General features: G+C 33.8%; 2 protein-coding genes and 1 long non-coding RNA gene across 6 annotated transcripts; all 3 read left to right on the forward strand.

The window, feature by feature from the left end:
* The first annotated feature begins 11,977 nt into the window (after positions 1 to 11,977).
* On the forward strand, positions 11,978 to 18,922 carry LOC132278357 (probable beta-1,3-galactosyltransferase 2). Its single transcript, XM_059780155.1, has 12 exons — positions 11,978 to 12,024; positions 12,801 to 12,897; positions 13,672 to 13,739; positions 13,837 to 14,048; positions 14,162 to 14,225; positions 14,807 to 14,879; positions 15,028 to 15,148; positions 16,391 to 16,478; positions 16,563 to 16,688; positions 16,928 to 17,037; positions 17,853 to 17,975; positions 18,834 to 18,922. The coding sequence occupies exons 1-12, from the start codon at positions 11,978 to 11,980 to the stop codon at positions 18,920 to 18,922; spliced, it is 1,218 nt and encodes a 405-aa protein (XP_059636138.1).
* A 3,707-nt stretch (positions 18,923 to 22,629) lies between these two features.
* LOC132308289 (uncharacterized) lies at positions 22,630 to 28,593 on the forward strand. 2 transcript variants are annotated; one of them, XR_009482412.1, is made up of 4 exons: positions 22,630 to 22,858; positions 23,743 to 23,809; positions 25,965 to 26,469; positions 26,662 to 28,593. It is a non-coding gene; the product is annotated as an uncharacterized LOC132308289 (long non-coding RNA). The 2 variants fall into 2 exon arrangements; XR_009482411.1 differs by lacking the exon at positions 23,743 to 23,809.
* Positions 28,594 to 34,232: 5,639 nt separating this feature from the next.
* On the forward strand, positions 34,233 to 42,587 carry LOC132308298 (autophagy-related protein 8C-like). 3 transcript variants are annotated; one of them, XM_059806344.1, is made up of 6 exons: positions 34,233 to 34,392; positions 34,684 to 34,749; positions 38,561 to 38,616; positions 38,722 to 38,774; positions 42,036 to 42,154; positions 42,288 to 42,587. In XM_059806344.1, exons 2-6 carry the CDS (start codon positions 34,713 to 34,715, stop codon positions 42,380 to 42,382), a joined length of 360 nt encoding a protein of 119 aa, XP_059662327.1. In that variant the 5' UTR covers positions 34,233 to 34,392; positions 34,684 to 34,712; the 3' UTR covers positions 42,383 to 42,587. The 3 variants fall into 3 exon arrangements, with proteins under 3 accessions (XP_059662327.1, XP_059662335.1, XP_059662342.1); XM_059806352.1 differs by lacking the exon at positions 34,233 to 34,392 and adding an exon at positions 34,400 to 34,518; XM_059806359.1 differs by lacking the exon at positions 34,233 to 34,392 and adding an exon at positions 34,400 to 34,507.
* Positions 42,588 to 63,995: the final 21,408 nt, after the last annotated feature.

The raw sequence follows: 63,995 nt of genomic DNA on the forward strand, positions 1-63,995 counted from the left end.
AATTGTTTTATTTTGTTTACTTAATTGGAATTATTTGTTTAAGTGGTTAATTGTATTTTCTTGCATTAATTGGAATTAATAGTTTAAGTGTTTTTAATTAATGAGTTGTCTTTTAGTATTTTACCTACTATACTTATTTAATTGATTTAATTACTTAATTCAGTGTGTATTTATTTAAATGCGTAAATTAGGGTTAGGGTTTTAGGTTTCATGCTAGCCGACTTAGTATATGTAGGTTTCCTTCTTGTATTACAACTAGAATTAGGGTTGTGTATTACAAACACCTATAAATATACAGGTACGAGTTCTACCTAGGGTTCTAAAAACAAAACCCATACACGTAGTGAAAATACAAAGAGCAACAGTTGTGGTTTTGAGAAAACAAAGAGTGAAAACTTGAGAGCTTACAGAGAGGGATAAAGGAGGGAAGCTAGGGTTGTGGGCTTCAACTAAGACTAAACCAAGTGTGACGGAGGTGGAACAACAGTCGAAAACTTCGTCGGAAAATTCAGGAGACGACAGTTTAGAGTTTCAAATCTGAAACTCAAAAGCAAGTCACTATTTTATTCCTTCTCTTTAATTCGTGTTCTGTGCATGCCTAGTAGACTCCAGGGTTTTATCAAGCATTAAACAGATTAAATTGAAGTTAATATTAATCTTGAACGTATGTTTGAATTGACTGTTAAATCGTTGCATTAATCTGTTTGGTAGGCAGTTACTCTGTTTAAAAACAAAATGTTTGAGTTTTAAATTTTGCTAAACCTTATGTATTTGGGTTTGAATGCATGATATTATTTGATTCTAGGACTCCAATTGAACCCTTAAATAAGCTATAAAAACTATACAGAGTCTCTGCACTTCGCCGAAGGCGAAGGAGATGGGCAGAATAGGGGATACGACTCTCAACGAAGGAGAGGCGGCTCCACAAGGGGGTGGAGCCGGCTCCAAAAGGGTAGAGCCGGCTCCACCAAGGGGAGAGGGGGCTCCACTTTTGTGGAGGCGGCTCCTCCTTTGTTTTTGGCAATTTTCCACGTTCTGACTTCAGTTTGGCCTGTAGAAAGGTTTCTAGGTTGGTTCAGGGGATGTAGATGGTCTGTATAACTGTCCCAGAGATATAAAAAGGATTGGGAAGCATGTTAGTATTAATATTGAAGCATGAGATAACCTACGATAATACACTGTATGTGGAAGGCTGAATTATACTTTGACATTGCTTACTGTTTCCATAAAGCAATTTGGTTTCTAGCATGATTCTAAACTGTTATTCATGTTTCAACTGTTTTATAAGCATATATTATTTATTCTGGAGGAAAAATAAGTACGCTTAAATGGAAATTAATTGATTTTTAATTATACGGTATATTTCATCAGTTATTGTACTGTTTTGGAGGAATTATATGTGTAGTCTTTCTTTCTAAATTTGAAGGACTGGAATATGATTTCTATATCTTTTATTGAATGTATAATTGAATCATACACAGATTAGATTGTTTGTATATTGATTCTGGAGTATAGTTAATAAGTGTATATGGTGCTATTTTTGTTAACTGTGTTGGATGGAGGATTATATGCACCGGTATGGGACGGTGGCATACTGGGTATGGACTGGTTCAAATACTGTGTTCTACCTAATCTGGATTTAATAATGGATTAACCAAAAAGGTTAAGTCCATCTCATATTTGTGTTATATCAATAAAACGCTTGAATGACCTGTGGTGGTTTCAGGATGGATTGGTGATACATATATTAAACCATAGTACAGATGGTTGATATTTTGTATTAGGAGGATTTTATATATATATTATATGATGTCATGGTATGAGTTTGAATCTCAGGACCATGGTTAGGGCGCGTATATCGTCTAGGATGGATAACTGGACATAGGTGTTGTTCCATGGTAGGTTTAGGTACACATGACCACATTATTGTGCGATTTGCATGGTATCTCTACTCAGGCTGAGACAGACCTACTGGATTAGTGAGCGTCCTATAGTGTGTACTATATATATACATATGGACTACTCTAGATATTGTTGAGTCTTCCTAGGATGTATCTGCATATCTATAGTGTGTACTATATATATACATATGGCTCGTAGTAGAACAGGACTTGCATGTGGGCCTGACCCACTCTTTTATTTTTCAGGTGTTCGTCAGTTCTAGGATTAGAGCTTGGACGTGCAGAGCAGATACAGATATTCATTCCTCCGACTACGTAGGAATCTTTTCTATGTTTACCTTTAGTTTCCATTTCAGATGTTTAGTTTCTTTTGGGTTTTTTAATAAAGGGTCCACTAGATGGATTCCCGAGTTGTAACTTATGGAGTTTGGAGTTTGAATTTAACAGATTTCAGTAAGTATATTTTGAGGATTTTAATTTAGCATTCCTTCAGTTATTAGTTTATTTCTTATTTCGTTTTGTATTCTGTGTTCGATTTAACATATTAATTGTTTGATATTCCTCGGGTTTAGGCCTGGGCCTGATCAACCCGTGTCTCGGATCTGAGGGGTATCACAAAGTTCCACAAACTTAGTAAGTGTAGTAAAATCACCACCAAGTTCTAAAACCATATGATCTATCAATTATTCAGATTTCAGACAATAAATCAATAATATCACATATCCTTAGAAATCAAACAATCAACATGTACAAATGACATTTTTTTTTTTTTTTTATCTCTTTATGCTCCATTTTTCTTTTTGCACATTGGCGGCTTTCACGCTTATGAGCAGCCAGCTCTTTTCCTTATTCCCATTTGTTTCGAGTCAAGATTGCTTTCAAATAAATTCCAAAAGTAGCCTTTTCCATCTCACCTTTTTCAAAATAGAAAATATTTTTCTTTCTATTTTAAAAAAAATCTTTTTCATTCCAAACTATTTTTCAATTTTATTTTTCTTTTCACTCTTTTGGTCTAAAATACATAAATCAAGTTTAAATTCCAAGAAAATGATCAATCATGTCAACATTATCTTTGACCAAAATAATGACATCTCAAGTAAATGTACTATCAATGATTCATTTACGATACGAAATAAGTAAGTAAAATCAACTTCATCAATTCATAGCCATTGTATGCTTTCCACAGATAATCCATGTGTCATGAAACTCCTTGTGTTCAACACACTCAATCAATATGGTTTGCTTAACTTCCCAAAAACATAATATAGACTCTCAAGATATACATGAAAATCCTTTATACATTATGTCTCTGCAATGCATCTAATCAAGATAACATATACCAATAGATTTTCTAAAATGAGAAAACTTAGGAGCATCTAATGGTTTAGTGGGAATATCAGCCAAATTCTGATCAGTATGCACTTTTTCCAAAGACACGACATTTTGTTCAACAAGTTCCATAAGAAAATGATGTCGAATGTCAATGTGTTTAATCCTAGAATGCAAAACTGGATTCTTTGAAATATTAATTGTACTAGTATTATCACAAAAGATAGCAATAGTACCTTGATCAATTCCATAATCCAGAAGCATTTGTTTCATCCAAAGCAAGCAATGTATTCAGCTTCACAAGATGATAAAGATATGCAATTTTACTTCTTGTTATACCATGAAATAATGTTAGTACTAACATAGAAACAACCACCTAGAGTACTCTTTCTGTCATCCTTGTTACCAGCCCAATCAGCATCAGTATAGCCCGTAATCTCAAAGTTAAACTCAAAAGAATAACGCAATCCATAATTCAATGTACAATTAACATAACGAATAATACGCTCGACTGCAAGAATGTGTTGTTCTCTAGGATCAGCTTGATACCTAGCACAAACACCTACATTAAATGAAATATCTAGCCTAGTTGCTTCCAATATAACAAGCTACTAATCTATTCCTATACAATAAATGATCAACCTTGTTAGGATCAGAGTCTCTATCCAATTTGGATGAAGTACTCATAGGAGTTTGAATATGCTTTGAATCTTTCATATCAAACTTCTTAACTAGCTCCTTTGCATATTTTGATTGAGATATGAAAATTCCATCATCAAGTTGTTTCACTTGGATACCTAGAAAGAAAGTCAGTTCACCAACCATGCTCATTTCAAAAGTATTACTCATATCTTTAGAAAAATTATGAACAAGGTTATCACATGTAGCACCAAAAACAATATCATCCACATATATTTGAGCTTTAAGAAAATCTTTTCCTTTTATGAAAATAAACAATGTTTTATCTGTTCCTCCTCTTCTGAAGCCCTTGTGCATTAAATAAGAAGTGAACTTATCATACCATGCTCTAGGTGTTTGCTTTAAACCATAAAGAGCCTTTTTAAGATGAAACACAAAATCAGGATTATGTGGATCAATAAAACCTTTTGGTTGTGCTACATAAACTTCTTCATGCAAGATACCATTTAGAAAAGCACTTTTAACATCCATTTGAAACAATTTGAATTTAAAGTGACATGCAAGAACAAAAAAAGTCGAATAAACTCAAGTCTAACAACAGGTGCAAAAGTCTCATCAAAATCAATTCCTTCAACTTGAGTGTATCCTTGTGCAACTAATCTAGCTTTATTTCTTATCACAATACTATGTTCATCAAGTTTATTTTTAAAGATCCATTTGGTCCCTATGATATTAACATCACTAGGTCGATGTACTAATTCCCAAACATCATTATTCACAAATTGAAGCAATTCTTCTTGCATAGCCATAAGCCAATCAGAATTTTGAAGAGTTTCATCAACATTCTTAGGTTCAAACTGAACCATGTGACATGAGTGTACTATATCATCTACAATGCATGAGTGTCTTACATTATCACGGACTGTACTCCTAGTACCATGCTTATCCTATGGACCTATCATATTGTCAATTGGATGACTCAATCTAACTCTAGAATTGCTAGATGTGGGAATATCTAGAGATGGTGCATGAATTCCTATAGGTTCATCAGTGGTGACCTCTAATTCATCATCCTCATCTTCTTCAACTTCTTCACATTCTCCACCTAAATTCTCAACTCTTTCTTCCTCATGAATTGTAGGTTCTTTTCTTTCTCTTGCAATTTCAAAATTAGTTTCTTCTTCATCAAGTTGAGACGAGGTTGTCTTAGATTTTGTATCGTCAAAAACCACATTTATAGACTCCATGGCCACTTTGGTTCTAAGATTAAAAACCCTATAAGCCCGACTTGTTTGTGAATAACCCAAAAACACACCTTCATCACTTCTAGAGTCAAATTTTCCCAAGTGCTCCATATCTCTAAGGATATAACATTTACTTACAAAGACTCTAAAGTATTTAACGATGGGCTTTCTATTATACCACAATTCATATGAAGTTTTGTTAGTTCCAGACCTAAGATAAACTCTATTTAGGATATGACAAGCAGTACATACCGATTTAGCCCAAAAGTGACTTGCAATCTTATTCTCCTGAAGCATAGTACGAGTCATTCCTACGATTGTCCTATTTTTCCTTTCCACTACACAGATCTGTTGTGGTGTTTTAGGTGTTGAAAATTCATGCTTAATGCCATTCTTATCACAATATTCAATAAACTCCTTAAGTTCGAATTCACCTCCATTGTCGCTCTTAATTCGATTAATTCGATATCCCTTCTCATTTTGAATAAGTTGGTAAATAAACCTGAAATTCACAAAAGTACCAAATTTTTCTCTCAAATATGCAACAAAAGTAAATCTAGAAAAATTATCAACCATAACAAGCATATATCTTTTTCCTCCAATGCTATCAGGTGTTATGCGACCCATCAAATCCATATGAATCAATTCTAAAGGTCGAGAAGTGACTTTATGAATAAGTCTCTTATGTGACACTCTAGTTTGTTTTCCTAACTGACATGGATCATATATTTCATTATTAAACATCTTCAATTTAGGCAAATCTCAAACAAGATCATTGTTAGACAAATTCATTAAATCATTATAATTCACATGTCCAAGTCTTTTATACCATAAAACATCCTCATCAGTAACTGCAGAAAAATACATTAGTGAAGGATATGAAAACACAACATAGCAATTATCAGGAGTTCTAGTTCCTTTAAAGATGCATTCATCTTTTTCATTAGTTACAAAACACCCTTGTTGAGTAAAATTGACTTGAAACTCCTTATCATAGATTTGACTAATACTCAACAGATTAGCAGCTAAACCTTTAACATATAGAACATTTTTTAACTCCCCAATTCTTGAAAATTTGATCTTACATTTACCACTTACAGTAGAAGCCTTATCATCACCAAAAGTAACAGTACCAACTGAACATTCCTTAAAAGTGGTAAACAATGTTCTATCCCCTGTCACATGCCTAGAGCAACCACTATCAAAATACCAACCACGTGGATCAAGTACTCTAAGTGCAGTGTGCATGGCAAAATACTTAAAATTCTCTTTCTTTACCCAAACAATTTTAGATTCATTATGCAATGATTTCCTTATTGTTCTAGGCAAAATGTCACAAGACTCAACAGTCCCAATCCTCTTCTTCCTTAAATTCGAACTCTCTAGATTTTTTAATTTCTTTCCTAGTTTAATTTTTCTTTTCTGACACTTATACTTGATATACCCTTTTTCACCACAAAAATGATATGTTGAAATAAGTTTAAGAGAATTAGAAACAACATAAGGCTTGGTTTCAAATTTCACAAAAATATCTTTAGATTTTTTAAAATACAAATCATTTGAAGTTGATACCAAATCTTTGTTACTTATAACATTCTCAACCACTCCTTTCAACTTATCAATTTTGCAAGTGTCAATATCAACTTTCTGAATAGACTGTTTTGATTTAACAAATTCACTACTCAAATTATCAATTTTAATTTTCAGTGATTTATTAAACAAATTTACCTTTTTAAGTTCCTTTTCTAGGAAATCAATTTTATGAAGAAGATACAAATTCTTATGGCCAATTTCTTCCAAATTCTTATTAGAGACAGAAACTTCTAACTTATAAATATCTTTATCAAGTTCCGCAAGATTCAATTTCTCTAACAGATTTTCAAAATCCTTTTTGGACTTAGACCACTCAATTTGCATGCTTGTGACAGAATAAAAAACAGGAGGTAAAGACAACACATCAACAAATGAATTTTCAGACATGATGCAAAAATCAGCAATCAATCAACAAATATGATCAACTCAATATATCGAGTTACCCACTCTGATACTAAATTGTGAAACAAAAGTTACGCGGGGTGCGAAAACAGACAGTTGATTTTAATTGTGATTAACTTCTTTAATGACTTAGATATGATTATTAGATCAACTTGCTCAATTTATGATTGATTAAATTATATAATCAATTTAAACATCCACAATCACAAATATATGTAAAGTAAAACAAATTAGAGTTAGAGAGATTGCACCAAGATTTTAGCGTGGAAACCCCAGTTGATAACCCCAGTTTATAGGAAAAACCTCATGGACTGTGCAGTCCAAAGTAAACCAATCCACTATGTTTGAAACAAAGTATACTGAACTTTGACTCTAGCTCACACCCTAGCGTTCTATATCACACCAACCGCTGACGATCTTCTGGCTTTGCGACTCCCCGTCCAACAGCAACTTGACCTCAGGCTTACACTTGATATTTGTAGAAGAGTAGGAGGTAGATTAGATAGCACTCCGCGAATGCTCCAACCCTTTCAAAATGTGACTGTGTTTACTTCTGTTCTTCAAGATTTGAACTCGATTGTAGAAGAATTAAATCCTGTTGATCATCCGGAATATCTGAATCTTCAATACAGCTCCAATTCCAATGAGATAGAGAACAACACAACTAAATCACTCATGAATATATATGTGTGCTCTCAAGAATAATCAGATTTGATTTTTTGAATTTTTCTCTCTCTAAAAGGCTTTCTCAAAATATAGAATTGATTTTCCCTAAAGCCATTTCTGAACCAATGTATATGACATAGTTTATATAAAGTTTTGAAAATCCTAATCCTTCAGAAAATATGATAAATTTCGTGTATATGACTTAGAAGGAAGTTGGGATAAAAAAGGAAACATAAGAAAAAAGGTAACTTGGAAACCTGATGCATTCAAGACTTCTTGAACCGGTTTAGAAGGGCTGAACCGGTTCAAGATGGCCAGTTTTGAAATTTTGGCAATTCTGAAGATGTTGAACCTGTTCAATAAATCTTGAACCAGTTCAAGATGGACAGAATGTAAAAACGTGTTCTAACCTTCCAAAACCCTTCCTAAATGTTCTCACTACCTCTCAAAATTTCTTAGAGCATTGTTCTCATTATCTCAGAGTGTAGTATATTACGAACACTTGAACTTCTTCAACTCCGCATCCGATCTTCAATCTTCAAAATTTTGAATCAAAAAATTACAATTCGATCAGACTTGTTTTGACAACGAAATTAGCCAATTACAAAATATATATCTCACAGTTTACACACACGCTTCGTTGTGTGAGAGCATGAGACTGTACCGGCCAGTCCCCGCTGACAGCAAAGAAGTAATAGACGACGACGTCTTGCCGGATGGGACGGTTGTGAAGAAAGGGATGAGGGTTACTTATCATCCTTATGCAATGGGGAGGTTGGAGAGGTTGTGGGGGTCAGACTGGGCGGATTTTTGCCCCGAGAAATGGTTGGAGAAGGAAGCGGTCACCGAGAAATTGAGGTTCGTAGGGAGGGATGCTTACACGTACCCGGTGTTTCAAGCTGGACCCAGGATTTATCTGGGGAAGGAGATAGCGTTCCTGCATACAAAGAGGGTGGTTGCTGGTGTTTTGCGGCGGTTTAGGGTGGTGCCAGCGATGGAGGAAGGTGTAGAGCCGGTGTTCATATCGTACTTGACGTCTAAAATGAAAGGTGGTTTTCCGGTGATTATTAAGGAAAGGGATGACAAATTTTAATCTTCTTCAAATCAGTTGTGTTGTTACATGTTGTTGTTGTGTTGTTTGTAATTTTCTCAATATTCTTTGTATGTTGTTTTGTTTATAATTTGCCATACATGTTATTATGGTTGGATAATGATTTTAAAGACTTATATAGTTTAAACGTAATGAAAGGCCAAGACAGTATTTATTATTGCCTAATTAAGAGCAATTATTATATAATTTACATTAATTATAATTTGTATCATAAATAAAAATTAAATAAAATTGACATATTTCAATTAAAATTGACCGAGAGTTTATAGTATTTTAGTATATGAAAATATATCATCATCTAACAGAGTTTACATGAAGTTCAAACGTTGAATCAATGGTACCTAAATGTGCACCTAATCTCCTCTCTCAACCTAATATCAATGGGTGACTTATCATAGAACCGGACACTTGTAAAATTTTTCTTATTTTTCTCTTTCTCTTTTTAAATTTCATTAATTTCCTTAAAAAAATAAAATTTTCTTACTTAAAATTTTATTAATTTCCTTAAAAATATATATGAATTGGTGATTTTTCTTATTCTATTTTTCTATTTTAGTTTTTAAATTTTTTCTTATTTTTCTCTTTCTCTTTTTAAATTTCATTAATTTCCTTAAAAATAAATTTTTTTTACTTAAAATTTCATTAATTTCCTTTAAAAAATATATGAACGGGTGATTTTTCTTATTTTATTTTTAAAATTTTTCTTATTTTTCTCTTTCACTTTTTAAATTTCATTAATTTCCTTAAAAAAAATAAAAAAAATTTACTTAAAATTTCATTAATTTCCTTAAAAAAAATATAGAACCGAACACTTGTACGGCTTATAATAACCCTCAATACCAAACTGTATGATGTTGATCACTTACTTTATATATTCTTGTATATGGAAAAAGAATGGTAAACATGTCATTTGAATAGTTGAACTAAAGTCAAATGAGGGTAAACATGTAATTTTAATCATTAAAGAAACAATTTAGTGGATCAAATCAAAGTCAAATGGTAAGAATGTTTTTTTTTTTTTTACATGTAAAACATGTCAACTAACTTTTGAGTTGTGAGTGAAAAACGAAATAAATCGTTTATAATACGAGTGATAATTATTTTTAAAAAATGTTTGAAACTGATATTTAGTCAAAACACAAGTTAGTAAAATTATCCCTTGAAAATTTCGTACAAATTCCTCCAACCTAATACCAAAAGACACGTTCACTAATTTGGAGAGTGCAGTTAGTCAGTCTCTGTCACTCCTATTCATTAGGCCGCGAAACAGAGACTGAGTGTGTAAAAGTCTCTCATTTGGTACTCAACGTTTCTTTTTCTTCTTTAAAAATACTGATTGAGCTTTCTCTTTGTTCTTGTAAATTTTTGTTTCTCTTAATTTCTTTACACTAAAAGATGTCTTTTAAGAGCAGAGGATTTGGAGGAGAATTACCTTCAAGAAATGTTGTTTCTAGGAAGTGTGCACTTTTGCTTTGGCTTGCCAGCTTTTGTGTTGGAATGTTATTCTCTAGGTACTTCTCTTTCGTGGGTATCTATTTATTTCCTTTGGGTTTTAAGATTTTGTGAATTTCTATGGTATTTTAGTTTCTGGGTTTTTGATGGCTTGACTAATTTATGCATTTTTTGGGCTAAACTAGTGTCATTGTATACTCACAATTATGAGGTTTTCTAAACACAGAGTTCATCATGAATGTGTGGCTTTACATGTTTATTTAATGGATATGCATTAAGTGATTTTATTTTTTTTGTTGGATGAGTAATGTGGGTGTTTGATAAAAGGTCTAGCCCAGTTCACGAGGTTCCTACGGTGTGTGGGGGAAGGTTAGACGTACGCATTCGACCGTGACCTCCATGTCACATTGTGGGTATTTGATATCTGCTATAATTTTGATGGATGAGTAATGTAAGTAAATAATTCTTGATGCTATTTGTTAGGTGAGTAATGTGAGATTTGTCATTGAGGGGTCATTGGGTTATATATATATATATATATATATATATATATATATATATATATATATATTATCATTCTGTCATGAAAGTTGGGGATTTTGGTTTGGACCAAATATTGCAATTATGGCTCGAGTCGGTGAGAGTTTGTAGTGTGCTTGTCAATGTGGTTCTTTAGTTTGGTTAGTGGTCGTTGTACAGTAGGGGTTAACTATAGTTCCCTGTGCATTCTTCTTTCTCCAATTTTCTGGGGTCGAACATTCTCTTCAACATCATTGTCATCCTTGCCTTAATCCCATAGTAATAGGGTCGACTTTTCTGTTCATATCTTTTTCAAAATTTCTTCCAAGTTCATATTTTTGTAAACTTGGGAAAGAAAATGTCTTAATCTTGTTTTTGTTTCTCTACACCTCCCAATGATCACTTGGTGTATTGAATTATTTCTGGTATTTGTGCTGAGAGTTCTTTAGTATTGCCTGGCATATAGGAAGACCAAAATGTCCAAAAATACTTTTTGATTTGCCATTTCCTCCTATAATGCTCATTAGGTGTTTACTTATTTTCCTGATCTAATTAAAATTTAATTGTGCATCTGACTTGGAGAGAATTGGACTTCTATATCTGTTTATTTCAATTATTGTATAAAAGAAGTAGCCCAGCAGTGGAAACAAAGTTTCATTGCAAAACCAAGAATGGTATTGCAATTAAAAAGGGGAGGAGCTAGGCAGGGAAGATGTTATTGACAAATTTTCATAATAAAAAAAAGCAATAGAGGAAGAAACAGAACACCACTAGAACTGTTCAGTAACAGCACGTTGCGATTTTTAACTCTGCCTCCCCTCCAACAATGTCCTATACAACCATCGCTTACACATTTGGCAGCATGCCAACAAGGTTGTCACCGCCACTGACAACCAACCCCCTCCTTACTACCATGACAACTTTTGATTGCAAATATTACTTTTCTGACAATCAAGATGTCATCACCATCGTCAACCACGTCCACCTGCAACTTCAACCACGTCCACCTGCAACCTGTCACCATCATCATTTGAAGCTTCTGATCATTCATAAATAACCATCGCCTCCTCCTCTTTAGTCCCATCCCATATTCTGTATGGGGGTAGATATTGGACATGTACATGACGCGGACACTTTGTCCTGCAAAATCTGGAGGAATAGGAGACGGGTATGTCAAGTATATGATGATATACCAAGGTATCGCATGTAGTACTAATAAATTTTGTGTTAATATAACATATATTTTCATGTATACTATCTTACTATGCCCTCTAATATTCAATATATACTTTAGACATTTAATTATGCATTTAGACATATAATTTATGAGTTTTCATCATATTTTCTTTCGCTGGGAGTGACCATTTATTGTCATTCTTTTGAATAATATTTGTTCTATTACAAATTTGGGCACATATGTATTAAAAATCATTCCAACATTTAGTTTCACATTTGTTCCAGCCCTAATTCCAATAATATCTCAAATTCCTGAGATTTAACCAAATGACTAAAGATTAAATTTATTAAATTTCACTGTAAGATTTTCAAATGTTTTTCAATAGTCAAGGAACATCTTATTTTACCAGTATCGTTGCACTCTAAGAAACTCTTCCATGTTTTATATAATATCTGGCTTTCATATTAGACCTATAAAAGAAGTATCTGGTTTCCAAATAAGTTGCTATGATATTCTTTTATCTGCATTAGAAACGAGCCAAGTTTTATATATGTGCACATACAAAAATATATGTATATATGTGTATACGTGTGTGTGTCTATAACTTAGATATAACTTTTCCTCTTTCTGTCTTTTATTTATTTTTATTTTTATTTTTATTTTTATTTTTTTGGGTGGAGAGAGGCTGAAAATTGTTCAGATTATATATATAGGGGGACTGTTATCACTATTTGCATGAGAGATTAATCAAGAGCTTTTGATTTCAGGATGTGGATGGTGCCTGAAGTCAACGATATTGTAAGCACAGCTGAACCCGAAGATGAAGGAAGAAACTTAACATCTGAGGATTGTAATCCAAAGCTAGTGAGTGTATCAATAGACTTCCATTTTAGCAAAAGCCAAAATTCGGTGCATTCAGAGCAAACTTTGGAAGAATGGCTTTGTTGGCTACTAGAATATTTGTTAAAATGAATGAACCAGGCAACTCAAGCCCTTACAGAGAATGGTTCAATTAAAGCTCATTTGAGATCCTTGATCGGCTAAAACGAGCTGAATTTAATCCTAGTTTAATGCTTCTTTGACCAAGCTTAGACACCCTCCAACTTGACTTAGCAACTTGTTTACAACTCCATTTTGTTTAGAGTTATTTTTTTGTATAAATTCCAAAGGGTTGCCTAATGCAGTGTTCTGTCACATATCAGAAAAGTAAGTGTTTACTAGGATAGTGTTCGTCCTACTGCCCTACCTTGTTCTCAAGGAAGATATTGAAAGTCAAATTGTATTGTTGAGATGTTTTTAGTTCCAATTCCGAGATGGATCCTTTCTCTTGCTAAGAACGCATTTCTTTTAGTTGGAAAACATGAAAGCAGTTTGTACATGATTTTAATGGATCAGTTCAGTAGTGAAACCAGAAAATTTTGTGAGAACATAATCTAATGATGACTAAAAAAAAAACAAATTTATAACAATTTAAATTCCAGTGGCTACCACAATGATCCAGAAGTCATTCTTCTTCCAAACTCAGCCTTAACCAGTCACACTTAGTTCCTCTAGTTTAGGTTTTGCTTCTTCAGTTGCTTTTCCTGGCTATAGTATTGACATTTTTGTAGTACTTTTGGTGTTTCTGTTTTAATTCAGCAGAAGGTTGTAAGCAGGGAATCAGGTGGCATCCCAACAGAAGTTTCAAGGGTGCATCATGCCATCCGGTAGGCCAACCTGATGCTTATTTGAGATTGATTTAACTTATTTCAGTACCCTACTCTGTAAAATAATCTAATTGCAAGGCGCTTCAATGGAATGCAGAAAATTATATAGAAAAGTCAGAAATTTTGAGAGTGCATCAGCTTCTGCAAAGACAGCACATGAGGCTCTACCAAAGGATTTTTCCATATCTGTCAACCCAAATATTGCTCAGTCAAATGCTAAAATAAAATATTTAATGGTTATAGGAATCAATACAGCTATTAGTAGCAGAAAACGAAGAGACTCGGTTCGGGAAACTTGGATGCCACAAGGTGCATAAACTGGCTTTGTAGAATCTTCTAATTTTGTATTTGGTTGGTTTTACTTTATTTTAGTTGGTTATTCTCTTATATCATCGATGGATTCTTTTATAATATATAATAAGGTGAAAAGAGAAGGAAGCTAGAGGAAGAGAAGGGCATTGTTATACGCTTCGTTATTGGTCACAGGTGAGAATTGATATACCTTTCAAGAGCTTATGTGAGTTAAGGGTGTAATAACATGTTCTTCTATTTAGTACGATTTGCTGCCTTGGCATAGTTATATATTAGGGATCTGGTCAAATTGTTTTTTGCTATTCTAGTTGTTTTAGATCTAGTCTATGACTTATCAGGATTGAAATAAAGTACCATTGTATTTGTTTTCTATTTTGTAGTGATGCAATTACAAAGCCAGCACCTATTTACCTAATATGATAAAACACAAAAGAATTTCTTGCCACCCATTGCTATCCATATATAACCTGGAACCATTGAAAATTATACAGTCTAATAAGTTTACCTATCATATAGTTGTAAGGTTGAAAAAATAATCTATTTGATTTTAACATTTCTTTGCCAATGTGTTTGTAAAAGAACAAGTTATATGTTGTCTTGAAGGAAGGCCTGGAATAGTCATGGTTTAATCATGCATGATTTGCAGTTCTGTATTGTACTTATATTTTTGGTGTTTGTATATCATTAAGGTTTACGCTTCAGGATTGATTAGTGGAAATGAGTTTTGCTAACTGGCTTTCTAATCATGTTACTAGTTCATCATCTGGTGGTGTTGTTGATAAAGCTATTGAATCAGAAGACAGAAAGCATGGAGACTTTTTGAAGCTGGTGATGTTTCTTTCTTGTTTCTATAGAATATTCTGATTTTACTGCACAAGGCTATTTTTTTAATAGCATGAACTACTATGATCGAGGACCAAAAAAAGGGTATTTCATTGATACTTTCTTGCTTTGTTCTTCTATGTGCCTTGAGCAGGACCATGTTGAGGGCTACCAAGAATTGTCAGCCAAGACAAAGACATATTTCGCTACTGCCTTTGCATTGTGGGATGCAGATTTCTATGTCAAAGTCGATGATGATGTTCATGTAAACATAGGTAAAAGGAATTTCCAGTTTTTATCTGTAATCTGTTACAGTACCTTGGTTTCTTGTTTTGAGAACATATTGAATAAAATGTAGTTTCTGATAAAAATCCATCGATTAATTGAAGTAATGAGGTTACATCTATAGGTTTTATATCATAACCAACCTTTATCACAAAAAAAATATGCACAAAAAAAGAAGAAAAAAAAGAAAAGAAAAGAAAGGAAAAAAATTGTAATTAAAAGAGAGAGAGAGAGGGTAAGAATTACAAAATTACTTTTATTTTGGGGTAAGTAACAATTTCTTTATTTGTGAAAAAAGAATTTGAAGTTTTGCCCTTCATCTTTTTATATTTGTTAACGGCCACTTGTATATAATGGTGAAATGTGTGGTAGAGAAGATGAGTATGAGATACGTCATGAAGGCTTTATGAAAACATTTTGAAAGAAAAATAATTCTCAATAGTTAATAGTTAATAAAGACCCAAATTTTTCAATAATTATCGTTGGTCTTCCTACTGTAATGGAAAATTAAAATGCAGTCCCATTTTCCATGCTAGATAACTGCATAAGTTGTTTATGTAGTGGCATAATTTTGAAAGATAGCAATGCAAAATAACTTACAGGTTTTCAGGTGTTTATGTTGTACGTAGAATTAATTTGTGAAGACATATATTTAATGCACAAGAAGTTTACGTGATTATGTCCCCTAGATTTCTTTCTGGAGTTGTATTTTATCTCCATGCATGAAGACTATCGTCACTGATTGCTCCAATAAATGGATTTGAAGTCCAAAATTCCAGTGGATGGGTGATTTAACTCCCTCTTTCATCACTTTGTTTGAGATTTATATATATATATATATAAAATAAAAAATACATGAATGATAAAAAATTGAATGGAATAAGTTAAATCTATGACTTCAGACACTCAACGATAATTTTTTATGATTAGATGGCTCTAATGTGGCATCCCTAGGTGTGTTAGCAGCACTATCATCTTCCCAAGCTACATTTCCTTCTAAAGTTGTTAGTGTGCAACTGCATTTTGAAACTTGAAATGGTTTTCTATATCGGAAGCTTATACTGAATATAACCTTTGTCTTTATTAGGGGTCACCGAATAGAATTGAGTATTCATTTTAATATAAAACCAGCTTTTAAATGAAGACTGCCTGTTGTTATTGAGAGGTGATATTGTGTTTCATATTTAATTCTTTTGGTCTGACTGAGTTCATAAACTCTTAATTTACTACAGCAACACTAGCAAGGACTTTAGTTAGTCACCATAATAAGCCCCGGCTATATATCGGTTGCATGAAGTCTGGTCCCGTACTATTTCGAAAGTAAGCACAGTTCTCTGAGATTTCTTTTACAAATTATTTTTTGATTGGTATTATTTGGTTTCTGAAAGGTTCTTATTTATATAGGGGAATGAAATATCATGAACCAGAGTTCTGGAAGTTTGGTGATACAGGAAACAAATATTTCCACCATGCTGCAGGACAAATATATGCTATATCAAAAGAGTTAGCTGCTTATATAGCAAAGAACCAGTAAGTTCCCACTTGTCTTTCTAGATTAGGTTGAACAACTTTGAAGTCTGATGATTGGACGAGCCACCTTGAACCATTAAGTTCTGATTTCTTGTGCTGTATTTTTTCTTTTCGAGTTGGAAGAGGTTTCAGACCATTTTTAACTTGGTCTACAATTTGATTGTATCAGCAAAGGCTGGTTTTGGTGCTTAAGGAATTCAATCTCACTTCTAATGATAGTTTTGTGTTTTTCATCTTAGGAATGTGCTGCACAAGTACGCTAATGAAGATGTTTCATTAGGAGCTTGGTTTATTGGATTAGATGTGGAGCATGTTGATGATAGGGGATTTTGTTGTGGTAGCCCACCTGGTAAAGCTTAAAATTATAGTTTTGAACTGTTGTACCATTACTTCTTCTAAGAAAAATATATTTTTTTTTCTTTCCCTGAATATCAGTTTGGTGAATGCTGGGCTTCGAAGTAAAATCTAGGGAATCCATGTGATACAACATAGGAAGTCACGTTCTGTATATGTGTAAAACAGGAATATAATATACCACGTTAGTCTTTTATGCCTTGACTAACACAGCAGTATTTCATAGAACCCACTGTCTGGCCGGATCTTTGGAATAAATGATATGAGAAAAACATGCCTACCTGTATAATAAAGTAATGGTTGTTCAAAACATATAGTTCGCTTCAATACATTAGACAAATTTGTCATTTATACTTTATGATTTTATCCTTGTCTTAATATTGAATTTAAATGTTCGTCAGTTGCCTGTTGCCTCGGTGCTTCCCTTCGTATACCCAGCAGTTTTTCATTTCAACTATGTGCCGAGAACAGTGTAATGTGACTAAACTAAATAGGAATATGTGAGTATGTTACTAAACTAAATAGCAATATAGGATGCATTTTGTTCACTGTAGAAGAGAAAATCCCACAGCCCTACATGATATGGTACACCACTAAACTTGGGGCCCTTCTGGTTGATTTGTCTAGGTTGACCACGTTTTTGGTTAGTTAGAGTGTACAGCACTTGCCAATTCTAAATTTTTGTCACTCCAAAATAACAAGAATTAAAAAGATTAGAGAAAATTAGATTATATATGCATGCACATATAAAACAACTACTGCTTAATTATGAAGTAATATAGGGTTTGGTGATGAAACTTGTTACTGCAGATTGCGAGTGGAATTCTCTATTTGGCGACCTCTGTATTGCTACATTTGATTGGAGCTGCAGCGGGATTTGCAATTCTTCTGAGAGGATCAAGGAAGTTCATGACCTCTGTAGTGAGGATGAAAGTGATTTATTGACTGCAATCTTTTGATCGATGAGCTGCAATTCTTCTAAGCTTGAAAGATGCCTCGAGCAAGCAGACAGATGATTCAATATACATGCTGGTATAGATAGCATATGTAATACTAGAATTTAAAACAATACATTTTTTATTAATAGTTTGAGAAAGACGCTCAAATGAGGGGAGGGGCTTAGGAGGCTTTCTTCATTATAGCTGATGAGAAGACCAACCTCCTCTGGGCGGCTGCAAAGGATGAAAGAAACAGTGCAACCCATTCCTTAAGTAGTTGGAGTGCTTGAATGTAGGTTTCTCTGCCATGGCTTAGACCTGCATTATAAGTTGTAATGTTTTTGGGTAACTTTTCGCCTACTTTTGGCCCATTCAATTAATAATGTTGTTTAGCTCTCACCGTTCCCTACTTTTCATGCTTCCAAGTAACGTTTGTTCTCATTAAGTTCTTTATTTCATGCTGAAGCTTTGTAGATGTCAAAATCTTCATGTTAACTAACTTGCAAGGGAGCAGTGAGCCAAAGGTCCTTTGAAGCTCATGCCAAGTCAGACAGATCCTAAGAGAGAGTGAACAAAATGGTCGAGTCAACTTAGCTAGATTGATCCTAAATTTCTTGTTATGTAGGGAACAGAATTCCTTCCACTCTGACTTTGAATGCATGTGATGGATTGATGGCACGATGATTAGTATAGAGCTAATCCTTACCCTGTCATAATTTTACCGTCCGACTGGTACTCTGACATAGAAACTATTGAGGTTTGCTGACAGGACCTCTTGTTTGAAGTTATCAGCTTTACCCATTGAAGAATGTCTGTCATTATGCCTGAGCTGTGGCTGTGTTGTTCCGCTTAGTTTATGAAGAGAAGGTCTTAGCTTCTCTCAATGAGGAGAAGCGGGCATCATCTGGTGCCTTTTGCCTTATGTTGGAGGAACAGAACTAGCACCACAGCAGAAGAGCCGAGAAATGCACTCTTTGAATTTATTGATGCTTCTTTTAGAACCTGTGTGAATGTCATTCAGAGTTTGTCATGTTGAGTATGTGAAAGATGCATCATGGTTGGAAGATGAACTGAAAGATTGGAATAAGAACAAAAGCTTGAGAGAAAAATGACATTTAGCAAGAATATATTTAGAAATTAATAAAAATTTGTAGTATATCTGCTTCTTTTTTTTTTGGTGGGTGGGTTTGATTTGAAAAATGATTAGAAAAAACCCCTTGAAAAAGTGCAAATATTAAAAGAATTGGTATATGCTGTAGCAGCCTTCGTGAACTTATTGCAATCCAATGATTTAATTTTAAAAGTGGGAAGTTGAGAGTTCAAGTAATGATAAGCGCAAATGGGGTGTATGAATTTCTTTTTGTTAGGCGCTAAATGTTACACATTTTAGCCTATTTAGTTGCATGTTTTATTCTCTTAATAATAGTTTATTTGTAATTTTACATTATTTTATTGTTTTTATATATTTCGGGCTTTAATTGTAAAATCAGTCAAGACCAGTGATTGCTTTAACAGATGACATTCTGTGGGACTGAGCAATGTTGAAGATCAAGTCTAATTATACTTAGAAAATATTCCAAAAGAAGCCACAAGTTGATGAGAATGGAAAAAATAAGAAAATGAAAACTCCTTCTCTAAAAAGGAAACTATCGCTGAAGTTAGTAACTTGAACCCGTTTTGGTAATCTGGCTATATCTCTCTTATTGAGTGTCAAAACAACTAAATTCTCGCGTAAGTTGAAAGGAAATTCAAAGAGCTACAATTTTGTATTTCACGAGGATTCCCTAAAACAGTTGTTTACCTTATCAAAATTAGTCTGGAAGTTTGTACGAATTTTGGAGTCCTTATTTGACAGAATTTCTATGTATGTCTTCTATAAGAAAAAAGAAACTTTAGGGCTGATATTTATTATTTAAAGGGAGTCCTCTACAGCGTTGAAGGAATATACAGAGGAGCTTGAGGCTAAGATCAGAGAGGAGCATTCAGAAGAAGGAAGGGATCAATCCATGGCGGTGAAAATGTTTTCCTCAACCATGAAGAATTCTACTCCAGTCATGCTTGGCTAAACGCTTTGCTAGGGTTGTGATGTAGCCCTAGCTTAGCACACTGGTTTGATTATATTTAATTATTGGAGAACAATTTTTATCATACATGATTGTGTAATCTATAGGATTTTTAATTAACTTTTCAATAAGAATCGGTTTTAGAGTTTTAATTCAATTACAAATATTTTTTTTTTTATCTTGTCTTAGATATTTTAATCTTGTGATTGAATACAACTCATTCGCTTCTTGTAGTTGTAAATGAGATGATTACACAATGGTATTTCTCTGAATATAATGTTAGAGATTTGATAGATTGTGCCTAGAAAAGATAGACCATGCCACACCCTAGAGTAAAGTAAATAGGTAGATGATTTATACTAATCGAAGATAGTCCATGCTTAACTTTAAATTATATTATTTTCTAACTGAATTAATATGTGCTTGTAGTTATGATTAATTCTCTATGCATGTTATATGATATATCTCCAATAAATTGATATAATTGACGGGTGGTGCGATGTTAGTGGTGAAGTCATACCCCTAGTTCTCTCCTCTATTTTCTACATCCTATTTAATCATTGTTCTTTAGTTTATTTTATTTTCTATGTAGTTAATTTAAAATTAATCATCACAATTCGATTATCCTACTTTCAAGTTAATTTGAAATTTAAGAAATCTGTTGACAAACTTATTTTACACAAGTTCCTTGGGTACGACACCCTTACAAGTAAACCCTATCTGTAAAGATTCGAGCACTTGCGAGTGGTACATATAAATTTTACAACAAGTTTTTGGCACCAATAACTAAAACAAGTCCCCAGCAACGGCGCCAAAAACTTGTTATGAGATTTATATGTACCACTCGCAAGTGCACGAATCTTTACAGATATGGTTTAGTTGTAAGGGTGTCGTACTCAAGGGACTTATATAAAATAAGTTTGTCAACAGATTTCTTAAATTTCAAATTAACTTGAAAGTAGGATAATCGAATTGTGATGATTAATTCTAAATTAACTAAATAGAAAATAAAATAAACTAAAGAACAATGATTAAATAAGATGTAGAAAATAGAGAGAGAACTAGGGGTATGACTTCACCACTAACGTCGCACTACCAGTCAATTGCATCAATTTATTGGAGATATATCATATAACATGCATAGGGAATTAATCATGGCTACAAGCACATATTAATTCAGTTAGAAAATAAGATAATTTAAAATTAAGCATGGACTATCTTCGATTGGTATAAACCATCTACCTATCTACTTAATTCTAGGGTGCAGCATGGTCTATCTTTTCTACGCATAATCCATCAAATCTCTAACATTATATTCAGAGAAATACCATTATGTAATCATCTCATTCACAACTACAAGAAGCGAATAAGTTGTGTTCAATCACAAGATTAAAATATTTAAGACAAGATAAAAAAAATATTTGTAATTGAATTAAAACTCTAAAACCGATTCTTATTGAAAAGTCAATTAAAAATCCTATAGATTACACAATCATGCATGATAAAAATTGTTCTCCAATAATTAAATATAATCAAACTAGTGTGCTAAGTTAATGTTACATCACAACCCTAGCAAAGCGTTTAGCCAAGCATAACTGAAGTGGAATTCTTCATGGTTGAGGAAGACACCTTCACCACCATGGATTGATCCCTTCCTTCTTCTGAATGCTCCTCTCTGATCTCAGCCTCAAGCTCCTCTGTATATTCCTTCAATGTTGTAGAGGACTTCCTTTAAATAATAAAATATCAACCCTAAAGTTTCCTTTTTTCTTATAGAAGACATACATAGAAATTCCGTCAAATAAGGACTCCAAAATTCATACAAACTTCCAGGTCAATTTTGACAAGGTAAACAGCTGTTTTAGGGAATCCTCGTGAAATACAAAATTGTAACTCTTTGAATTTCCTTTTCAACTTACGCGAGAATTTAGCTGTTTTGACACTTGATGAGAGAGATACAACCAGATTACCAAAACGGGTTCAAGTTACCAACTTCGGCGAAAGTTTTCTTTTTGGAGAAAGAGTTTTCCTTTTCTTCTTCTTTCCATTCTCATCAACTTGTGGATTCTTTTGGAATATTTTCTATGTATAATTATCTTGACTGATTTTACAATTAAAGTCCTGAAATAAATAAAAATAATAAAATGATGTAAAATTACAAATAAACTATTACAAATTTTACGCCTAACACTTGCTAATAAATATATATATATATATAATGACACTTTTTTTTCCCCTAATAGGGTTAACTATTAAATTAAAAAATAAAAAACATTAAATTAAGTTCAGTACCAAAAAGTAATTTTGCTTTTTGGTTTCTTGGGTGTTGACACCTTAATCCATACTCAATTTTCTTTTTTTCACCATCCATACTCATTACTTACCCACAACTTATTATTTCCCACACCTGTATGATATATACAGACGCACATGATTCACTACAATCAATACGGCAACAAACTTCTAGTAAGTTCTAAAATCATGGGCTTGGGTTTATCCATTCAATTTAAACCCGACCCATTACTGTCCGGGCCGTTCGTTTTAAAGAACCGTTAGTTATGAGAGGGCAGTTAGTGGGCATCTCTCTCCTATAAATTTCCATTTGCCAGCGGAGAGAGAGAGAAACCGCCAAATGGGTACTGTGAAGTCTTACGATGCTAACCCGTATATGGTTTCTGCTTCCTGTAGATTGATTATTTCTCTTTACTGAACAGAGGGGGTTTGAGGAGACTTGCTTCAGAAGTGATGTATCTTGGAAATTGACGCTTTTGCTTTTGCTTGGTAGTTTTTGTGCTGGAATGTTTTTCGTTAACAGGTATTTTTCTTTCATGGTTCTGTTAATTTCCTTCAAGAATGGCTGATTTATGTACTTTTATGTGAGGGTTTTTTGATTGCTTGACTGATTTATGCATTTTGGCAAAGTGGGTATCTCTGTATTTTAAGAATTATGGGGATTTTTCCAAAATTAATTTGAGGGTTTGTTGTGAATTTTTGGTTTTACATGTTATTTAAGGGTTACTTATTGAGTTATACTGGGGGCGAGGCCGGCAACAAAGGTAAGATTGCTCCATTGTGATACGTAGGGTTTAGGGTCGAAACAACGAAACGGGCTAAGTTTGCCCACATGTGACTCTTCCCAATCCCGTACTTGCAGGATCCTCGCCCACTGGATTTGCCCTTTTTTAGTGAGTGATATTATTTGTTGGGTGATAATGCACATTGGTGAACGAGAGGTCATTTATTTCTTTTTTTTGGCAAGAAACTCGCACTTATTTTTCCTCCGATTTGAACCTGACCTTCTACTTTGAAAAGTGAAGAAGCACCACTAGGTTACAGCCCTCCATTGGTATAGTGGTTGTTGGGGAACTTAAAATTAGGCATTTTGGTTTAGATTTAAATATTGCATGGTTAGTGTGGGTGAGAAGCTAGGGTGTGCTTGTCATTTTGATTCTTGAATTTGGGTATTGTGGTCTAGACCAGGGCAGTTCTAATTTTCTCTTAAATCTTTTATCTTTGTTCAAGAACTCGGTGGTTTAGACTTTAGATTAGGGGCCGGTTCTAATTTGGGTGTTGTGGTTTAGACCAGGGGGGTGGGGTGTTGGAGGATGGGATGGTAGGGGAGCAATTGTTTAAGTTATATATTAAGGTGAACTGCTACACCATTTAAACGTCATACTAATCAAGAATTTTTGATATCAGGATCTGGGCGGTGCCTGAAGCCAAAGATGATAGAAGAAACTTAGTTTCTGAGAATTTTATTCAACTTGTGAGTATCCATAATCTTCCATTTTACCAAAATCTTATTTTGGTTTCATGAAAAGAAGAAGAAAAAAACAAGAAGAAGAACATTATTTTGGTGAATTTGGAGCCAACTTCAAGAATCCCTTGATATTCTTAAGAACAAAGTCTTTATAGAGATTGGCTACTCATTTGAGATCCTTCATGAGCTTTCCAAATGCAATTCTAGTCTGAAACGTTTGAAGTGAGCCCAAACGACCTCGAACGCTAGTCAACGACTTGTTTACAACTTGCCCAATTTCTTTTTTATATTAATTTAAAAGGCAGTATTACCGAAATGCTGTGTGCTGACATTACTAGTTATTAAATCCAAAAAAAGTGTTTATATAGGACAAATTTTGTCTTACTGCCACAGGCCGCGGGTAATTTGTTCTCAAGGAACATGTTCAAGGCAAAATTGCCAAAAAAATGTTTAAATAGGACAATTTTATATTAATTTTGTTTGTTGTAAAAGCCAAGAAACAGCTTAGGACATCCTATTCATAAGATCACTTCAGTTGTGACGTCCAAGCAAATTTTGTAGGAATATGTCCAAACAAAGTTTCAAAGGCCGTAAGGCCATCTGGTAGGCAATCTGATGCTTGTTTGAGTGGAAGTTCTCTTGTATGCAGTACTCTAGCTTGTACAGTGACCCAAAGGCAAAGCTTGTTTTTGGGATGCAGAACACTAAATAAAAAAGTCAGAAATTTTAAGAGAGGATCAGCTGCTGCAAAGACAGCACATGAGGGCTCAACCAAAGAATACTCCCATATCAATAAACCTAAAAATTGCTAAGTCAATTGATAAAGTAAAATATTTTATGGTTATAGGAATTAATACAGATTTGGATAGCCGAAAACAAAGAGATTCCATCCGAGCAACTTGGATGCCACAAGGTGCATAGACCTGGCCTTGCAGTTATCTTTTAATTTCAATATTTGGTCTGTTTTACACTATTCTAGTTGGTTATTGTGTCTGATATATACTTGATGGGTTAGTGATAACAAATATTTAGGTGAAAAGAGAAGGAAGCTAGAGGAAAAGATGGGCATTGACGTCATAAGCTTTATTTTGGTCACAGATGCAAGCTAATAGACCTTTCTTTGAGCTTGTGTAAGTTAAGGGTGTACTTGTATTGACATTATTGTTCTACAGGGTGTTGATTTGTAAGCATTGCATAGTTACATTAGGGATCTGGTTTGTTTTGGTTTTTATCATCTCAGGAATTGGCTGCACAATTATGTCCCATTCAGACGTTTCAGTGGGAGCTTGGTTTATTCGATTAGATGTGGAGTATGTTGATGATTGAAGGCTGTGTTGTGGTTCAACACAAGATAAAGCTCAAATTTTGTGCTATTTTTTAGTTCAATTTTCTTTTTTCCGAAAATCATTTTGGTCAATATCAGGCTTCAATGAAGAATCTAGGGGAATCAATCTATACAATATATGAAGACACATTCTATATCTCTTGGGAGAAGGAATTTATAATACCGCAATCAGTTTTTGACAACCTTGACCATATCATCTAAATTTTGCAATAACAGGTTTGAAATAAACATGGTTGCATGTTATATAGTAATACTTGCTCAAAGGATATACAATACTTCAATAAGATAGACTAACGGATTTTTTCTATTTCATAATTTTATTTTTTCTTAATACTAAAATTTATTGTGCCGGTAATTTGTCTGTTGGATCAGTGCTCTCCCTGATGGGTGACCCGGGGTACCTGCTGAGTTTATAACAGTGTAATTGGCTAAAATTAAGTAGGATAAAAGCCAGATATCGGGTAGTTATCTTTACTGATCACACAGACACACACATTTGTTTTGTCTTGAAAACAACTATGGGGATACCTCAACCTCTGTTGAATCGATCTTCACGTTTGTTGGAGTCCCCAAATTATTCACTTGTGATCCTAGACCTCTCTACATGCCATGGAATTCCATTTAATTTCTGGGCCTTATGGTTTAGTTTTCTATATTAACCATGTCATTGGTTAGTGGGGATGTGGCAGCACGTGCAGCTAGCTTAAACTTGTCGCACCAAAAGAATGAAAACTTGAATAGAATAGGGAAAGATAGATTATTTATATATGCAAATATAAAACAATCGTCGTTTACAAATTAATATTGTCACTGCAGAAGTCGATGGGGTTGCAGATTGCGAAGTGACTGCTCAAAGTGGTGACATCTGTGTTGCTACATTTGATCCAAGATGTGGTGGGCTCTGCAGTTCTTCTGAGAGGATCAAGGAAGTTCATAACCGGTGCGGAGAGGATACATATGAGAATGCTTTATGGATTTCATTCTACTGAGCGATGCACAGCAGTTCTTCCAAATTGAGGAAAGAAACTCTAGAGTAAGCAGGCAGATGGTCTTTTTCAATATGATTCAATGAATGCTGAGCAAAACTGCGAGACACCCCTTCTTGAGAGGTGATTGCAACAGTAGCTAAAGATATCTCAAGATGAAGTACAGCCTTTTAGTTCAATCCTGTTGATGTCAGAAGAGTGGGTGAGGAAGGGATTGCTGTGGGGGGCCAGCTCTCTCTATTTTAGCTGATGAGGAGGAGCTAGACGAGCCCAACGCAATGTGGACTGCAGAACGATTACTATAGGTGTCTCTTCAACGGCCATTGAACTCGATGGTAAGTTGAAATGTTTGTGGCTGTGGACACTATTTTACCTTCCTTTTTGCTCCATAAAGCCATATATCTTGAATTAAGCTGTAATGGCTTCCCTACGTCCCTGCTATTCGTTATTGCAAGTAGAGTAACTTTGTTTACCTTCACTAAGTTCTTTCTTTTGCGCTGAAGCTTTTCATTCTATAACTTCAACAGTTCATAACATCTGCTAGTGGTGTCTATGAGAGCCTAACTTGAGCTTTTGGAGAAAGAGAAATCGTACTTAAGCTAACGGACACAACCCTCGTTCCAGGTAATGAGATGTGTAGCTTTGAAATCCTGTGACAACAGTTATGGCATTTTCTGATTGAAAATACATAACAAGAAAATGAATGATTCCTGTGCTGAAAAAAGAATTCAATCTACCGTCCTCATTCATCTACATGAGTTGAAAGTTATAGATTAGTGACCATTTTCATGCATGCTCAGTTGAACAAATCAGAAGCTCACTTATATATCTATCTTCGATTTTAAACAGCAAATAATTTCATTCTGCCAAATTTCAAGTTAAAATAGCTAATCATTTAACACACACACACTTTTTTTTTTTTTTTTTTTTTGATAAGTAATCATTTAACACACACACACACACACACGCATACATCTAGTGGAATTAGGTATATCTTTAGTGTGTGAGTGAAATATCCACAGCTCCGTGAAGCATATTCATGTTCGAAGTAAACAAGAATCCTAAAATTGAACTAATATTGTATATTTCATCCATATGCATGGTTTGGCCTTTAATGATTTATACTAAATAACTGCACATTTGGAAATTATGCTGTTCCTAACAGAGTATTTTTTAACTTCTAGGGAAAATTGCATAATACCCCCTGAACTCATACTTTTTTTGCCCGAAAGCCCCTAAATTATTTTTTGACAGAGGATTCCTAAATTATTCAAACCCCTACTTTAGCTAGCCGTTAAGAAGTAAACAAAATGTGTCACATGCTTCAATGTGACTATTACTAATTTATGTAATGATTGAAATGCCCATTTGGAGGACCAAAATGCCCTTGACTTATTTAACTATAAACCCCAATCTCCAATCATCTGCAACAAATTTCTTGTGAGGGCAATACTTAGGACTAATAGTTTCTAATTAACTAAACCTAACAACAACTCATCGTTAAACAACTTGCCATGAATAAGCAATTACAGTACACAAAACCCTAATCTGATCAGCATGCAGAAACTATTATAGCACACAAAGAAAACAGTTTTTGTTTTTGTTTTTTTTGTTTTAACTGTGTTCAAAATAATTGTTCATGGAAAGGAATGTACAATCTTTCTTAACTTCCATATCAGTGTACCTTAAAAATCATTGAAATTCTTCAGAAAATGTACAAAATTTGATTGAAAATAAAATGCATGGGGTGGCATATTAATAACTGCATTCATAAACCTATACATAAACTAGGAAAAAAAAACCCGGATATATATGATCAGCTACTTATAACTATATATAGGCTGTATATTTAAGTTGCAGTAATTAACACTTCAATTAGAAGATTTAATTTGATAGGTTGGATCGATAGCAACAACCGTGTGGTAAGAAATTATCCAAAAAAAACCCTTGTGGTAAGATGCAATGAGTGCAATTCTGATGATTTTCATAAAATTGAAGTAAGGCATGGATCACAATGTGCTACGCATTTCTCATCCAAGAAAAGAAAATTGTTAATGTGCATGCATGTACTTGAAAGTGCTATTTTTGTCTTTTGACATAGCTTTAGCAATAATGAGATTAAGAACATATATAGAATCTTTCACCCACCTAAACCACTTTGTCAATTAAAAGTGAGGACCTTTATGCATACATACATACATACATATATATATGTATATATCGGAAATATCTCTTGCACATGAGTGAACAAGAAATTTATCCACACTGAGCCATGCATACTGACTTTGGATATGATTTTTTTTTTTGTTGATAACTTCTTATTTTACACTTGAATCATATCCAACTGTTATTATACATTTGAATAAATTTCTTGCTCACTAGTGTACAACCGATCATTTCCGATATATACCCCAGAATTGGTACATTTGACATGGTTTTTCACTACTCCTATTCACTCTGCTGGTCCCTTATATATATATATATATATTAGTTATACCTTTATGCATATAAAAACTAATAATACAAATATAATTAATTTTCTAGGATTCCTAATACATCCTCCACCTACTACACAACAGTAGCTTTATGAAGGTTTTGTGGTCAGATTGAATATTTATGTTAATGGCCCTAGGTTGATGCCACTGCAAGAAACTAGGTACTGCAAAAAACTAACATGCATGTGAGATACAAAGGCCTCATATACCTGTATATATATAAGACTCAAAAAATATAAAGATGATCTAACATATATGTATATATGACAGGAAACAAGTATTTGGAGTCAGATTCATGGAGTGTAATTTTTCTAGAAAATCAAATAGAAAGGAATAGGGGAAATTTTTGAAACACTTACCAAAGAAGGTTAATTTGATAGAAAGAGAGCTGCGATTATCATAAGAAGTTACACGTGATATTGGCACGGCTCAATCGAATAATAGAACTCTGTGCTGAGCGCTGCTTTTTGGTTGAACCGTACCAATATCTCGTGTATAGAGTTATCCAGCATTCCGTGTCTGAACTCAGAGATTGAATCACCCGAGCGCGCATATAGACACATATATATGCATGGAGAGAAAAATAGTCTTGAAATAAATGTGCAGAAGAGTAAACAAGACATGGAGAAGATGAAATAAGTGGGGAGATGAAGATGGCCTAGGAATATATTGTTGTATTGAAGATGTTATATAATGTTCATAGTGTGTGTGTGTGTGTGTGTGAGAGAGAGAGAGAGAGAGAGAAATGGTTTTGAAGAAGTTGGCATTGAATTTGCCAACAACCCAACAACAAAAAGGAGGTTGGGTATATTTATTCAAAAGCTAATAGACGATGAAAAAGCTCACAGAAGCAAATGTGGAACTTTCATTATGCATTTATGGGGTTGGAAAAAGCATATTAACACTGTGACACCTGCAATATTTGAATTTCAAACCAAAAAAGGTTCTTGGTTGGTGGCCTGATTTTTTTTAGCAGTGTTTGATATCAATTCTTTCTGTGTAACAACTTTGAAAGCGAAATTACCTTTCCAAAAATTATAAAAAACAAAAAAACATTCAAAGCGAAATTAGTTCATTTTCATCACATAAAGCAGTCAAAAAAAATTTCTACCGCCTTTGAATTAAGGTTTGCTTGCATTGTGGTCATTGGAAAACTGGTTCTCTAATAATGACTAACGTTGTTTCAGAAGATTGCAACCATTACCCAACTCCCCATTTGCGATATATGGACTATAGCTAGGACTATAGTGTATGAACACAGACCAGGTTTATTGTTGTTTACATTTATGGAAAATGACCTAAAACACTAACCGACGTCTTCTCTGTTTGGCGGGCGTTTTATTTTTTAGTGTGTTTTTGTCGGGTACTGTAACAGTGAACAGTGAACAGTTAAAAACACGTGTTTGATAAAAAAATATTTTGTTTTACATAGTGTTGAAACATTTCGTGAATAGTGGTCAAAAATCAAAATACCAATTTAGTGTGTTTACAGCACTATAACAACAACGGGTACGGTAAGGATGAATAGTAAAAAAAAAAATTTAAAATACTCTTAAATGATATTTTTAAACTAACCATTATATTTTTCAAACTTGAAACGTTTTTTTACCAAACATGTTTTATGTTTTTGTTTCAAAAAATTTTGCAACAAATAAACGTTACCAAATATGCTTCCGATTACTATTCAAATTACTTTACAATAAAATATAAAATACAAAACGCCAACCAAATAGAATACTATACATGCCTTAACTGAATTCCATATTTACCCATATTTACTTTCATATATATGTTTTAAGTGGATTCCATATTTATCTTTTAAAATATATCTAAAAGATAAAACTGTTTGGGCTGTTGTTTTAGATCTGAGTAGTAGTATCATTTTTCTTAGTTTATTATGTAGACAAAATAATTCTTGACTATGAAATATTAATTAAGTAGTAGTCAAAAGAGTAACACCTTCTTAAAACTTAAAAGGCCCCATGAGTCCATGACAATAGTCCTAGCTTTCGATTGAATTTTTTTTCCTTCTTTGAGATATATAAAAGGTTAAATTATTGATTTTTTTTTTTTCTTTGAGATATATAAAAGTTTAAATTAATAATTTAATATAACTTTCAATTAGTAATTAAATAAAAGAGAGCTCATAGTGAGAAGGCTCTCAAGATAAGCAGTGTAAATAAAATATTTCTTGATAATGAATATTTTTACTTTTTGCGAAATTTATTGTTGGTCATAAAAAAAAAAAAAAAAAAAAATGAACAATGAGCTGTTGTGTGTGGTGAATATTTTTTTTAAAAGATCTTTTTCCTTGCAGTGGAAATTAACCCGAACATGAAACTCTTGTGACAACCTTGTAAATCTAATATTAATTTGGAATTGATTTCCAAAAGCCAAATTAACTAAAAGGTCAACCACTAGTTTCCTTTTATAGCCCTGCCTCTCTCCATGCACATTAAAGGGGTGTGATTGAATTAATCTAGCCAATTAAGAAAATGATTCTTACACCTGCAAGTGTTGTACTCAACCAATTAACATGCGTTGAAGCGGTAAATTTATATTATAAAATTTGAAAGAGAATGAGATCTACTTATATGAAAATGGTAGCATCAGCTTGATTTCCTGATTGGAAAGTTGAAGCATTTCAGCCCTCCCATTACGCAACTATTGATTGTGCACATGCATCCCAACCTCCCTAATCAACTCCACTCGTCTGTGTGATTATAGGGAAACACTCCCCGCACTTTATGGGCCTAATTGTTTGGGCCTTCTGGACCCTACCATTTCGCCTAAAACTTTTATAAACACGTGGAAAAATGGCTTCTCTCTCTTAAAAAAGACAAGGGTAAATAAGGACAAAAAAAATTATTAATTAAATTTTTCTGAATTTGCAAAATAACTCCCCTGAATTTCTGTAAAAACACCAAAACTATAAATATAAATAAATATATTTTGGGCTTCCTCTCCCGCTCTTGCATTTTGTGATTTAGAATAGGACTCTATTACAAAATGCAAGAGCGGGAGAGCACCCAATCCCAAAATATTTGAGAGCAGAAGCGTCTGCATATTATTATTATTATAATGCATATATATATATTAATTAATTAATTAATTTATGTGTTATTATATAAATTTATACTGTTAAAAGTTTAGCCCTTAAGTATTAAGTTTGGCCCAATAAACATTATTTCATTAACATGCCAATCGCACAGCTCTCTCTCTCTCTCTCTCTCTCTCTCTCTCTCTCTCTCATAGATATGGTCACTTCCATCTCTTTCTTAAATCTTAAGGTGAAGCATTGAAAGGTTTGGTTTCTTCTTAAAAATTGGGTCGTTGTTTCATCTTTTTCCTTATCAGAGATGGAGGTCTGATTTCTTGCATCGGTGATGGTTTATAAGGTGGCTGTTGAAAGGTGATTCAAATAGAAATAGTAGGACAATACATATGAGATTTGTTGATTGGGGATCCATTTGAACCCGTGTTAAGAAACATGAGTTTTCAAATTGAATTTGCGAATTTACAAAAATAAGTTCTTGAATTCCTGTCGAATCCACTCTCAATTCGGAAATCTCTGTTTGGCAAATCATGTGACTTAGCCTGCTATATAATCCGACAAATAAAAACCTACTACGAGTCTATGTGACTATTTATGTGTCAAATATAATGAAACTCATATTGAAATATAAGATAATTAATTATTTAGAAAGTTGTAGTCCATTTTTTTTAGGTTTCATCTTAATATAGTATCTTTATTAGACTATTAAAGTGTCAATCACCATATATATCAAATTGTGCATTTATTATATATATACGTCACATTGCATCTTTGCAAGAACTGTTGAGATATTATATATTTCAGACATCTCCTATATATAATTAGATTGTATATCTAGTTATATATAAAAATTGTGTCTTTGATTATTAATATACACAAAATAAGGAGATGAATTTAAATTTTTTTGCAAAGTATTGAAAAATTGTAAAAACATTATAATTTTTGGTGTAGATTTTGTGCGAATCAAATTCTTATATTTGAGTACCATAAAACTTGCCGTGAAAACAAGCAAAAAAAAAATAAAAAAGAAGAAGAAGAAGAAGAAGAAGATGATGATGATACAACCATAAATGGAAAACTAAAAATATAAAAGAAATGAGATATGAAAAACTGAAAAATAAGGAAGAAAAAAGAGGCGTATTTTAAAATAACCACGTCATATTTTATCTATATCGGTTTTAAGTCGGGTATTAAAGTAGTCAAAAATATCATTTTCCATATATAATATATATGCAAATCATACATAGATCCCTTCATATTTAATTTTGTGTATGCTAGTAACTTGATTATGAAAAGAGGGTATATTGGTCAAAGCATAACTTATTTTCCTGAAAATTGAATAAAACAATCCAAAATCTTCCATCTTATTTTCCTCCGGGAAAAAAGGAATATGGTCCCTGCTTCTCTGACACAGCAGAACAATAGAGGACCAATCTGAAAAAAAAATACCTTTTTCCATTCTTTTAATTTGTTTCCCTACCATCACAAGTTTTTTTAAAGTGCAAAAAGACAATCTTGAAATATGTTTGAATTTGTAAATAACCCAATTAAACTATATTTTGTGCATAAACTTTCCTAAACTATTTCATTTTGTTATAACATACCCTAACGACTATACTATAATTCATTAAATGACCATAATATCCCATCATATTGAATTATATTTAATATATTTTTCTTATAAAAAATTATGAAAAATTTTATACTAATTTGATGAGATATTTTTCATTAAATTTGCATAAATTTACCTTTAATTTTTTTAATTAATTATTTAAATAAAAAAATTTAGTATAATTTTTTTAAAAAAATTAATTAAGTTTTTAATTTTTTAATAATGTATTACATGAAAAGAAGATATTTTTTTTCAAAAGTATTTTATTAATTTTTCATCAATATATTGTATAAAAAAATGATATTTTTTAACTATAAAAATGTTTAAATTAGATATAATACATGTTTAAATTAGATATAATACGTTTTATTATAAATAATAAAGTTTTAATAATAAGTTAATCAATTTAAAAAATGGTAATTACAAATCTATTTATTTATTTTTTTTTATTTTTATAATAAATTAATACTAAAAATAAAATTAAGGTAAGTAGTATAATTAATATTTACATAAGAGAAAAGATAATAAAAATAATTTAATATAAATGAAAATTTGAATGAGAAAAAAAGTAAAATAGTCTTTTGTGATTAATTTGTCCTTAATTATAACAAATTAATAGTTCTGGATGGTTTTTAGTACAGGAATTATTTGTAAAAGGACAGTAGTTTAGGAGGTTTTTTTTTTTTTTTTTTTTTTTTTTTTTGGCGCTTAAAACCTATATAAAATAAATAAAAGAGAAAAAGCGATAAATTGAATAAAAATCAGGTGGTCCTGGGATCACCGAAGTTATGTGCTTCCAACTCTAAATCTTAATTCGATCTTGTGATTGATTGATCAGACGGTTGTCCCCAAAACACGCAAATCATTGCCACACGCCAAAGCATAATGCAGATTCCAGAATCATAATATAACAAGAACTGTAGTATCGGTTGTAGCATAAAATAAAACCGTCGTACGAAATACGATCTCCTCCCTCAATTTGTCTTGGCGTAATCAAACGCAGTTTCCTTGCAAAACGGGACAGCTTCAACTTTCTTCTTCCGATTTCGTGTTCCCATTCACAACCCTAATTTCATTAGCGTCGCTCCAAAAAAGGGTACCTTCTCTCTCTCTCTCTCTCTCTCTCTCTCTCTCTCTCTCTCTCTATAGATTTTGATCAAATCATTCACAAATTCCAAATACCCAATTCGATCTCTTTGGTTTTGTGTTTGGTAATCGTTTGGTATTCTACAAAGAAACCCACGTTAATGCTATATTTTTTTCTTTCTTTTCATCAATTGCTTTCTGAATGTATATGTATATATAAATACGTATATGTATGTGAATATAATAGTTATTTGCGCATATGTATATTTTGTAAAGTTGTTTTGATGTCTGAAATTTGCAGATAGCAAGGGTGGTAGCCTGAATCTTGCCATGGCCAAAAGCTCCTTCAAACTGGAACACCCCTTGGGTTTGTCTTCTTTTTATTGTATTTGTTGTTTGTTAATATATTTGTTTGTATTCTTTAAAGAAATATTTTGTTTTTGTTTGATTTTGTGAAAAATTTAAATTGGGGATGGATGGATTTTGTATGCTTTGATGGGTTTTTCTTTTTTTAATGCTAGTTATGATTAATGTGTACCATTATGAACTCATGATGGCTAATTGATTTGTGAATGCTAAAAATATTTTATATTCAAAATTTTTTTTTATAAAATTTGCTTCTCTTCATGGAAGTTATCTGGCGGGTTTTGGATTGGAAAGTGATTTATTTATATAGAAAAGAATGGTACCTTTGACTGTGTGTTGTGTTCATCAAAATTTATTTGATATTACATGTGGGTTTATTCATGTGTGTCACATATTAATATTGTCAGGTCTTTTAAATTGCGCTGGTTTTGAATTTCAGTTTCTGAATTATGTCTTAATTTTTTTTGTCGTTTCTGCTACTTATGTTTTAGAGTTTGTGTCTTAAAGAATTTGTTTGCTAGCATTGACCTGGCGAATGTGATGGTATTTTCTCACGATCCGGAAGATACTGTATGAGTTCTGTTTTCCGATGCGATTCATGCATGAACTCTATGGTTTAGACCCTTTGGTTGTTTATAGAATGTTTTATTGCTAAAAAAATGTAGGCTTAAATGCATGAAATTAAATCTTTCTTTTCTTGTTTTATCTGGATGACTGTGACAATCAATTACTTGGTTGACTATTTGGTATTTTATATGAGGGGGATGTGGAGGATTTAACATGCTGATAGTTATGGATCGTAGTTTGCAAAGCCTTTTTCTGACTTCTTGGGGTTAACTACATGAATCCTGTTTTTTCATTATTCTCTATCTAATGCCATAACCTTAGTTGAACAACATTGATAGTTCTAGTCATAGTTACTTGTTAATGTTGATCCCAAGTAATTTGGTTTTAAAATGCATTTCCCGACACATGTTACCTACAATTTTATTCTATAACTCTACTTTTGTGATCAATACGAATTATTTTTCTTATTTGTAATATAAGAGGCAATATAAAAAATGACTGGAATCAATGACATAGATCTGAATCATCATCATTGCCTTAATCCCATGTGAACGGGTACGACCACGTGAATTCGTTTTTTTTTTTTTTTTTTAATTTTTTATTATATGGAAGTCATTTTCCCTATAATATTTAACTTTTTAAAATCATTTCTAACGATTTCATCCCACGTTAACTTCGATGTTCCTCTGTTTCTAATTCTGTGCAAATTAGTCTTCCTCTTCTTGCCTTACCTGTGTATCTATGGGTCATAGTTGTTAAAGGCGTGCCTAGGCTCCTAAAATGCCCTAGGCTCAGCTAGATCACCTCAATGTAGTACAGATCAGGCCCCTTCAGTTAGGCTCACATAAAGCCTTAGGCTCGCGCGTTTTAGTAGGTTCTAGGTTCAAAAAAAGCACCTTTTATTCTTTATTGATTTATTCATATCATTTTTCTTTTTGATAAAATGACTACTATATTAGAATTTTCTAGATTATATCATGATCATTTCTAATGGATCATATTTTCAACCTTATGAAAAATTTGACAAAATGCATAAATTTAAGGTTCACTACTTACATTAATTGCATTTAGTGCTTGATTATGAATATTTAAGATAATATATATATATATATATATATATATATATATATATATGTAATGTTTTCCATAATTATAGTTTTTAATTGTTTCAGTTGTATAATCACATTTAATTTGGTTAATGCATCTGCATATAAAATGAGCATTAATTTACCTGATCCTGTTAGTTGATATATCAAAAATTCTATTTTAAAGAATTTCTTATTATTTGTGTCGCACATTTTGAATTGTTCTTATTGTACATTGGTTTTATTTAATTCATATGCAAATAGAAAAGGGATATGTATGTTGGTTTAGCTAATTTATTGAATTGATAAGTTGAAAATATTTGTTATTTTTATATTGACAAGTATATGTTGCATGGTTTAATTATTGATTATATACTTATAGTAAATATACATTATGATCACACACGCGGGCCTAACTTCAATTTGGTTCGCTCCTTATGTCGTGCTTAGGCTGCCTTGAGCCTTTAACAATTATGTTCTTTGTATAATTTCATACCACCTAAGTTTATTTTATCCTATTTTTTTCACTAATAGGCATCACTCCTAATTTCTCTGTCACATATTGATTGCTGGCCTTATCTCTTCTTGTTGCGTCTATCATCCTGCTTAACATCTTCATTTTCACGGTTCCTTTTTGTAGTCTAACAACATTCTGCACTATATAAATGGTTGGGCTTATAACAGTTCGACAACATACACACACACATATATATTATTTGTTATATTTTATTGCATAAAATGTTGTCTCCATTTTGTCCAACTCGTTCCAATTCCACTAAATATATCATCATCATTTGATACATGATAGTTCTGGGTCTACTCAACTGAACTCAATAAAACTTTTTTCCAACTTCTTGTGGTTAACTACATGAATCTCGTTTTTTTCATTTTTCTCTATCTAATGCAATAGCCTCAGTCAATCCATGCTGATAGTTCTAGTCATAGTTGTTAATGCTGATCCCAAGTATTTTTGTTTTAAAATATATATTCTGACACTTGTTACACTTCCATTCCATAACTCTGGTTTCGTGATCAATACACCATTTTCTATTTCGTGTATTACTTTTCTTATTTAAAATAAGAGGCGCTATAAAAAAATGACTGGAACAATGGGATAGATCATCATCTTCATCATTATCATTGCCTTAATCCCATATAAATGGGACTGGGCACATGAATTCTCTTTTTCCATTCTCTTCTACTACAAATCATTTTTCCTATAAACTTTCTAAAATCATTTCTAACAAATTCATCCCATGTTAACTTCAATTTCTCTCTCTGTTTACTTCCTTCCATGCAAATTAGACTTCCTCTTCTTACCTTACCTGTGCATCTACAGGTCTTCTTTGCATATGCTCATACCTAATTATTTTGCCACTAATAGGCTTCACTCCTGATTTCTCCATCACATGTTGATTGGTGATCTTATCTCTTGTTCTAGTCACCCCTATCATTCCATCTTAACATGTTCATTTCCACTATATGAATTTGTTGTTCCTGTTTCTTTTTATAGTGCAACACTCTGCACCATGTAAATGGTTGGCCTAATAACAGTTATATTAAAATTCTCTTTTAATTTATTTTTTATGAATTTATTGCATAAAATCCCATTAGTTGTCTCCATTTTATCCAATATGTTCTAATTCCGCTAATTACATCACCATCCATCTTTCCATCCTTTTATATTATTGATCATAAATGTAAAAAATGATAACTGTGGATAATACTTTTGTTTGGATAATCGATGAGATAGCTTTTCTATTTAAAAGTTTGAGTAACTGATCATTTCACATTTAAGCTTATGAAGAAGTTTGCTAATTAATTCTAATATTTCATTTTCGGAAGTAAATCTAAAATTTGTTCATTTAAACCATATCGTGTATCACTGATTATTAATTGTTAAAAAAGAAACAATCTCACATTTATAAATGTCTCTACCTATTTACTTAATTAAGGGGGTTATATTGTTGTTCTAGTGAATCTAAAACACCTGAAATGTGAAGACAAGTATGTCTATATTCATTTTTGCACCTTCTTTCAAATACCCCAGGAAAATCTTGCCTTTTCTTTTCTTTCAATTTTTTTTTTCCAAGATATTTTCTTTTATGTAAAAACATAATGTTGCATACATAGTTATGTTTCTTGCTTTCTAAATGTCAGAAAGGAGGCAGGCTGAATCTGCTCGCATCAGAGAGAAGTATCCTGATAGAATCCCAGTAAGTTTTTTGTTTTCTGTAGATGGGGCATTGGTGAATTGTAGTTTCACTATGGTTAATTTACTGTTATTATGGTCTTCTCTGACAATTTAGTTTCCCTTGCAGGTTATAGTGGAGAGAGCCGAAAGGACCGACATTCCTGACATTGATAAGAAGAAGTATGTTGCACCTGTTCTTCTCTTGTAATATCTTTTGTAATTATTATCTAAAAGTTAATTTTTTATTAGTTAGATGAAATTAATTCTCTGAATTATTTACATTGTTGTTTAAGCTCTTATGCGCTTCTTTATTTTTGTTTGGTAATTGCTATTTTTTATTTCTTGCCCAATAAATGTTTGTACTTCTGCAAAAGTTTCCCAATCAAAATATCATGCTTTTAGTTGGGCCTTTTATATGGTTGACTATTTTTATTTTTATTTTTTGTTTTGTTTGAAGCATTTGCATTTCTGTCCTTAATGTGTATGTTGGTTTAAAGTTTTCTTTTCCTATATTTTAGTTTCCAAGTGTTATGGATCACAAATCTCTTTTAGGTTACATTATTTATTACCACTAAACAGTGGAGCATATAAGTTGTCTTGATACTTTGCAGTTGGCCTTCTTAAATCATAAATGTTCTGACCATTTAATGCTAGTTTCTTCACTGCATGCTGTAGCACTGTAGCACATGTTTTCTTTTTTCAGAATGGATAATTACTTGTAGTAGATTGTTGGATTTATTCAACAAAATTTGGTGCTGACCACGGTGCATGGTGTGCTCAGCTGCTGGAATTGTTTATCTCGTATCTGGTTGTGGGTGTTACTGTGCATTTGCATATGTGGATATGTGTGTGTGCATTTGTAACTGGTTGCGGTTGTGGGTGATTGGAACCTTATATTTCTTTTTGTGGGTTCTTTGTCACCACCGAGGAGTTACTTGGATGTACAGCAAGTGTCCAAGGTGATGTGACCTATATGGAAGCCCAGGGAAGCCAAAAGAGATGGGTGAGCAGGCTGTAAGGGGGTAGTTTGTCAAGTTCTCTGGATAAGACAAAGTTTGGGACCTTGATAGGTGACCCCCAACAATCGTGGTTTAAAGCCTTAATCTTCTGGTGGCTTTTATGTTTCTTAATTGAGGGGGTGGAAGCCCTATGTATAGTGACGGGAAAGGGAGAATAGAGTGGTAATTTCCATGGTTTTTATGCATAGGTACTTAGGATTTACGAGGGTGAATTCAAGTAAGTCATCATGAGATCAAAGTAATCATATAGTGCATCAAGGCTGCCATGCAATTGTCAGCACATTAAAATGTGAATAGACAACTAGAGACAAGGATATTCGAGGAGTTGGGGTCCCGGGGTAGGTTGTGCCTAAAATGCTGGGGTAGGTTGTGCCCGAGGTGATGCAGAAGGTTGTGACTGAGATGCTGGAGAAGGTTGTATCTAATTTGAAGAGAGAGAGAGAGTTTAGTGTAAAAAGAGAAAGTAACATGCCTATGATTCTTTAAGGTTCTTAAATGAAGGGGTGGAAGCCCTATTTGTATGGTCTACACGCACAGCTACGTAGGGTTTACAAGGGTTAATTCAAGAAAGTCATCATGAGGTTAAAGTAATGACATAGCATATTAAATGTATGGCAGGCTTGATGCGATGGAGTTGTCAGCACATTAAATGTGATCAGACAACTTGAGACAAGGATAGGTTGCCTGTGGTGCTGAGAAGTTTGTGTAAGAGGTGTAGGGGTATGGGGATACTCTAGCTATCTCTTGCCATTCCTTGTGTAGAGGCACTTCTTGGCGTCCCTGAACTCCAGCTACCAAGCCAAAACATCCCCAAGTTCCTAGGCCCTGCTACCCTAGCCTTGGTGGTTCATCTGAGAGGCCATGTTTCCATGATGTCACTTCCTTCCAAGGTTGGAATGTCCTTCACATGTAGAGTTCATACATGTGAAGGACATTTCATGAGACATATTATCAGTTCAAATAACATAATCAAACTACTTTATAGATTTCTCAGTCCCAAGGATGAAACTCCTTGGGAGACAAAGTGTGGGTTATCGTGGAGATACTTCTTGAGACTTCGTTTGTTCCTCGAAGTAGCAGGTGAAAATTCGATCATTTGGAAAACCTTCCCAAACAACTAGGGAAGGGGATCCTTCGAGCCTACCTTCCAACTCTGCCGCATAGGACTTCTTAATAATAACATATCTTCCAAAATAGATACCTACATTTTTCTTTCCTCATCTGTGTTGGTGAGGGAGTTGATGGCAGTGGATAAGCTCTTTGTGAAACAACCTTCGGGTGGAGGTTTATTGTTCATAATCGGCTCATTCGTTCATTGGCTCTACATGAGCTAAGATAGGGCCTTTGTGAGCTTAGAAATATGAATTTGAGCTTGCATCAAGTTTTTTAATATTTGATTTGGCTTATAAGCTCGTGAAATGTAGTTTTTTTAAAAATAATATTTCATTAATTTTTTTATACAATTAATTTTTTTATATTATTTTATCAATAAATAAGTAAGAAAGTTATTAAATTGAAAATAACTATAGGGCGTGTTCCAGAGTCTATACAAATCTGAGTCTACCATTGTTTAGGTTTGGCTCATTTAGCGAACAAGCGATAAAGAATCTCATAGTTGTGGCTTTAGCTTGTCTGGCTTATTTGATTTAAAAACACAGGCCAAGAATTCAACAAGGCGAGCGAACATACTTGGTTCATGTGCAGCCATAGGAGGTGGAGGGGATTAGGTGGAGGGCTTTACGTGGCAGCTGGTGTGGCTGTCATGAGTGCTTGCGGAGGTGCTTTTTGTTATATAAGCTTATCCTAAAATCTCAATTATTGCCACACTTGAATATCATCCTGTTATGAGAGTCACACAACGTAGATCTTGAGAAAGATGGCAAGTAAACTCATGTTTTTGGATTATTACTGTTACGTACTGAGAACACTGCAATTACTTTTTGGCATATTAATGTTGTTAAAAGCCATCTTCTATTAAGTGATCTGCAAGATATATTTCCCTTTTGTTTGGAGACAAACTTTAAGTAATTATAATGATTCAGAATGTAATTGTTGAAATGGTAGGTAGATGATGTTTCTTCTAACATTGGGTGTTTGAACTAGTGCTTGCCACTTCTTTCTACACAATATTTGCATTAGAACAGTTAGTTTGCTTTACTGAAGTCAGGTTTCTAATGGTTGTATGTTTAATGGATATGACGTCTTTAATTTTAAATGTCGATGTTCACAATGCGTTCTCTCCTTTTTGATTGCATTATCTATGTTCATATATGTTTTTGCTCTTGGTAATACATAAATGGCTATGTTCAGAGATTCAAGAGTTGGCAGAGCATGGATTTTTGACCAAAAATATGAGTTGAATGCTTCTAGTTTTGAATGCTTCTAGTTTAAATGATATGCCTCTCTTTTATCCTGAATGCAGATATCTTGTCCCTGCTGATCTGAATGTGGGGCAATTTGTGTACGTGGTTCGGAAGAGGATTAAGCTCGGTGCTGAAAAGGCTATATTTGTCTTTGTGAAGAACATACTACCTCCCACTGGTGAGTGGAGTTCTCTTTATATGAATTATTAATATGGGTGACGGTTTGATGATTCAAGATGCAAGTTTCCCTTGTTTTTTCTTTATTTCAGTAATGAAGCTGTATTTGTAATACACATATTTTGTTGTTTCAGCTGCCTTGATGTCGGCAATTTATGAGGAAAATAAGGATGAAGATGGATTTCTTTACATGACTTACAGTGGCGAGAACACTTTTGGATCCCTCTAAATGAAGTCATGCCGATTTGTGTAAATACACTACGTTTCATTAAAAATTCTCAGTTATCCTTTTTACAGTCACTGACTTAACTCCCTTCAATCAGAAATTCAACTTCATCTTAATGGGATCAATGGCATTAATTTAATGTTTGAAAAAGTCTATTATATGTATATATATATATGGCTTTAATGGGTAATATTGATTTTTAGGCTAATTTGTTTTATTATTATTTTGGCTGATGAATGTTTTTCTTTCTTGGGTTGTTATTATTGTAATTTTGTGTTTGGTGCTGCAGAAATGATTTGTTACATTCTTGCAGTCCTGGATATTTATGTCTCCCATATGAATGCATTGTTTGATTATGACATAGGAATGGTCTTGACCAGCTTTGGAGGCACGTCTGATTTGATTAGTTATCAATTGTGCACAAGCGAAAGTCTTTACAAGTGAAAATGTATTCACCATAGTTTTTTGGCATTTGACAAATGGTTCTGACTGAAGTATCTATCCTAGTGTGAACAAAGAGTCGGTGCCTATATATATATATATATATATATATATATATATATATATGTATTGGAAGGTTAAGCAAACTCCCACACCTATGCCTCCACGGGAATTTCCGACCTCCCCTTTGGTGGGTTAGAACCAACTGGGCTATTGCCCATTTGGTGTCGACTGAGAGATCATTCAACTTTTCAAGAGAAAATAAAAAATTAGAATGCTTGAATGACTTTGTTAGGAATTTAGGATCACTTAAATTAGTAGTATTTTAGTGGACAAAGAATTTTCAGTTGGAACAATCAGTTGAATATCATTTTTCAACTATATATCCCCCACCACAGCCCCTTCTTCAAATGTCACTATAGAGCAAGGGAGCTACAAGTAAGGATTTGTTCAGAGTCCCTCCTGCTGTTTCTGGGAATTGTGGAATGAAGCTGCACTTGACCTTCATCTAAGATGTCAAGGCGTGTGAGTCAAGAAATCTTGGCTGCCCAAGACATGCTTGTGTGTGTATATATATAGAGAGAGAGTGTGTAATAGAGTTCATTACATATTGAAGAGCCATATCTACTAAACAAATTTTAAGCCTGATAAATTGTTTAGACTTCAACACTCCTTCATGGCTTTCTTCTCCACCTTTTTTGGTTGCTTTTCTGATTCAGGGCGCGTTGCTGATTCAGGGCGAGTTGGATGCGAAGGAGAGAGTGTGAGGTCGTCGATCAAGGCCCGAGCAGACAATGAAGCTAAACCAAAAACTAAGTCAAAAAGTCCTCCAATTCCAGTTTCCTACTTCCCCATTGGATCAACATTTTCCCGGTTATGAGACATTCAGAGCTTCCTTCCCGTGCCCTTTTTTGCATCCTTCCTTGGTTCTTGTTAGACTTTATTCATTTATTCATGTAGTTGATATTGTACACTGAGATCGAACTTGTTTGATGTGTTACTAGAGTGTTTGTATTCTTTATTTGTTTAAATTATTTTTATATTTTATCCATTGATAAATCAAAAAAATACGGTTGCTCTTCTAGGGTTTTGCGCCCCTTGATTGCTTTATCTAAGACACGGACCAATACAGAATGGGGTTTAGAATAAAATGAAAGGACTTCACAAGACCCTTGTGGTCATTTCTTCAAGCAAAATGTGGGTTCTCTATTCAACCATCATCATGGTAGAGTCTTATTTCATGGTGGAAATCCAACTTTGGTTCCCATTGCAGTTCAATTGCAAAGCTTGCACTGGCCTCTCTATAACATTTGGATGGAGCGCAACCAAAGGGTGTTTAAGAAGACATCATTATCCCAAAATGCCCTACTTCAACAAATTATTGACTTGATCAGACTGAAACTCGTGTCCTTAAAATTCACAGATTCTCCACTCTCCAGGCGTATCATTGAAGAATGGGAACTCTCTGCTTCTGTAATTCGCCCATTGGCAAAACCTCCACATGACCACTAACCCCATGGAGGAGGAATCTCCCCCTTGCCACTGCATAGTGTTGTTTCCTGCGTGGGCTAACTGTCATTCGGTTGCTCCAATGGGGCTTGGGCAACAATTGGGCTGTTTTGTTCTATTCTTAGGTTGCTTTGGATTACCAAAATATTTGGGCCTTGTATCTGGGCTTCGTTTCTTTAGTTAGCCTGGGCTAACTATCTATTTCTGTAACATGGTTTCGTTCAATACAATCTTGTTAACCTTTCAAAAAAAAAAAAAAAGGTACATGATTAAAAGTTTAAGTTCATATAAAATAAGTAAATGTGTGAGTATGTTTTTTGATAAGGTAAAAATAAAATTAAATCACTAAACTCACATAAAAATTAGACAAATTGACCATTTAATCTCACTTCATCTAATAAAAATAAATAAATAAATTCTAGTCAATTATACAGTTATGTGTCCAAAACATTCCTTTTGGCATGGGTCATGAATTGTAACAAGTGGCCAACTCGGATCAGTCCGTCGATCTGACCTTCAGGCTCCCTGTCCACTAAGATGCGATAAATTAGAGGCTTTCAAGGCGACAACCGTGATTCGGGGCGGAGCCTGGATTTCGGTTCAGGGGGCACAATGTTAAGGGAAAAAAAAAACAAACAAACAGAGAAAAGAAGAAAAAGAAACAGAAAAAGAGAGAACTTTAAAGATGTAGAAAGGTAAAAAAAGAAAAAATGGAAGAAGAATGACAGAATTTAGTAGGGAAAAATTAGAGTTTACTAAGAAAGAAAACTTTTTTTTAATGAATTTAAAGAGAAAATAACTAAAACTTAATAAATAATTATAGAAACTAATAATTTTAGGGGGGCATTAACTTAAAATTTTCATATATTTATGCAATTTTTTTTTTTTTTTACCACATATACTTAATGGGCGAGGCCATGCCTTGCCCCTTGGCATACACTGACCCCGCCCTTGACCGTGATTATCACCTATAAAATAATTTATATTCAAGTTACTTAATACATCATGTCCTAAATTCATTGTATACACTCATATTATATCTTGTGTTTGCATTGTTTCCTACTTCCCCATTGGATCAACATTTTCTCGGTTATGAGACATTGAGCTTCATTTCTGTGCCTTTTGCAATTCCTTGGTGCTTGCATTGTTTGATTTTCTTCATTTATGCATGTAATCATGTGGTTTATTTTCTTTCTACACTGAAATTGGTGGAACTTGTTTGATGTCTTACATATTCTTTATTTGTTGAAATAATTTTATATTTTATCCTGTGTTTGCTCTTTAGTCTTTGCCTTGCTGAAAAAAATAATATGTTTGCTATTTTAAGCTTTTGTGCCCCTTAATTTTTTTTGTCCTAGTTGGTACTCACACGGTCACACACATTTGTCTCTTTGAGACTTGAACCCCTGACCTCCCTTTGGAAAGTAAGAGGCTAATATCGTTAGTATCTCTTAATGTCTTTATCTAAGACATGGACCAATACAGTGGTATGGGGTTAAGAAAAAAATGAAATGCTCAACGATTATCAAAATTTATTAGAGTACTTGTAATTAACGAGATCATTGGAGTGTTTAGAACTCCGATTTTGTCTTCTTACTTTCATGGTTGTAACAACGTTATCTATCTAACTCTTTCAAAATAAAATGTTTAAGTTCATATAAAAAGTAAGTGCATTCTTGACAAAAATTAAATTAAATAAGTAAAACTCACTTCATCTGATGAATAAAAATTAGATAACTTGTCTCACTTGGTCGTATATAAAAATAATAAATAAATAAATAACTAGTCAATTAAATTCTCATTAAAAAAAAAAAAAAAAAATCTAGTCAATTATACAGCTATGTGTCCAAAACATTCCTTTTAGCCATAGGCCATGAATTGCAAAAATTGGCCAACTCTAGGACTGCAGCTCGTCCTATGTACGTTTGTTTAGTCGTCAAATTTTTCATTATTTAATAGTCAAATTTTGCCTCCAAAGACTGGATCTTAATATGTCTCGGTTTCGAACCCAAACACTCTTATTATAACTCCTGATTTAATTTGTATTGTGGGGTCGCACTCTCGGTTTAGCTTGGAGTAGGTCCAAAGAGCCCTACCCAAGGGAGTTCAGAGTTGCAATAGTCAATTGAACTTTAATTTTTATTTTAAAATATCCTAATATAGTTCTAGCCCAATTTTATTTTTATTTATTTTTTTATTTTTTAACACCACAAAGAGAAATAGTCAATTGAACTTTCATTTTTATTTAAAAATATCCTATTATGGTTCTAGCCAAGTCTGATTTTATTATTATCTTTTTATTCAAGGCTACAATCGTGATTATATAATAATTCCTACTTAAACTAACACACATTTTTCATTACTACCCCCACATATTTGCACAAATTAAAACATAAGGCTAAACGTGACACTAATTACTATAACCACGCATGTATACACATAAATAATTTAATAAACTCTATTGACTCAAGTGAGTAAAAATTTAGCTCTGGTGCTTCGGAAAGCATTAGGTCTAAGGTTTAGATTTCTCTAGAGCGCAAATAATTCTTTAAAAATGTTGTATAACTATCGACTAAAAAATTAATAATAATTAAACTAATACAAGTATGCTATACCCTTTCAAAAACGGATCAAGACCCTCTTGGAAAGGCAAAAAAAAAAACAAAACAAAACAAAATCGTGGTTTCCAATGGTGCAGCTAAAACTACATCGGTTGAGACTTTTTAACGGAACCATCCATCCACTCTGTTGATGGCTAAAATAAAAGTAAAGAGAGAAAAGGTTTGTCTTTTTAAACTTTTTAAATACTTTTAGAGAGCCCAACTTTGATTTTTATGTAATAAAAAAATATATATATCTGAATGATTGAATGACTTTGTTAGGAATTTAGGATCACTTAACTTAACATGAGTATTTTGAGAGTACACCATAGAGTTTTCTGTTACCATACCCCACCCAGAGTCAAAGTGAAAAACCGCAGCCCTTTTGAAACCTTCCTAACATGTCACTATATCTGGAGAAAGGGACAAGTTTGAAATTTTTTCTAGAATCAGAGACCCTCCGGCCTCCCTCCTGGACGTTTCTAGGAATTGTGGAAGGAAGCTGCACTTCAACCTCATCTAAAATGTCCAGGGCGTATGAATCAAGAAATCTTGGTTGTCCAAAACATGCTTGTGTTTCTATAAATAGAGGGGGAGAGAGTAATAGAGTTTAATACAGATTGAAGAGCCATTTCTAGTTGCTTTTGCTAAAGAACTTTAAGCCTTATATATATATATATATATATATATATATATATATTGTTGTTCAACACTTCTTTCATGGCTTTCTTCTCCACCTTGTTTGGCTGTGTTTCTGATTCTTCCAGGAGAGTAGGATGCGAAGGAGAAACTGCAAGGACTCAAGAAGTATCGATCAAGGTCGGAGCAGGCAGTGAAGCCAAATCAAAAAACAAGTCAAAAAGTCCTCCAATTCCAGTTTCCTACTTCCCTATTGGATCAACATTTTCTCGGTTATGAGACATTGCGCTTCGTTCCTCAGCCTTTTGCATCCTTCCTTAGCCGATTGTTAGATTTTATTCATTTATTCATGTGGTTGATATTGTACACGGAGATTGAACTTGTTTGATGTGCTACTTAAGATTTGCATTCTTTATATGTTGAAATGGTCGATTTTATATATAACCCATTGTTAAAACAAGTGTGTTTACTCTTTCAAGCTTTTGTGCTCCTTATTTGCTTTATCTAACACTAGTATGGAATTAATTAAGAAAAATGAAAGGGATATATATTAATAATAATCATTAAATTTTATTAGAGTACTTATAAGAAGGTCATGAATAGATTGTTTAGAACTACTCCCATTTCGGGTATGTCTTGCTGCTTTCATAGTACTTGTAGAAAGGTTACCCACATACTTGGGGGGAAAAATGGTAAACTATAGCTAATGATCTCTTGAATTATGGCCAACTTTGGTCAAACCGGCCCATAACGCCTTGTATAAAATGGTAAACCGTAGCTAGTGATCGATCGATCTCTTGAATTATGGCCAATTTTGACAAAATGATCTTTTCGAAAGAAAAAAAAAAAACTTGTTACACATTATACAATTTGTTTGGAAGCAACTTTGGAAAGAAGTATGCATCAAGTAAAGGCTTGCTTGGAATCCTCATGCAAATAAACAAATATCTCAATAATTTGTTTTGAATTGTGGGCAGGTGTGTATGAGCATGCATAGGTGGCATTAATAGACTATCATACTGGGCGAGTCATAGGTACACAATCCCACTAAGTGCTATATGTAGATTTAACAACCTTTTACGACACAGTGCTTTTTAAAACCTTAATGGTAGTAAACCCACTACGATTGCAGAGTTATGCCTATTTAACTTGTAATAGTATTAGGACGGGTGACTTTCTGAAAAGTCTCTAATTTGATTGAGCCTTTGTCATCAATTTTTTTTTTTTTTTTTTTTTTAAATATGTATTCTATAAATCATAAAATATCAAGACCAATTGGATGAAAGGGCCGACCCAATCAAATTTGACCAATTCTTCTCCCTCGTTGGAAGGGCTTGAATTTTTTATACAATTAAAGGTTGAACCGCGTGTCAAAAGGACAATACTTGCATCCATCTTTGTCGAACCTGAGTACGTGGCCCAATTATATTGCGACGCATGTCTAAAATTAAATTAGACTTTGCCTATGTATTTCGGGTAAAACCCGTCTTTTTACCTCTTTTTTTTTTTTTTTTTTTTGTTTTTTTGTTTTTTTTTCCTTCTCATCTGAGCTGCACCTTCTTCTTCCTCCTCTGATCTGCAGCCCTTCCCCCCTCTCTCTCTTTCTCTTTCTGATCTACAGCCACTCTCCCTCCGCCCACCCAATCCCTCTCCATCACTGACTACACTCTCTCTCTCCTCCACTCCCCCAACGATCTACCGCTGCAAACCGAGAACAGGCGCAACCGAGAACAAGTGCGGAAGAAAGCAGTGAAGAAGAAAGGGTAACCCACGCGCACGTGAGAAGCGCGTTAGATCTACGTGCAGCGGCGCTTGAGGAGACGGCGGTGAACGGTGAGGTTGGTGGCTCTTTGGCGCATGATGGAGATCAATGGCTGCAAGGAAGATGGTGGAACGATGGCGGTGACTGACTGAGCAGCGGCAAAGAGCAGACGAGGACGACATTGGGTGAGATCTCCTAAGTACGTTGCTTCCCGTGCCACTTCCTCCTCCACCGAAAGTGACGGAGCCACTGAAGGAGCTGGTGATTTGCCGACGTCGCATACCGGCGGTGGCGGCGACGAGGAAGGGGGCAATCATGTTTGGGCAAGTGGGTTTGTAATTGTGTATTTGGGTTGCTGTGGGTTTGTAATTGCTGTGCTGCAGATTTTTTGGAGAGATGAGAGAGAAAAAGACATGTTATACCTGATATACATGGGCAATGCCCACTTTAATTTAATAATAATTTTTAGACACATGTCGCAATATGATTGGACCACATACCCAGGTTGGACAAACTTCATCCAACCTGGGTTGGATGCAAGTATTCTCCCCGTCAAAATGTCTTAGGTATTGTATACTTTCTTGCTGGGAGCACCTTTATCACCACACCGTAGTTTTGACTCCAATAAATTTAGACTCGAATTATTTACAAATCACATCATAAACTCATCGAGAGACTCATATTACATTAATGTACCTTTTCATCATTCCTACATCTATATATTTGCACAAATTAACGCATAACAAACTTACTTCCTTCCAGCTAAACACAAGTTACACTGGAAAAATAATTCTAGACACTAATGCATTACAACCACACGGACGTAAGATAATTAAACATACACAAGTACTCACGCCCATCCAAAAAGAGATCAAAATTCTCTTTAGTATTAAAATTATGTCGTTTAGTATTCCACGAAGGATCAAAATCCTCTTTAGTATTAAAACTATGTCGCGCGTTCAGTACCCCATGCCCATCCAAAAGGATCAAAATCCTCTTCAATAGTAAAATTACATTGTTTTAGGACTTTTTAAGAGTAAGTTATTTTTTTTTTGATTTTTTTTTTTTTTTTTTGATTTTTGGCAAACTAGGAGGAGAGTGGACTTCAACATAGATATACCTGCTTAGAAAGTTGAGTGTTCACTAACTAGATCATTGTGTATTGCTTTTTCTAACGTAATTGTTGAAAAAGATTATACATTTCAGGTGGCTCTCTAGTCTAAATTAAACCCCAATCAGCTGTTCTAATATTTTTAGCCGACACCATAGAATTGTCAATTGTAACAATCAGTTGAATATCATTTTTGTTGCATATCTTTTTTCAACTATATATGCCCTACCACAGTTGAAGTACAAAACTGCCGCCCCTTTGAAACTTTTTAAAATGTCACTATAGAGCAAAGGGACCTACAAGTTTGTAATTTTTCAAGAATCAGAGTCCTCCTAGATGTTTCTGGGAATTGTGGAAGGAAGCTGCACTGACCCTTATCTGAAATGCAAAGCCGTGTGAGTCAAGAAATCTTGGCTGTCCAAGGCATGCTTGTGTGTGTATAAATAGAGAGACTAGTAGTACTAGAGTTTAGTACATATTGAAGAGCCATTTCTAGTTGCTCGCTAAAAAACTTTAAGCCTCATAAATTAATAGTTGTTCAACACTTCTTTCACGATGGCTGCTTTCTTCTCCACTTTTTTCGATTACTTTTCTGATTAGCCGAGTTGGATGCGAAGGGAAGAGTGTGAGGACTCAAGAGGCGTCGATCAAGTCCCGAGTAGACAATGAAGCTAAATCAAAAACCAAGGCAAAAAGTCCTCCAATTCCAGTTTCCTACTTCCCATTGGATCAACATTTTCCCGGTTATGAGACATTCAAAGCTTCCTTCCTTGGTGCTTGTTAGATTTTATTCATTTATTCATGTAGTTGATATTGTACACTGAGATTGAAATTGTTTCATGTGCTACTACTAGAGTGTTTTCTTCAAATTCAAAGAAAGAATATGAGAATCAAAACTCAATTCAATATTATTCACGATGGTGTTACATTCAATTTATAGAGTAATATCTAGCTAAAATAGGTAACTAAATATACAATAACCGGGAAACTAATTACCTACCAATTCCCTAAATCACGGAGAAAATAATTCAATCATACAGCTGTACAAAAGGTAAAATCTCAACACTCCCCCTCAAGTTGGTGCATAGATGTCATACATGCCCAACTTGTCTAAAAATTTTGAAAACACTTGATTTGAGACTGCTTTGGTGAGAATGTCGGCTAGTTGATCCTCAGATCGAATCTCAGGCAACTCCACAATTTTTCCATCCAACTTCTCCTTAATGAAGAATCTATCTATTTTGACAACTGGATTATGGGCAATATCACATGCTGCTTTATTGTCACAATATAGTCGAATCGGTCGCCCAGGTAGATAACTCAAATCCCGCAAGAGAAGTCTTAACCATAAAGTTTCACAAAGTCCAAGTGTCATACCTCTGAATTCAGCTTCTGCACTCGAGCGAGCAACAGCGTTTTGTTTCTTACTTCTCCATGTAACAAGATTACCTCCTACAAAAGTGAAGTAACCAGAAGTAGATCGCCTATCATCTATAGCTCCAGCCCATTCAGCATCAGTATATGCATCTATGTTCTGATAACCAACATTTTTAGTGAACAAAATTCCTTTTCCAGGTGCAGATTTAAGATACCTCAAAATGCGCATAACTGAAGTCATATGTTGCTCTCCAGGATCATACATAAACTGGCTAACAATGCTCAATGCATAAGCCAAATCCGGTCTTGTGTGTGCTAAGTACATCAATCTCCCTACAAGTCTTTGGTATTTTCCTTTATTAGCAGGTACTTGGTTGGACTCAATACATAACTTCAGTCCTTCTTCCACTAGTGTCTCAGCTGGTTGACATGCTGTCATGCCAGTCTCTTGTAATAGATCTAAGGCATATTTTATTTAAGATAGAAAGATTCCTTTATTAGACTGAGATACTTCGATCCCAAGAAAATATCTCAAAGGATCTAGATCTTTCATTTCGAATTCTCTGGACAAGTACTTCTTGAGAGCCTTCATTTCTTCAAGATCATTCCCGGTAACCACCATGTCATCTACATATACAAAAAGTGCAGTGATCCTACCTTGTTGTTTCTTCAGGAATAATGTGTGGTTTGAATTGCTTTGACGGTAGCCAAAGGCTATCATCGATTTTGTGAATCTTCCAAACCATGTTCTCGGAGATTGTTTCAACCCATATAATGATTTCTTTAACTGGCAGACTTTCTGACTATACTTTTCAGGTATCATGAATCCTGGTGGGAGATCCATGTAGACTTCTTAAGATAATTCACCATGCAGAAAGGCATTCTTCACATCGAATTGTTGTAATGGCCAATCCAAGTTTGCAGCTAAAGACAAAAAGACACGAACTGTGTTGATTTTGGCTAAAGGTGCGAATGTTTCTGTATAATCAATTCTATAGGTTTGAGTGTAACCTTTTGCCACCAATCTTGCTTTAAAGCATTCAACTGTGCCATCGGCTTTATACCTCACAGTGTAAATCCAACGACATCCTACTGGTTTCTTTCCTGGTGGAAGATCAAGGAGTTCCCAAGTTTTATTTTTTGTAAGGATTTCATCTCCTCGTTCATAGTTGCTTTCCACCTAGGGTCAGTTAAAGCTTCCTGCACACTGTTAGGAATAGATACAGTAGATAATTGATTTACAAATGATAAATTTGATTCTGACAAACGATGGTTCGACACATAATGACTCATGGGATACTTAACTTTACTAAAAGGTTCGGGTTCATATGTTGGTTTAGGAATACCTCTAGTGTGACGTTGTAGTAATTGTTTTCTGAGTGGCTTAGGCACTGAATCAGGAACATCCTCAGCAGGCGATTGGTCTGATATATCAGTTACGAGGGACTCAAACTCTGACAACTGTGGAGTTGGCGCCATACTTTCCATTTTTGAGCGTTTATCAGCACTTTGATCCAAACTTATACCACTTAAATCCAATTCACCCGATTCCTAATTGGCTAGTCCAACTTGTGAGTCATCACCACTAGAATCGCCATCACCACTCGAATCGCCGTCCTCAAAAATGTGAGAATCATAATCTAGAGTCTGAATTTCTTTCTGGTACTCCCTCTGAAGTTCAGACATAGAGAAAAAATACATCGAGTCTTCATGGAAGACAACATCCATAGTGATAAACATTCGTCGAGTTGGAGGGTGATAACAGCGATACCCTTTTTGATGAGTAGCATATCCGAGAAAAACACATCGCAACGCTCGAGGAGTTAGCTTGTTGCGTTAATGTTTATGGAGGTATACAAATGCTACACAACCAAATACGTGAGGAGGTAGATTTGGGACGGTTGGGGCAACAATTGCATCAGTGAGAGCCTGCAATGGTGTCTGGAAGTCAATAGAGCTAGAAGGTACTCAATTGATTAAATATGCTGTAGAGACAAGAGCTTCTCCCCAATACGATAACGGCATATGAGCATCTATCAAGGAAGCACGAACAACTTCTAACCAGTGACAATTTTTTCGCTCTGCAACCCCATTCTGCTGGGGTGTATTGGAACAAGTGGTTTGATGAAAAATTCCATGTGCTTCCAAATATTGTTGAAGGTCAAAACTCTGATATTCTCCACCATTGTCACTACGGAGAACTTGAACATGTGCATTATAGTAAGTTGCAACCATTTTATGAAACTTTTGAAACAATAAGTTCACTTCACTTTTAGATTTCATCAAGCACAACCAGGTCATCCTAGTATAGTCATCAATAAAAGTAACAAACCAACGTGAGCCACCTAAAGTAGTAACTTTGGATGGACCCCAAACATCAGAATGTATAACCATAAAAGGAAGTGGAATTTTATTCAAACATAATGGAAACGAAGTACGATGGCTCTTTACTAGTTCACAAACATTACAGCGAAAACTAAAACCATCAAAATTTTCAAATAAATTAGGAAATAATTTTTTAAGATAATCAAAGGATACATGCCCCAGACGTCGATGCCACAGCTAGATTTCAGATTTCTTTTTCTCCCCCTCAGAACCATCTGCTATCAATGCTTGTCGTAACTTGTCAGAACTTTTTGACAGCAAGTCCAAGTAATACAGCTTCCCTCGCCTAATACCACAACTAATCGTCTGCTTTGTTTGGATGTCCTTAAACACACAAAAATCAGGCCAAAAAATTACAACACAAGATAAAGCTGTGGTTATTTGGGAAACTGACAAAAGATTATAAGATAAAGATGGAACAACTAATTAAAACAGATTCTAAATTTAGATTATCAGTGAGTATCAAAGATCCTTCCCCAATAACTTGGGTCGAAGTACCATTAACAATATAAACAAAATGTTGTGAGGAAGAATTAAGCGGGGAGACTTGTCTAGAATCAAATGTCATGTGATTTATAGCACCAGAATCAATTATCCATACACTATTAACAACAGGTGTAGAAACATTTAAAACCTTACCACCATGATCTCCAGTTACTACCAACCCCATGGCCTTGTCAGCATCATCATCATCTGTCTTAACAACTGCTGCAGTGGAGGTTTTCGTTGAATTCTTCTTCCAATAACTATGATCCCACCATTCCAGATATCCCACAAGTTCGAAACAACGACTTTTGGTATGACCAGTCTGATTGCAATAGGTGCATTTGTAGGTAGACTTGTCTGCACCGTTGGTGGCTTTAGATTGATTAGGTTTAGAACGGTCCTGCCAGTTTTGCTTAAACCTGTTTCGAGCCATCATGACGGAAGCTTCAGAGTTTTCCGATTCCCCTCTCAGAGTTGCACGACGTACCGCTTCTCGTCGAACCAAAAAGTAGCATCCTTCCAAGTTTGGAACTAGATCATTGCGTAGAATTTCTCCACGAACTTGTTCAAAATCATCATCTAATCCGGCAAGAAAGATGTGAACCCTTAGTCGCTCGATAGACTTCCGATATGTTTCAATGTCATGTGGATCTTTCATGACCACTTTATCTCGATGGTCCATTTCTCAGAAAACTTCAGTTAGCTCTCCATAATGTTATTTACCCTTTTGTTCGGCGGTGAGGCCTTTTGGTTCAAGGCGAAAACTTGCAACTCGACAGCTATGGTTTATGTCTGGGTATGGTGGATGTATTGGTTTGTGTATGGGTATGGGTATGTGGATGTGAATTTATGTGTATGTGTATGGGTTGGTGTAGGAATGTATGTATGTGTCTGGTCTATGAATTTCACAGATAAATTAAAAGAGATTCAAAGAATATAAGAATCAAAACTCAATTTAATATTATTCACGATGATGTTATATTCAATTTATAGTGTAATATTTAACTAAAATAAGTAACTAAATATATAATAATTGAGAAATTAATTACTTACTAATTAGTGGAGCTTTTGTGCCTCTTAAATGCTTTGAAATTTGAAAAGAATTTGAGTCTTTTTATACACCTGTTTTTTCTCAAAAGCCATAATTTGATTCAATGTATGTGATTCTTTAAGAAAGGTCTTAGGTAAACAATCCCTGTCATTACGTCTTGTTTCTTACTTAACTTTTTTAAAAGCACTATTTTGAGTAAAACCAATAAATTTGACGATCAATTATTAAGGAAGTCCCCGCAGAAGCTGTACGTCAATAGAAAGTGTACGTGGTTGAAGATAATTTTGTTGAAACCCATTGAAGAAATAACAAAATTAAAGTGTCTTACGGTTTTAAGGAAAAGTCTATTATAGATATATATATATAGATATATATATGTATGCATGGCTTTAATGGGTAAGATTGATTTTTAATTAGGCTAATTCGTTTTATTATTATTTTGGCTGATGAATGTTTTTCTTGACTTATTATTATTGTTATTTTGTGTTTGGTGCTGCAAAAATGATTTGTTACATTTTTTGCAGTCCTGGATATTTCTGTCTCCCATATGAATGCATTGTTTTATTATGACATAGGAATGGTCTTGAGTAGCTCTGGAGGCACATTAGTTCTCAATTGTGCTGCACAAGGAAAGCAAAAGTCTTTACGGTGAAAATGTCTTCACCATAGTCTTTTGGCATTTGACAAATTGTTACAGACTATACTTCTATTTTAGCGGTATCTATTTTGCTTAGTGTAGGGTCGAGAATTCAAGTCTAGTAAAAAATAAAAAGAGTCGGTACCTATGTTACAGCTGAATAAAAAATAAATGGAAAAAAAGTGGATGAAACGTCAGTAATATTTAGGCCAGGTTCTGTAGGCTTTTTTGGAGGCGTGGAACTTTCAAAAAAAATTAGAGATCTCCTAATAAACATACTATGAAAGTACTGAATCAGAGTCTTGAATTTGAAATAAATAAAAAATAACTTGCATTGTTTGATTTTATTCATTTATACACGTAATCACGTGGTTGATAGTCTTTCTACACTGAAATTGGTGAAACTTGTTTGATATCTTACGTATTCTTTATTTGTTGAAATAATTTTATATCTTATCCATTATTAAATCAAGTGTATTTGCTCTTTAGTCTTTATCTTACTGAAATATATATATATATATATATATATATATATATATATATATCCCATGATCTTGTTACAAGTACTCTAATAAATTTTAATGATTATTAAGATATGTTCATTTCATTTTTTTTCTTAACCCCATACCACTGTATTGGTCCATGTCTTAGATAAAGCAATTAATGGGCGCAAAAGCTTAAAAGAGCAAACATTATGTTAATATTTTAACTGTATTGGTCCATGTCTTAAATATGTTCACTTTTTTCTTACTTTTCATTTCATTAGTGTGTGAGAGTAAATATGGCTAAGGTTTAATATGAGAACAATAAATCTAAACCTGGAGGGGTGTCAGAGCATTTAATCTTATTATTTTTTTATTAAAATTCCCTAATATAATTCAAGCCTAGTTTGAGTCCAAGAGGTAAGACCAGGCTCGAAATACAACATTCCAGTTATAAAAATCAAATTTGGCCAACAAAAATATGGAAGTCCGATTCAACGGTCACACACGGGTCAGTCCGTTGATCTGACCTTCACGGTCCCTTTCTAGTAAGATCCGATATATTTAACACACATTTTTCATTGCTATCCCCACATATTTGCACAAATTAAAATGTAACAATCTCAATTTCATCCAGCTAAACGTGACACTAATCACTATAACGACACATGTATACACATAAATAATCTAATAAACCCCGTTGACTCAAGTGAGTAAGAATTTGGCTATGTTGTTTCGGGAAATATCAAGTCTAAGTATCAGACTCCTCTTGAGTACAAACAATTTCTTAAGAGGAGTGTATGAGTATCAACTAAGAAAAAAATAATAATTAAACTAATACAAGTATACCATGCCCTTTGAAACCCTTTCAAAAACGGATCAAGGCTACGGCATTTTGAACAAAATCGTAATTTCCATTGATGCACATAAAACTTGCACTTAGTTTTGAAACGGAACCATCCGCCCTCTCTGTTGAAGGCAAAAAAAAAAAAAAAAAAAAAAAAAAAAGAAAAGAAAAGAAAAGAAAGAAAAAGAAAAAGAGTAAGAGAGAAAAAGTTTGTCTTTTAAAGCTTTTTAAATACTTTTACAGAGCCCAACTTTGATTTTTATATAATAAAAAACGAAAAATAAAATCTGAATGGTTGGATGACTTTGTGAGGACTGAGGAATTTAGGATCATTTAACGTGATTATTTTGAGAGGACACCATAGAGTTAACATTTGTAACCATACCCCACCAGAGTCAAAGTGAAAACCGCAGCCACTTTTGATATATGGAGCAAGGGGGACCTACAAGTTTGTAATCTTTTCTAGAATCAGACTCCCTCCCTCCTAGATGTTTCTAGGAATTGTGGAAGGAAGCTGCACTTGAACCTCATCAAAAATGTCCAAGGCGTATGAGTCAAGAAATCTTGGTTGTCCAAAACATGCTTGTGTTTCTATAAATAGAGAGAAAGAGTAATAGAGTTTATTATAGATTGAAGAGCCATTTCTAGTTGCTTTCTAAAGAACTTTCAAACCTTATAAATTGCTGTTCAACACTTCTTTCATGGCTTTCTTCTCCACCTTGTTCGGCTGTGTTTCTGATTCTTCCAGGAGGGTAGGATGCGAAGAAGAGACTGCAAGGAGTCAAGAAGTATCGGTCAAGGTTGGAGCAGCCAGTGAAGCCAAATCAAAAAACAAGTCCAGAAGTCCTCCCATTCCAGTTTCCTACTTCCCTATTGGATCAACATTTTCTCGATTATGAGCCAGACATTGAGCTTCGTTCCTGTGACTTTTTCATGAGTATGAGACAGACATTGAGCTTCGTTACTGTGACATTTTCATTATTCCTAGGCGTTTGTTAGATTTTATTCATTTATTCATGTGGTTGATATTGTATACCGAGATTAAACTTGATTGATGTTTTACTTAAGAGTTTTGTATTAATCTTTATATGTTGAAATGATTTTATATCTTACCCATTGTTAAAACAAGTGTGTTTGCTCTTTTAAGCTTTTGTGCTCCTTAATTGCTTTATCTAACACTAGTGTGGAATTAATTAAGAAGAATGAAATGAACATATCTTAATAATAATCATTGAATTTATTTATTTATTTATTTTTCTTAAGTGCTACTCACAAATCTTAATAATAATCATTGAATTTATTTATTTATTTATTTTTCTTAAGTGCTACTCACAAATATACTTTCACTAAGGTTTAAATATATAAATTTCTTTTAGAAAGTAAGAACCTGATACTGCTGGATCACTAACCGATTAATAATAATCATCATTAAATTTTATTAGACTACTTATAAGAAGATCAATAGAGTGTTTAGAACAATTTCCATTTCTGGTTTGTCTGGCTGCTTTTGTAGTAGTTGCTGAAAGGCTACGTACCCAGATACTTTGGGGAAAAATGGTAGACTATAGCTAGTGATCTCCTGAATTATGGCCAACTTTATCGATCAAACTACATAAACCTTTGTATAAAATGGTAACCATAGCTAGTGATCTCTTGAATTATGACCAATTTTGGCAAAATGATCTTTTCGAAAGTAAGGAAAAAAGAAAACATTTGACACATTATTTCGCTTCCCTTATACTATCACAATTTGTTTGGAAGCAACTTTGGAAAGAAGTATATGCATCAAGTAAAGTCTTACTTGGATTCCTCGTGCAAATAAACAAATATCTCAATAATTTGATTTGAAGTGCAAGAAATTAAGTACTCCCTCCCTCATTTATTAGTAATCTATTTTTTACTTTTTATATTTTTCAAATTAATTGTCCTTTTTAAAAAGTCAAACCATCTTTTTTTTATATTTTCATCATTATCTTTTAAAAAAATTTCAAAATTTGTAATTATATATATTTAAATTAAAAAGGATAATTTAATAATTTTTTTAAAAAATAATGTATTAATTTTATATTTTCTTAAAAAGTTATAAAAGCAAAGTTAGACAATTAATAGGGACAAAAATAGTATCATTAGACAACAACTTTGATTCTTGCCGCTTTGTCATCATTTTTTTTTTATTCAATAAATCATAAAATATCAAGCCCAATTGGATGTAAGGGCTGACCAATTCTTCTAATTGGTTCCAGGGGCTTGATTATTCGATACAATTGAAGGATGAAGAGGGATCACGTGTCAAAATGTCTTAGGTATTGTGTCATTTCTTGCTGGGAGCACCTTTATCACCACACACCATTGTAGTTTTGACTCCAATGAATTGAGACTCGAATTATTTCCACATCACATCATAAACTCGTGGAAAGACTCATATCAAATTAACATACGTTTTCATCTCTACCCCTCCATATTTGCACAATTTAACACAAAATAACCTCACTTCCGTGTAGCTAGTTAAACACAACTTAGTAGACACTAATGCATTACAACCACAGGGACATAAGATAATTAAACTAACACAAGTACCCAGGCCCATCCAAAAAGAGATCAAAATCCTCCTCATTAGTAAAACTATGTCGTTTAGTACCCCACGCCCATCCAAAATATCAAAATCCTTTTCAATAGTAAAATTATTGAAGAGCTGAACATTGGTTATTATTAAACCTTCGAGAGCTGAACGTTGTACCAATAAAGTCAATTGGCTCTTTTAATATATTTAGAATTTTCTGTTGTAACAATCATTGGTTATCATTTTTCAACTATATATGCCCCACCACAGTCAAGTCCAAAACCGCAGACCCTTTTGAAACTTCTTAAAATGTCACTATACATAGGAGCAGAGGGGCCTACAAGTTGTTGTTTCTAGGAATTATGGAAGGAACCTGCACTTGACCCTCATCACAAATGCCAAGCCGTGTGAGTCAAGAAGACATGCTTGTGTGTGTATAAATAGAGAGAGAGAGTGATTGAGTTTAGTACAGATTGAAGAGCCATTTCTAGCTGCTTGCTAAACAACTTTAAGCCTCATAAATTTTTGTTCAACACTTCTTCACCATGGCTGCTTTCTTCTCCACTTTTTTCGGTTGCTTTTCTGATTCCAGCCAAGTTGGATGCGAAGGGAAGAGTGTGAGGACTCAAGAGGCGTCGATCAAGTCCCGAGCAGACAATGAAGCTAAATCAAAAACTAAGTCAAAAAAAAGTCCTCCAATTCCAGTTTCCTACTTCCCAATTGGATCAACATTTTCCCGGTTATGAGACATTCAGAGCTTCCTTCCTTGGTGCTTGTCAGATTTTATTCATTTATTCATGTAGTTGATATTATACAGTGAGATTGACCTTGTTTCATGTGCTACTAGAGTGTTTGTATTCTTTATTCGTTGAAATGATATTATATTTTATCCATTTTTAAACCAAGTGTACGTGTTTGCTCTTTCAAGCTTTTGCGCCCCTGAACTGCTTTGAAAAGAATTTGAGTCTTTTTATACACCTGTTTTTTCTCAAAAGCCATAATTTTATTCAATGTATGTAATTCCAGATTCTTTCGGTAAACAATCCCTATCATTACGTCTTGTTTCTTACTTTACTTTTTTAAAAGCACTCTTTTGAGTAAAACCAATAAATTTGACTATCAATTATTAAGGAAGTCCGGTGGTTGAAGATACTCTTGCTGAAACTAATGGGAGAAATAACAAACTTATAACCAAAAATCCAAAACCTTCCAAAATTTTCCCTCAAAATTTGAGAACCCATAAATCACACCCATTTTTTTTTTTTTTTTTTTTGGCGGGGGTGTTTTAAAATATGAAACTTTGACAAATTATTTCCTCCAGATTCACAAAATGTACTGTAATATCTCGTCAATATAATTGAAAATTGTATCTGCTGCAAAATGGGGGTATATCATTTCCCCCTATCTATCTAACTGGACCTGACTCCGAACAATTTAATTTAATCCCACACGTACACTGTCTTTCTTTTTTTCGATGATGATGATGTCGAGCCTCATAAAGTACCTTATAATTTACCATTAGACATAAACACTCCTCTCGTCTTACATGCACTTAGGGTGGCCTCAAAAAATTCAAACTCCCATCTTTCAAATGTGGGGTAGAAATCTTTGTCAATAGGCTATTCTCTTCGAGTTCGTTTTCGTTAAGCATGAAGTAGTTAATGTTTGACACGTAAGGTTATCAAGTGAATTATTGGACCAAATGATATCTATAGTTGCGGGGCTCATTTGCCACACGGTTCCAAAGCCGTCAAGCTATCCATTGTTTTTGGAAAGCCAAGTCCGCGTGAATGATTTTGTTTTATTTGTGGTCTCTGTTGAAATTTCAAACTCAATTTCAGAGAACCATACACTGCATGAAGCCCATGTCCCACCAAATTTCAATTTATCAATACTCGGCTCACCCACACATTTCTTGGTATTGTGTTCCTAGAAGCTAAAGTGAGAGGACTCACACCAACACATTTCTTGGAATTGTGAACCAAACAAACAAACCATTCTTGCTTGTTATTAAAGGACTCACATCTTGATAACTAGTTAAGACCTCTTCCAAATTAATTCTTCATGACTTTCTTTCTCAGCTTCTTCACTTGCTTCTCAAATTCTAGCAGGGTGACATGCGAAGATGACCTTCGTGTTCAAAGTAAATCGAGCCGAGTCCAAACTGTTCATGATGACCTTCGTGTTCAAAGTAAATTGAGCCGAGTCCAAACTATTCATGTTGACGCCAAATCGAAGAACAAATCCAAGAGAAGCCCTCCCATTCCAGTGACCTACTTCCCCATTGGAACAAGATTTTTGCGCTTATGAAAACACTAGTTTTTAATTTTCTTTTGCAAGGGCGCGCACATAGCTTTAATGTAGGCTTCCATCATTACAGAATTTGAAGAGAGTTAAATATTGTATGCAGTCTTACGCATACCTTCATGTTAGAGAGGTTGTTTCCAATTTTGATCGAACTTGTGACCTTTTCAATCACAATAGCGCGACCCTACCATTAATGCTCCAATTCCCACCCTCACATAACTCTAATTAATACCTGTAACTTTCTATATTTCAATAAATTTATATTGTTATAATGATTATTAGTAGGGGTTTATTGTTGTTGTTTTGTTCTTTAGTTTGTTATTCTTTCTTTTAAGAGATGTATATCTAGGAGGCAAATTGGGTTTTTATGATGTTGATGTAAAGCTTTATAATTAAATCATCATCAAGACTTTGTTACTACTACTTATATATAAGTTTTTTGGTGAGACTGATTTTATATTTTTGTTTTCACATGTTCTTTGCCTGAAACTCCAAGGATGACATAAAGAAACTTTGTCCAGACATGTTTGGTGATTTACAAAACAAACATTGACCAGAAATTCCTAGCTAGTGGCTATATAGGACCCATTGTATTGAAGGAACTCCAAAATAATAATAATAATAATAAATAAATAACATAGACATGCAAATTTTCATTGAACTTTCAACAAGCCTCTTATTTTTTCCGCATGTGTGAGATTATTATTATCATGCATAAAAAGAGGTGAGAATTGTGTTGTGCACGATTGTGATTATGCAAACTCAGTCCTTGAATCTTATAAGTTTTACAACAGGGCTCATATAATTGTGTAGTCATCACAATCACAACCATACTTGGTATTTGTATGCACAAAAATTGTTTATTTCATAACATTCATTTCAACATGGGCGACTTGTGGAGGTTCATGTTCTATTTGAAAATTAGGGTAGAAGCATAACAATAAATGAGCTTTCTGCAAGCATGGTTTTGTATCGCAATGACTTTTAGGTAGGTGTAGCTAGAAATGGATCCATCTTTAAAAACCCATCTGGGCTTGGGTTTAGTTAAAAGTTTAGGCCTATTGGGCCTTATTTGATTATAAAAGGGTGCTCATTCGACCCATTATACCTTTTTTTTCCTATCGTCCTAATGCCCATTGGGCTTCATTCTATCCTTCTGTTCTGCCCTTGGGCCACTTTGTACATACTTCTACATGTATACAATTGCTTCAACTTCCCAAAAAAACATAAATGATAAGCCTCTTGGTTATACAAGCCTCTCTTTTTTTTCTGTTTTTTTTCCCCACAAATAAACACAAACTCTAGTATGCACATTCCCGTGTGCACGTGTGAGATTATTATAGTCATGCACAAAAAATGTCATTTTCTAACATTCATGTGAAACGTAGAGGACTTTTTTTTTCCCCCTAGAAAGAAATTAAT

Source organism: Cornus florida, unplaced genomic scaffold (assembly GCF_030987335.1).
Source record: "Cornus florida cultivar Cherokee Brave unplaced genomic scaffold, ASM3098733v1 CherokeeBrave_3.0.0_Hap2_Chr01, whole genome shotgun sequence".
NCBI classification, from domain to species: domain Eukaryota; kingdom Viridiplantae; phylum Streptophyta; class Magnoliopsida; order Cornales; family Cornaceae; genus Cornus; species Cornus florida.

Bases quoted from the DNA above. Each gene is read 5' to 3' on its own strand.
- LOC132308298 (XM_059806344.1), top strand. From the start codon at position 34,713: ATGGCCAAAAGCTCCTTCAAACTGGAACACCCCTTGG. The intron at 34,750-38,560 runs GTTTGTCTTCTT...TCTAAATGTCAG, and splicing joins CAAACTGGAACACCCCTTGG to AAAGGAGGCAGGCTGAATCT. The intron at 38,617-38,721 runs GTAAGTTTTTTG...TTTCCCTTGCAG, and splicing joins AGTATCCTGATAGAATCCCA to GTTATAGTGGAGAGAGCCGA.
- LOC132278357 (XM_059780155.1), top strand. From the start codon at position 11,978: ATGACGCGGACACTTTGTCCTGCAAAATCTGGAGGAATAGGAGACGG. The intron at 12,898-13,671 runs GTGAGTGTATCA...GTTTTAATTCAG, and splicing joins AGGATTGTAATCCAAAGCTA to CAGAAGGTTGTAAGCAGGGA. The intron at 13,740-13,836 runs GTAGGCCAACCT...AATGGAATGCAG, and splicing joins AGGGTGCATCATGCCATCCG to AAAATTATATAGAAAAGTCA.